At 40.6% G+C, this 72089-nt stretch overlaps 1 protein-coding gene and 2 long non-coding RNA genes across 6 annotated transcripts; 1 reads left to right on the plus strand and 2 right to left on the minus strand.

Moving 5' to 3' along the window:
• Positions 1–4525: 4525 nt before the first annotated feature.
• LOC131237183 (pentatricopeptide repeat-containing protein At1g20230) lies at positions 4526–48351 on the plus strand. 4 transcript variants are annotated; one of them, XM_058234855.1, is made up of 3 exons: positions 4526–7086; positions 7174–7371; positions 47958–48351. In XM_058234855.1, exon 1 carries the CDS (start codon positions 4567–4569, stop codon positions 6835–6837), a length of 2271 nt encoding a protein of 756 aa, XP_058090838.1. In that variant the 5' UTR covers positions 4526–4566; the 3' UTR covers positions 6838–7086; positions 7174–7371; positions 47958–48351. The 4 variants fall into 4 exon arrangements, with proteins under 4 accessions (XP_058090838.1, XP_058090837.1, XP_058090836.1 ...); XM_058234854.1 differs by lacking the exon at positions 47958–48351 and adding an exon at positions 40046–40253; XM_058234853.1 differs by lacking the exon at positions 47958–48351 and having other exon boundaries at positions 7174–7489.
• Positions 43367–45425, minus strand: LOC131237184 (uncharacterized). The gene is made up of 4 exons (XR_009167099.1): positions 45290–45425; positions 45093–45177; positions 44938–45003; positions 43367–43719 (listed from the first exon to the last, which is right to left on the minus strand). It is a non-coding gene; the product is annotated as an uncharacterized LOC131237184 (long non-coding RNA).
• Positions 48352–50873: 2522 nt separating the features above from the next.
• LOC131229255 (uncharacterized) lies at positions 50874–54105 on the minus strand. The gene is made up of 3 exons (XR_009163240.1): positions 53855–54105; positions 53621–53735; positions 50874–50971 (listed from the first exon to the last, which is right to left on the minus strand). It is a non-coding gene; the product is annotated as an uncharacterized LOC131229255 (long non-coding RNA).
• Between the last annotated feature and the right edge of the window lie 17984 nt (positions 54106–72089).

The following is a 72089-nucleotide window of genomic DNA, read 5'->3' on the forward strand; positions in this document are numbered from 1 at the left end:
AATCATTTCATTGTATAGTAAGGCTGCACAAAATATTACAGTATGCTTATGATGATTTACCCCAATAAATGGAGCAAAAGGCCGTTCATAACTATTTATCCTATATGTAATATCAAAGCAAATGACATCCCCAAAAACACTATAGTTCACTATTAACCTTCCATCTGCACAGAATATTTTCGTCATTTGATCATCTTTATCTACTTGTATAACATAAAAGAAAGATGGATCATCAATTTGCTTTTGTTGAAAGTGCTTTAATACAACTCTTGCATCACCATTTTCCATCGCTTTCATTCGCTTTCTCTATAAGTAGTTCTTGTAATCAACTGGCGTGAAACCCATATTCTCTCGACCTCCAGCTTGTCTACTAAAATATTCGACACTTGCTCGTGGTATTATTCCTGAATCATTTATGATATCTATGTTAGCTTTTTGGTCATCAGTCAAGCTTCTGTGTGACCTTAACATGTGAACCTTCGTTGGTGTAACAACTTCATGGTTATGCTCTGCCATAAAATTATTCACATTGTATTTTCTATTCTTCTGAAGCTTAATCATCATGTTTGCTTTACAATTCATTCTTGTAATCGGACGGGTAGACCTTAGGAGATCGGTTTGTTTCTTTTCACGTTTTCGACCTTCTTTAAAATAACAAAATTCTCTGAAAACCATGATATCTTCATCTGATTTTTGTATCTATCCCCTTTGAGCACTAAACTATCCTTTTAGCATAGCTATTATAAAAATTATATGCACTTTCATTAAAAGAAAACTCCATTCCTAGTTTTGGTTCTCCATCTAACATATCACCCATGTTGAATAGTACATCTTGCCTTACATCCATATTGCACTAGCTTGCATCTTGAACATCTATTTTAGTATCAAACTGTAACCGTCGATATGTTTGAGAACATGATTGACTTTCTAAGATTTTATTATCAATTTTAATAATTGATCTTTAAAAGTAAAATGCATACAAACCATGCAAACAAAAAAGATATTCACAGAAACATAGGCAATACGACTAGATAAACAAAACTCAAACATGCCTTTAAAGTTAACTCTTAGTGAAATACAAAAAAGTCATGGAATTATACTGCATGACTAAGGAAGAGGTCTTTCCAAGTGAACAAAAAAGGAATTTATTTTTAGATATTTTGAAATTTCTACCAAAGTTCTATTTGGAATAATGGAAAAGTATCAACTTACGTCAAGCTAATAATTCCATAATATGCTTGAATAGTTATGGCTATGACATACATAATCTAAAACAAAATCATCCTAACACCAACACTCTCTAAATTCCTATAACACAGATACTAAAATTAAAATAAATTCAGTAGAGTTTCTAGATCACTTGAAGTCATTCACGTAAAAATTTATCTATTCTTTAATTTACCGTAAGGTGCTAAACATGAACAATAAAAAATCAATCTAAGAAAAAGCCTAATAAAAAGTCTATTTACAAATTCGATAACCATAACCATCCAATGGTCCTATTTCAAATTAAGTCACCAATTGCTTTCAAGGTCTAAGAACTAAGAAATTCTTCACGTAGAATTCATATTTCGAGCCTCAAAATTCATTTCTAAATATCCATAAAGATTAATAGTTTATATAAATAAAATCTGAGTTAATAGAGAAATGACTCAATATCTTATATACATCTACGCACAAATGTACTAAATCTAAACATTCCATCTATTAGGAAAATTAAGAATTAGTATTTATGAAAATTAGGGCAGACATTCAAAATATGAAAATTAATTTCTCATATAAAAATGCTAATTAGGAATTTGAAGAATCTCAAGTTATGAATTAGGGATTTGAAAAACCCCCTAATATGGATTTTTAATTTATAATATAAAAATGCTAATTAAGAATTAGAAATTCGAAGAATCTCAAGTTATGGATTAGAGATTTGAAAATTTCCTTACTGCGGATTTTCAATTTCAAACCCTAATCTCTAATCTCTCATCAAACTACTAACTGAAGGGATCAAAATCTCTAACCTTAAATCAACACCATCGTGTAAAAAGAGAGCAAAATCCCTAATTTTAAATCAACGTCACCACGCAGAGAAATGGGTTGATGCCGATCCAAGAGATGGGGAAATAGAGAGGTCGGGAGAGATAACGAGAGAGCTGATTTTTTTTTCCTGCACGGCGAGAGAGAGAATCTCTCTCAGCAAGTCTGGAGAGAGAAACGGGCTAAAGCCATTTGTTCTGAAATCGGATTGCGTACTGAGTAAACTCAGTTGGGCCCACTATGAATGTATGTGGTTTATCCACACCGTCCATCCATTTTTCCTGATAATTTTAAGGGTTGATCCAAAAATTGAAGTAAATCCAAAGCTCAAGTGGACTATGCCACAGGAAACAGTGTGGAATAATGATCTCCACCGTTGAAACCTTCCTAAGGCCCAGAGTAATGTTTATTTGTCATCCAACCTGTTCATAAGATCACAAAGACATGGATGAAGAGAAACCACAAACATCAACTTGATCCAAAACTTCTGTAGCCTCCAAGAATTTTTCAATGGTAGAGGTTCAATCACACTGTTTCTTGTGGTATGGTCCACTTGAGTTTTGGATATGCTTATGTTTTAGGATAAGCCCTAAAATTATCTGTTAATATGGATGAACGGAATGGATAAAATAAATAAATAACGGTGGACCCCACAAAGTTTACTCAGTACGCTTAGGGTACTTAGTTACTCAGTACGCAATCCGCTTCCGTTTGTCCTGCAGTTCAGAGGAGTGAAATGAAAGCGGATTGCGTACTGAGTAACTCAGTACAGTAAGCGTACTATGTAAACTCAGTGGGCCCCAGTGTCATTCATGCATTGTATCCACTCCGTCTATCTCTTTTAACACATAATTTTAGAGCTATAACTTAAAAAGGAGTATATCCAAACCTCAAGTGGACCACACCACTGGAAACAGTGTGAATTGAACATCTACCGTTGAAAAATTCTTAGGGACAACAGAAGTTTTAGATCAAGCTGATATTTGTGCTTTCCCTTCATCCATGTCTTTCTGATCTTATGAACAGGTTGGATGACAAATAAACATCACTAGGGGCCTTAGAAATTTTTCAACAGTTGAAATCAATACTTCCACTTTTTCCAGTGGTATGGTCCACTTGAGCTTTGTATATGCATCAATTTTGGGTTGAACCCGTAAAATGATCTAGAAAAATGAATGGACGGTGTGGATAAATCACATGCATTCGCATTAGGCCCAACTGAGTTTACTCAGTACGATAAGAGCGTACTGAGTAACTCAGTACACAATCCGATTTCGAGTGAAACAGGAAGCGGATTGCGTACTGAGTAACTCAGTACCCTTAGCGTACTGAGTAAATTGTGTGGGGTCCACTGTTATTTATTTATTTTATCCACTCCTTTAATCCATGTTAACAGATAATTTTAGGGCTTGATCCCAAAAGAGAAGTAAATTAAAATCTCAAGTGGACCACACCACAGGAAACAGTTTGATTGAACATCTACCATTGAAACTTTTTTGGAGGCCAAAAAAGTTTTGGATCAAGCTGATGTTTATGTTTTCTCTTTATCCATGTCTTTGTGATCTTATGAACAGGTTGGATGACAATTAAAAATTACTTTGGACTTTAGGAAGGTTTCAATGGTGGAAATCATTATTCCACACTGTTTCTTGTTTAATGGTCCACTTGAGCTTTGGATTTACTTAAATTTTAGGATCAACTACTAAAATTAGCAGTAAAAATGTATGGATGGTGTGGATAAACACATAAATTCACAGTGGGCCCAACTGAGTTTACTCCGTACGATAAAAGCCTACTGAGTAACTCAGTACGCAATCCGATTTCAGTGAAACGGAAGCGGATTGCTTACTGAGTAACTCAGTACCCTTAGCGTACTGAGTAAACTCTGTGGGGACCACCTTAATTCATGCATTTTATTCAACCCGTTCATCCATTTTACCAGATAATTTTAGGGCTTTAGCCCAAAAATAAAACCTATAAAAAGATCGAGTGGACCACACCAATGTAAACAGTGTGAATTGAACTTCTACCGTTGAAAAGTTCTTAGGGGCCACAGAAGTTTTAGATCAAGCTGATATTTGTTTTTTCCCTTCATACATTTCTATTTGATCTTATTAACAGGTTGGATGGAAAATAAACATTACTGCATGCCTCATAAAGGTTTCAACGGTGGAAACCAAAACCTCCACTGTTTCATGTGGTATGGTCCAGTTGAGCTGTGGATATACTTCCATTTTGATCTCAACGCCTAAAATGATCTCTAAAAACGGATGGACGGCGTGGATAAACCACATGCATTCACAGTGGGCCCAACAGAGTTTACTCAGTACGATAAGAGCGTACTGAGTAACTCAGTACACAATCCGATTTCCAGTGAAACAGGCTCTGAGAGTCAATAGAATGCTGCCACGTCAACTCAGTACCCCTTACGGTACTGAGTTACTCAGTACACAATCCGATTCCCTTTCTTCAGTATTTCAGGAGAGACGTTAATGCATTCCAATTCAAAATTTCCAAGCTGGGTCGGAAGCAGCCATGGCGAGGCAAGCTCGTCCTTTTCTTCGAAATTCCCACACCATTCTCCTCCACAGCCTCAACCCAATTACAGCCTCTATCCAACAAGCCCAACAAGCCCATGGCCACATCCTCAAAACAGGCCTCTCCAGTCACACTCACCTCACCACCAAGCTTCTCTCCCTCTATGCCCATCTCCTTCGTTTCTCCGATGCCGCTCTCCTCCTCGACTCCCTCGCTGACCCCGATGCCTTCTCCTTTTCTACCCTCATATCCGCCTGCTCCAAGTCTGGCCTCTTCGGCCAGTCTCTGTGCCTCTTCCGCCGAATGCTCTCCCTTGGCCTCCCACCCGACAGCTTTATCTTTCCCAGCACCCTCAAGGCCTGTGCGGGCCTATCGGCCATTGATACTGGCCGACAGGTCCATGGGCTTGCGTGGGCAAGTGGATTCAATTCGGATTGCTTTGTGCAATCCTCCCTTGTTCACATGTATGTGAAGTGTGATGAAATGTGGGACGCTCATCGGGTGTTTGATGGAATGATGGAACCGAATGTGGTTAGTTGGAGTGCGATGGTCGCAGGATACGCTCGGCAGGGGCTTGTAGATGAGGCGATCCGCCTTTTTGATCGGATGCAGGATTCAGGAGTAGAACCCAATTTGGTGTCTTGGAACGGTTTGATCTCAGGGTTTAACCATAATAGGCACTCGTCCGAATCAGTGGCCGTGTTAAAGAAGATGCATATGCAGGGGTTCAAGCCCGACGAGACTAGCATCTCAAGCGTGCTTCCTGCTGTAGGGGATTTAGAGGATTTGGCAACCGGCAAGCAGATTCATGGCTATGTGATCAAGCAAGGGTATGGGTCAGATGCTTGTGTTGTTAGTGCACTTGTTGATATGTATGGGAAGTGCCAGTGCACAACGGAGATGTTGCAATTGTTTGATGAGATGGTTGGAATTGATGTGGGCTCATGCAATGCACTGGTTGCGGGTCTCTCTCACAATGGCCTTGTTGATGATGCGTTGAGAGTGTTCAGGCAATTCAAAGATGGAGGAATAGAGTTGAATGTTGTGTCATGGACCTCCATAGTCGCTTCTTGTGCGCAGAATGGGAAGGATATTGAAGCGTTAGAGCTTTTTAGAGAGATGCAACTTGTGGGTGTGAAGCCCAATTTAGTGACAATTCCATGCTTGCTACCGGCATGTGCGAACATTGCAGCATTGATTCATGGAAAGGCGGTCCATGGCTTCTCTCTCAGGAGGGTGATTTTGGATGACGTGTACATTGGCAGTGCTTTGATTGATATGTACGCCAAGTGCGGGAGAATCGGTGATGCTCAGCGTGTCTTTGATGGGATGCCATCCAGGAATGTTGTTTCATGGAATGCCATCATGGGTGGATATGCAATGCATGGGAAGGGTAAGGAAGCTATGGAGCTATTTTCTTTGATGGAGCAGAGTGGGCAGAAGCCTGATTTTATCAGCTTCACTTGTGTGCTATCTGCCTGCAGCCAAACTGGCCTAACAGAAGAAGGATTTCGCTATTTTAACAACATGTCTCGTGAGTATGGTATTATGGCTAGAATGGAGCACTACGCTTGCATGGTTAGTCTCCTAAGTCGTGCAGGAAAGCTAGAAGAGGCATCTGCCATGATCAAAGAGATGCCATTTGAGCCAGATGCTTGTATTTGGGGAGCATTGCTTAGTTCATGTAGAGTTCATGGGAATGTGAGTTTGGGCGAAAAGGCAGCTGAGAGCCTCTTCAAATTGGAGCCAAGAAATGCTGGGAACTATGTTCTTCTTTCTAATATATATGCTGCTAAAGGCATGTGGGATGGGGTAGATAGGGTTAGGGAAATGATGAAGTGCATGGGCTTGAGGAAGAACCCTGGTTGTAGTTGGATTGAGATGAAGAACAAGGTGCACACACTTCTAGCGGGGGACACATCTCATCCTCAGATGACCCAAATCCTTGAGAGATTGGGTAGGTTGAACATGGAGATGAAGAAATTGGGTTACCTCCCGAATACTAACTTTGTCCTGCAGGACGTTGAGGAACAAGAGAAGGAGCATATCTTGTGCCGGCACAGTGAGAAGTTAGCAATTGGGTTGGGGCTTTTGAACACACCACCTCGGTCCCCTCTTCGTGTCATTAAGAACCTCCGAATCTGTGGAGATTGCCATGTGGCAATAAAATTCATATCGAGCTTTGAAGAGAGAGAAATATTTGTCAGGGATACGAATCGGTTTCACCATTTTAAGAACGGAGTGTGTTCTTGCGGGGATTACTGGTGAGCAATGATGTTCAGTGCAGACGAAGAGTCATCATAAGCCCTCTGTGGCTCAGAGACACTGTTTGACATTGGGGTACTCGAGTGATCATGGGTCTCCTTAATGTCCAGTTTTCAGTGTTGCATGGTGGTACATGATGTGAAAATCACATGTGACCTTCATCACAACAGATGCTAGGGAGGGGCACTTCCAACTTTTCAGTTCAGCTAGCTGTGTTAATAACCCGATTAGAAGCTTCTACAGAGACTGGAGGTGATGGTCAGCTTCTTGCTTTTATGGTAAATCGTAGCTTTATGTGGGAGAAAATGCATCTGATCACAAGTTTTACATGAATTGTAGTTTAGGCAGGGAAAAATGATGATGAAGTTTATTCATGAAGGTGCTGGTACACATCGGCTCCTACCTCCATCTTCAATGCATTCAAAGTATGTCAATCATTCACGGCTTGCTGGAAAGTAACGCTGCACATCACTCTGGAGTACTAGAAGAAAGATCAGTGGAAAATAGCAAGATACCAATTTTCAAGCAGCATTGAAGGTATTTTTGTCTTGTTCTTTTGTTAATTTCTCATTTCTATGATTGGATGGCATTCCTTTTGGGAGATTTGGTTATCGTGTGCTTCATATATACAAGCCTTCGTGGTCAATTAACTCCATTCCATTTTGGCGGGTGTTCTGCTTTCCGGAGTAGAAGTTCCTGCTTTTTGGTATTCCATTTTGGAAACGCCACACAGAATTTTATATAAATTCAAGTTCTAACTCAAAAGAGAGGATTTCTGATGTCAAACCTCCCATTTTAGAGGAATTATTGGTCTAGAGCCTCAATAATTGCATACGTTCCTAAGAAAGATGTTGTGTATGTGGGGCCCATCCTTAGTCAATCATGGATTTCTATTTGATGGACCCCTCTGTTGATGGTTGATGCTCCAAAGTTCATCCAGCTTGGAGGATCCTCTCCCTTCAGTCTTTGGCCTATTTTCTGTTGAGTGTGGACACAGAAGATAGTTCTTGTTACAGTTTTATATGTTGAACATCCACTCCATTGTAATCAAGTTCCTGGATCCTAATCATAACCTGATGATATACTTAGACATAGGGGTGTACATCGAGTCGAACCGAGTCGAGCTGGCCTCAGCTCGACTCGGCTCGAACACCGGCTGACCTCAGCTCGAACTCAGCTCAGCTCGGTCCTCTAGCCTGACTGGCCAGCTCGGCTTGGTTCGGTCAGCAGCTCGGGCCGAGTTCGAGCCAAGATCGAGCCGAGTTTCCATTGAGGCATTTCCACAAACACCTGATCTGCAACTTCAAAATACTACTGTTTTACAAACAAAGGCAATGTTTTTACAGGTATTTTATCAAACACCTTTCAAGTAACATAAAAACCCAAAAAAAAAAGAAGAGAAAAAAGGTATTTGTTTTATGTACATGCCTTGCTTGCTCGGTTCATCTATTGTTCCTTTACTTGCAAGACGATCAACCACTGTTCATCCATTGTTCCTTTACTTGCAAGGTATGGGAATTCTTTGTTGCCTTATCCAACATTCAGTGGGTGATGAATTAATACCGCTCTGTTAAGGACCTTCTATAGACCTAGCATGGTGGCAGATTTGGGAAGGAGGGCAAGGCAGTATGGCGTCTTATCCTCATGGCTGCCTACTGAGTCATCTAGTGCGAAAGGAATAGTAAGTGTTTTAGGAATAGGAGTTTATCCTTGGAGGGAGTGGTGGAGGTGGTGAGATGGGCATCTCAAGTGGAAGCAGTGGATATTTGTATCCTTGTATCTATTCTTGGGATGTAATTCACTTGGGCTGTATTCTTTACCTACTTAGCTTGTGGTTTGGCAGGTTTTCTAATACAATTTCATTACTCTTCAAGAAGAAGAGAGGGAAAAAAGAGGGCCCCTTAAGTATCCACATGCACTGCCATACTCTATGATAAATCAAAGATGACATTTTGGTTGAGTCATTTTATCAAATAGTTGGTGAGCAACATCAATGGCAAAGTAACCAAGTCACCAAACTGGTTCGATCTGAGTTCGATTCGTGTTGTATTTGAGTTGGATTCTATCTGAGTCGAGTCGAGCTGGGGCCTGCTCGAACTCGGCTCAAACTCATTTTCGAGCTCAAAAAATCAGCTCGACTCGGCTCGAACTCAGCTTCAAACTGAGTCAAATCGAGCTTTTTTGAGTCGAGTTGAGCGAGCTAACCGAGCTAGCTCGGTTCGTGTACACCCCTACTTAGACATCATGATTTGTTCCAATATGCTTAACCTCTCCCACACTTGTATAGGCCGGTGAGCTCATTTGCTTGGATTTGGCTAATAATCAAGTGGAGAGAGGTTCGTATGTGTTGTGGAGAATAGAGGAAGAATTTGGGTAAGAACTATGAGAGATTGCCTATCTCTCCTCTCCTAATCTATTTTATTAGAAGAGCCCCAATACAAAATAGTATAGTGCTCCAAGGGAGCACCTAAATACAAATTAATGAGGGGCAAAATAGAACTATATATTCCAACTCGCCCTGTAGCTAGAGCATAGATGTCACACATGCCCAGCTTGCACGAAGTCTCATGAAGATGCGATGAATGAACAACTTTGGTAAGAAGACCCATCAACTGGTCCTTAAGTGAACGTGAGGTGTAGACTGTGACCCGAAGAGACTTTCTAACTATGCTTCATCCACTCATGAAAGATAAGATTAGAAGCAATATGAGTAGCCACTTGATTGTCACACTGTAATAGAATATGGATAGAAACGTCAACTCCCAGTTCTTGGAAGGGAGACCAAAGCCAGAGAGGACTTCACTGGTAACATGACCCATGGAATGATACTTTACTTTGGCTGATGAGAGAGTGATAGGAGGTTGCTTTTTTATCTTCCAAGAGAAAAGATTCCATTTAATGAGGACATCACATCACGTACACCTTTGCGTACATATCAGAGGAGGAAGCGCGCCGCACCGATTTCTCTGTGGCTGGGCGAGTACCCATGTTCATGTTGAAGACCCCACGTGTAGGTGCAAGCATCTGGAAGACCCCACATTGGGAAGATGCACATGGGTTGCTTTAGAAAGTGATTTGGACCGTCGGATTTGAGGGACGTGACGATTGGGTTGTTGGATCGCATGGATTACATGATCGGGTCGTTGATCGTGGACCATTTTCGTCATCATAGGACATAATTATGTTTTAGGATTTAGTTTATGATTGATTTATGCTTTGGACACCTTATGAGTGATTTTATTTAATTTTTCATTAGAATAGGGTTATTTTAATTTAAAAAATCACTAAACAAGGTTTTTTTTTTTTTTCTAGGGGGCTTGACCTCCTCATTGCTTGCTTTTGTGATTAAAAAAGAAAAGAAAAGAGAACTCCTTTGTTTTCTCCATAATCATCATATGATGTGAGGATATCTTCCATGTGACTTGGAAGGAAGATTGGTGCGAAGCTTATCTTCATCAACAGAAGTGCGGGGCTTCCTCCACACTCACATCTCTTTATCAACAATCGAGGTATTTCTTCAAGTTTCTTCTTTTATTTTTCTTCATTTCTCCAAATCTATCAACAACCTTCATATTCTCCTCCTTTATACCTTCTCGACAAGCCAAACCAGAAAATCCCAAAACCCAACCTACCTAGCCCACACGTGTGACCCTACGGCCACACGTGTGAACCCATAGGGCTGCCTGTACGGTCCCACCCTTGTCCCTTTGGCCTCCCACTACCTTTACAACAAAAACCCTTCCTACCTACCCATAAACCCTAACCCTAACCATAAAATTCCCAAATCTCCAAAATTTCCCAAATTCCTAAACTCCCAAACCCTAGATCTTCAAATCCTTTAATTCACCTAAAATCCCTGACTTCCCTACACCCAAAACCCTAATTCCCCTATAATTAAAGCCTAAACAACCAATCCCTTTGCCCAATTTACCTAATTAAACCCTAATTTCCAGTTTTCCCAAATTTCCATAAACCTTAGGTAGTGTTAGACCTTCCTCTTTAAAATAGTCTTAACCCTATGCTATTTGGATGTTTCTACATCCATTAGATCCTATCTTCCCATATTTAATGGTCTTTTAGGATGATGTTTGGCAACTTAGGCTTAAACTATGCATGATCTCCTTTTAGAATCTTGGTATTTGTGATGATGATAGCAAGCTTTGTGATTTTTATTAATTAATTTAATCTTGTTAATTGATCTCTCACACTAATTGAGTTCATGCATTGGTCCTACATCAGCCTCCCTATAGGTGCAGTAACCTATAGTAGACCTCTATCATTAGAGGACCCGATCCAATTTGCATCATAATGCACAATATACATGAGCATGAAGATGCCCATGATTAGAGTACAAGAATCCCTTTTGAGGTGCTGACTTTAGGTAGCAGAGAATTCTGTAAACAGTTCTAGGTGGTCAGTACATGGCACTTGCATGAATGATTGATGACACTAATAACATAGGCAATATTTGGATGAGTAGTATTAAATAAGTGAGACTTCAGTTAAATCGATGAGACATTCTTGAGTCTTTTTTAGGCACTTCGAGTCCTTAGTATGAAGGCGATGATTCACCTCGATTGGAGGGTCTCTGCAAGACGAGAACCGAGCATGCCAATCTCTTGAAGGAGATCAAGGGGTGTATTTCTACCGAGTGATGAAGATGCCTTTCTTGGCAGTAACCTCAATACTAAGAAAGTACTTAAGCACACCACAATCCTTAATCTAAATGATACCCGCAACTCCTTCACAGTAGTAATCCCAAGTTCACTATCACTAAAAGTAACAATATCATTGACATAGTCAAACAGTATAGTCAAAGATGATTGTGTCCATTTATGCACATGGAATGATCTTATGACGGAAACCTACTTGAGACTGGTTTGTTGAATTGTTTAAACCATGATATACACCTCTTCATGAAGATTGGCATGAAGGTATGTATTCTTCACAACCAACTGGTGAAGATGCCAATTACGATGAGTAACAATATACAGAAAAACACACACCGTGTTCTGATCGATCCCAAGGGTTGACAACTCCAAGTGTAGGGCTACGATGCAGTAATAACTCGGTGAGACCGAGGTCAATTCCTAGGGAAATTACTGAGAACACACTTAGAACTAATCAGATTGTCTAGGTTTTTAATCCAGCGAAGTAGAAAGGGTTTAAAACAATTAATAAAAACAACTACGGATCCAAGAATCCCCAGTCAATAGAACTTGAACTTAATTCATCTTCTCGAGTTGACAACTCAACTAGAACTGGATTCCAATCCATTCTAATTGGAAGATAACACAATAAAATCAATCATAAACATCCAACATAAATTAGAATCATGATAAGCTTGATCTCTCATGAAGATTTAGGTAATCAAATCGCAAGGAATCGAAAGCATCCAATGTACCCAAAGGCGACAATAGATTAATCAATTTTACAAATGAATTCCTTCTCCAATTTATGAATTCAATCACATCCAATCACAATTCAACATAAATAACCTAAAACTTTTATTTAAAATGAATTAAATATTTAATATCCATCAAAAGGTTTATCCCTTAGCCTTAGCTAAGAGATTAGCCAAGCATGACTAACATCTTAAACAAAAATAAAAGAAAAACTTGAAAAATAAACTAGAACCGAATGATTGAGGAGGAAGGACGATTCAGTAGAAGCCACGCCACCCCTTGGTCTCTCTCCCAAGCCTTAATTCGTACCTAAAATAGGCTAAAACACCTCTTTAAATAGAGAAAATCTACACAGAATTTAGACCGGCTTCAAAATTCCACACTTTTGTTATGCTTTGGTCGCACCGACGTTGAGCTGAGTCCAACTGAAGATACCTTTGGCTGCAACCGAATTTCATCAAAATCCGTCTAAAGTCTGTCTCCCTTTGGTCGGACCGAACTCTCCTTCGGTGGCACCGAACATCACATCGGTCGCACCTAACTGTCGAGCCGAATTAAGTCTAAAAATCATTATTTCTTGCTAGACTGTTTTTGGCACTTTCGGTCGGACTGAATCAACCTTAGGTCGGACCGTATATATTATTCTTGTTATTGGACTGTGTGATTTTCCAGACTTTTCCCCATCCTTGGTACTTGGTTTTCTTGGATCTTTGACACTTGAAATCTTCAATGTTATCCTCCAAACATTCAATTCTTTACTTAATCATTCTTTGAGCTTTAATTCTTCCTTCTTAACATGATTTCATCTTTGTCTTGCCAATTACCTCGCATGTAAAAAACATATGTTAGTAAATCAATTTAGCACTTAAATGCATGGAAACTAATGCAATTGAGAGGATAAATGTGCAATATTTAGGCTTGATCATGTTCAACTTGGTGACTGGTGTGAACATCTTGTGATAATCAACTCCAAATTGTTGGGTAAAACTTTACCACAAGACAAGCTTTGTGGTGAGCAATTGATCCAGCTGGATTATACTTCAATGTGTACTGCCATTTGCATCAGGCGACATGCTTTCCCAATGGCAAATCAACCAAATCCTAAGTTCCGTGCTTATCAAGGGTAGCCATTTCTTCTACCATAGTTGCTTTCCAACGTGGATCTGCTAGAGTATTTGCAACTCTAGAAGGAATGAGTACAAAAGACAGAGGAAAGAAAGACTTTGCAAGATGGAGATGTTTTTCGTAAGAGACAAATGACTAATTGGGTGAGAAGTACTCAATATGTATCCTTTTGAAACAACAGGAACTCTTTCACCTTTACAAAGAGCAATCGGCAACTCTAACAAAGAGGGAGAGGAGGATTGACGAGTATTTGTCTCCCGAACAAGTCAGTGGACAGTTGGTGGTGGATCACCTTTGGATATGGGCCCCTGTGCTTTCCAAGGGTGTACAGATTTAGGGATTTCTTCATTGATTCTGAAGTAATCTGATCTTAACTAAAACCATCTTCTATAACTGGAAGAGGAAGATCATCATCACAATAAGGATTAATATCAATTGTATACTTGTATTAGAACCAAAGCAAGCTACATTCTCAAAGAATGTAACATCCTTCGTTATATACCTTCTCTTCATCTTAGGGTAGTAACATTTCTATCCCTTTTGTGTTTGAGCATACCCAAAGAAGACACATTTGCTAGATTGAGATTCAAGTTTATCTCAAGAGGACCCCAACACATGAATAAAGCATACACATCCAAATACTTTCATAGGGATGTTGAACAATGGTAAATCGGGTTTGAGAAGACAAAGGGGATGGCTATTTCTGAGTGAGTAAAAGGGCATCATGTTGATCATGCAACTGGCAGTAAGAACAGCCTCATCCCGATAGATCTTCGAAACATTCATTCCAACCAACATAGTTCTAGTGACCTCCAGGAGAGGCCAATTTTTATGTTCAACAACTCCATTTTGTTTGGGGTGTTTATAGACAAGATGTTTCAAATTCCATGCCATGATCAGATGATTTTACTGTAGATCATGACATGCATATTCCTTAGCATTTATCAGAACGAAACACCTCTACTCGAGCATCACACTGAGTATTGATTATTTTATGAAACATTTTCACAACTAATGACACCTCATTTCTATTTTCATCAGGTATGGCAAAGTAAACCTAGAAAATATCAATAAAGGAAATGGAGTATATGACACCTCATTTCTATTTTCATTGGTTATAGGAAGGTAAATCTAGAAAATATAAATAAAGGAAATGCAGTATTCATAACCAGAAATAGAGGTAATTCGGGTAGGCCCCCTCACATCAGAATGGATCAAATGGAAAGGAGTAACACTTTTATTTTCACGTGAACAATAAGTAGTTCGGCAATGATTGGATAACTGGCAGGTATCACAATGAACAAAAGTATTCTCAGAAACCTTATTTGGAAACAAGGAAACAAAGACTGAAGAGACTTAACAGACATGTGACCTATAAGAGGGTGCCGCAATTGCATGCGCTCACTAGACCATGAGACATTGTTTACAAAAATTGTCATTTTGCTTTTTGATTGTAATTTGTTTATTAAAATGGTAATTAGATAATATTTGCACTCAGAAATCGCTTTCTAGGGTTTCATTAATCTAGGAGCAATTGCAATCCAGGCCGTGAGATAGCATAAGTCCTTAATTACATCACTTGGGGAAAACCCTTAATTAAAAGGGAAAAACCAAGTAGACTAGTCTGTGAAAGAAATGACTAGTGTATGGCATAATATCCTAATATAATGTTCTTTGTCTCAGAGTGTCCAAAGCATCAGTCAGGAAAGTCTTCAAAAGCTTCAAGGATGTTGATTTCCTGTATAGTCAACAAATGATCAATTAAAATCCAGGGTGTAAGATAGCACAAGCCCCATCTCTTGGGCAAAACCATTGATTAAAAGTGAAAAACCAAGTAGATTGGTCTGTACAAGAAATGACATGCATGATGCGTAATATCCTAATCTAATGTCTTTCATCTTAGAGTGCCTAGAGCATCAATTGGAAAGTGTTCAAGAGCTTCAAGGATGTTGGCATCCTATATAGCCAACAGACCTTCACTACCCCGTCAGACAGTTTCTTATGACATGGTCACAGTTGGGACTTCTGTATTCTATTATGGCCAAGATTCGAAAAATGCTAGATAGAAGAAAGGGGCAAAAGATGCCATCAAAACAGGGTCATGAAGCTGGGACCCTATCACTTGGTGTAGGTGATGTCAGGCTTTGAGGCCCTATAGTGCTGAGATTTCAAGGCTAAGGTAACGACTCTTAGCAGTCACATAAAGGTCTTAGCACATGTAGCTGTGAATCAGGGATCAAAGTGTAACAGTTTCCAGTCCTGGCACTTGGTCTTCAGTGAACAATGACTGAAGCTATCTACTCCAGGTGTAGATACTGGTGAGACAGGTTTGTGCTAGGTGCAGAGCCTTCCTTAACGGAGTTCTATGGAATGGGTGCAAAGCCTTCCATTAAGGGAGATGGAGTGTTTAGACTAGTGAGGCTCATGTCAGCTACGAGATGAGCGCCGATGCCTAAAGTCTTGACAAAATCAAATCTTGAATACTGGATACCTTGCAAATGAGGCTTAAAGGGGCAGTTATACTCTTCTAGCACTTGTATTCCCACCAAAAAGTTAGTTAGACAGTTAAACCTACGTGTCATTAGGGCTTGGCTTATGTGTCTATGCCTAGGATGACCCAATGGAGCTTAAGGTTGATGCACTCTGTAGACAGGCGCACAGGCTCTTCTGTTTTCTAAAATGTGTTCACCCTATGACGAAGGTATTCAATAACGTTAGTGGTGGTTGTAACAACCACCGCCGTTACTGTTACGATATAGACCATAATGGCCTTTACAGCTATTTTTTAGTACCAAAATTGGCCCGCAACAGCCCGTTATGCGTAACAGTGTCCACCATTACTGTTACATAATGGTCGTCGCGTAACCCGATTTTACCCACCATGCCTATGACGGTGGTGTATACTCCATGAGAACTCTTCTGAATGGCACCAGGTGTCCACTAGATAGCCCAACAGACAAGCGGTAGGAATATCACTACCATCAACTAGTTCTAGCCTATGAACTTCACACGACCACAACCAATCCTCATCCTATTCTAAAAATCCCGAAGAACTCCTAATCCTATTCTAAAAATCTTGAAGAACGCAATTAGGCAAAAGAAATCGAAACAACAATTTGTTAAGTGAGAGCACTTACTAATATCAAGTTCGAAGGAAAGGATGGAACACAAGGTACTGAAAGGTCACAATAAAGAGATGAGTTGAGCTGATATGATATCTAATGCAGGGGCATTTTCACACCGGGCTCAAGTGGGGTAGCCTGTGGGATGCGGGGACAGACTCGAGGTGGGTGGCCCATGTGAGGCGGGTGGCTTATGTGACGCAATACCCATGTGATGTGGGGCCCACCGGGGGGGGGCGAGGTCCTAACCCATGCAATGTGGGACCTGGGCTATAAGATAAAAGGATTAATTCGCCATGCTCTATCGGTTCGAGCTTTTAGAGCAAGTGGTTAATTGTCCTACATCAAAGTGATATCAGAGCGGGAGGTCTTGTGTTAGAGACTCCTCACCAGGGGTGATTAATGCAGGGGCATTTTCACACCGGGCTTGAGTGGGGTAACATGTGGGATGCGGGGACACACTCGGGGTGGGTAGCCCGTGTGAGGCGGTACCCATATGATTTGGGGCCCACGAGGGGGGTTCCGCCAAGGTCCCAACCCATGCGATGTGGGGCCTGGGCTATGAGATAAAGGAGATCAATTCGCCATGCTCTATTAGTTCGAGTTTTTAGAGCAAGTGGTTAATTGCCCTGCATCAATATCTTTCTAGAAACTGTAGAGTAGGGCCTATCATCCAATTTTATACAATGAGGGAAATGAAAGTACTAAAGGAAGTTACCTTTCTAGCCACCGACATGATATTGGGCTCCAAAATCAATTACCAAAAATGTGGATGGACCAGAGATAGTCCTAGACGGGGCTTTAAAAAGATGAGGGTGAAGGTTATCGGAAGGGTTGCAAGTATGGCAACATCGACCACAGGGAGTGCATAGTAGCTTGTCCCTGTCGTTGTTCCGAGGAACTGTACATGGCTGCTCCTTTATTGGATTTCCTGTCAATGACAGTTTAGACATAGCAATAAAGGCAAATCTCTCTATAAATGACGTCTTCTGCAACCCAAACGATGCATGATGAGTTGCTTTGCTTCTGCATAATTATTTGCATAGGCCTAGTGATGCAGGACATGAAAATTTAATATGATATGCAAGAATTCAGGCTTTAGATCATACTAATCTTAAAACAATCACAAAAATTCCACATCCCACATAAAGTCAAGCATTCAACTAGGGGAATCTACAAGGGTCCAAGCCTACATATGCTAGAGTTGGATCAATTAAAATTATAGACCAAATAATGATAAAAGGAGAGTAAATTCATCCACACATGCAAAGGATTATTTCCCCAATCCAAGGGATTCACATGTTTCAATTCGGGAAACCCTAGGGTTGTAAAAGGGGGAATAGAACTTGGGATTTAGGGAAATAAGTTGATAGAGGAGTGAAAGAAAGGAGAGAGAGAGAGAACCTGTAATCAGTCCACACATGTGGACAACAGACTAATCTGACGCACGTGCATGGATTGCTGCCCGCACGTGTGTGGGGCCCACGAACCCAAAAAGGGCCAACTAGGGGTTGGTCGACCAGGGATGGGCTATCCACACACTAAGTTTCAGGGCAATCGGATGACTGGTTTGAGCACGGTGCTCCACCGAAGTTTTAGCCCTCCTGCAGGGCCTGATTCTGAAAATCTGTTGTAAAGAAGGATTGGCTATAAAATAAAGGTGGATTTGAAGAGTGAATGGCTGTGAGAGATGACGAATATAGAGGGTAGGAGGTGGGGGTGATTTGAGATGGATGTGACTTCGCACCACGGTAGTTAACCCTTCAAAGAAGGGAGGGTTTTGCACCCAATTGGATTTCCACAACTCAGAGAATTAGAGAAGCAGGAAAACGCAGAATTTTATTCATAATCTTCAATAATAATAAAAACCTACAAGGGGTTGCTTATTTATAAGAAAAACCTATACCCCAAAAGCCACGCCATGTGCACACCCTATTACTTGGAGAAGAAGTAACAAAAATAACAACTAATCAAAGCAATTTAAGCCATCCATGATATTCCTAAGAACAATAATAGCAAAACTCATAGTACTAGATCATTTAGAGTAGTGGGGCATGATCATGAGATCCAATGGTGGGATCTATATGATGATCGGGTCCACTCCAAGGAGCTAAAACAGTCTTCTAACTAGGAGGCCCTCCATGGATGTCGTCATCGATCCAGATCGATGGTGGGGCCCTCCTTCTCCTTGCATACATGCTTAGGGGGGCATACGTGTGCGCGAGATGTCCCCATCAACTTCCCCAGCTACGAAGATTTCGCCACTGGCAAAACAAAACTCCTGAACTGCTCCAAAATTTCAGGATCAACTCGTTGAAGCTCCTCCTCAGTGAGCCACGTACTATCTGAAGATGGGCGTGACTTCCACTTAACCAAATACTTTTGAAACCCGCCGTCCGACATTGATACTATTTGATGGTCCAGAATATCTTCTATCTCCTCTTTGGGTGTGGGAAGGGTAGGTATGGGAGATAGAGGCTAGGAAGAAGGGTTGGGGAGAGGTCATGGATCAAAGGAAACATCTGGGGAATCGGGATGGTTAGGTGAAAGGCTGGATAATGTATCAGGGGTCCCCTGAAAAGTAACTAGATCATCCACATTGAATGTGGAACTAATTCCCATGGAAGGTGGAAGATCTGCCACATACGCATTGAGACCATTTCGTTTTATAATTTTGAATGGTCTAGAGTTACACGCGTGTAATTTACAAACGGCTCCCTAAGGGTACCACTCTGGCCTGATGCGGACCATCACAGAGTCCCCTACATTGAATTCCTTAAAACGTTTATGCTGGTCTGCAGAAAGTTTGTAATGTTCATTTCTAGTAGTGATCTTTCGCTTGATTTCTTAATGCAATGAATGAATGTGATGCGCAAAAGACTCTGCAGACTCTAATGGCCTATGGGACAGGGACATAGGGACAAGATCAATAGGCTTCCTAGGTTTATATGTCCCAAACTGAATATGAAGAATATCACACCAAAGTGTGTCTTTATATGATCCAAACTGAATAGGAACAAGACAACGGTGCGAAACTAGAATGGAAGTTTTATCAACCCAAGACACTTTATAGGGTTGAGGATGTGCTTCAAGCCCAGACGGCTCACAGTGCCAGTTGATGCCACATTGGCACAACTATCACTATCCACAATCATCTTGCAGCTCTTATCACCACATTTTGTGTAAGTATTGGAGATCGTGTTGCGGCACCAATCGTCAGTATTCTTTACTTGTACAAAGGCACAACGCACAACTGCAAGGGTCACGGACTCTTGCACTCCTTCTTCCTCATCACTAGGGGTTTCTGCTGGCTCATATTCTTCCTCCTCACCGTCACTGTCTGAGAGCACTACTTCTACCTGCCCCTTAACAAGGAACACCTTGGTGCCCTCTTTCATGCCACACTGGTGGGCAAAGTGACCAAACCTCTGACATTTAAAACACTTAGTCGCATCGCTTCTGCGCGAACTAGATCCGACAACTTCTTTACCCTTATCATCCTTGGGCCTAGACTGAGAACTATTGGAAGGCTTGTACTGATATTCAGTGCCAGGTTTATCCCCAGAAGGGTTAGCCTTAGCGCCAAAATCATGAGACTCAAACCTCCTTCCCACAGATGCTTTGAGGTATTGCTCGACCTCCAACACTACTTGATACATCTGTTCAAGAGTATCTATGTCTTTGGCGAGCAATTTTCTCCTAATGTCAGAACAGAGGCCCGTTTTAAATCGAGCAAGAGTGAGTACGAGATCCTTATCATCTTCACATCAAGTCAAGTACTCTTCGAACTTCTCAATGTATTCCGCTGCACTCATGGAACCTTGTTGAAGAGATTGTCATTCCTCAACTAACCTCAAGTGATAAAAGAAAGAGAGGTACTTCTCCTTGAGAGTTTCTTTCATTTCTCTCCAATGGACTATTGGGAGCTCCCTCAACCTTTTTTTCTTTCGCTTTACAGTAGCCTAAAATCCCTTTGCTTGGCCCGCAAGCTTTATCTTGGCGAATCGAACTCAACGAGCATCCGACATGTCATACCACTCAAAATAGTGGTCCATATTCGCCAACCATTCTAAAAAAGCCTTAAGGTCCAAGTGGCCATTAAATGTAGGGGCCTCTACTCTAACTCCCTTGAGGAGTTGCGCATCTGGGTCATAATGATCATGATGCCCCTTGCAATGTGGGTGCGCGGGTACGCACCCATGACCAATTCCTTGGCCACATCCATTCCTTGGTCTATCCTCCTGACCACCTGCCTGAGATTGGACATTTTCCCCAATGGTGAGGTTTGCCCGGCCAGAGGTTTCTAATTGGGTAACGCTCATGTTAAGCTGTTCAAAGCGTTGGTTAATATGTTGTTCCAAGCGCTTACCAAAAGACTTAAACTGTCGGGTTATATTGTTCATTGATTCTTGCAATTGCTCCATGTTTAGTATAGGGTGCAAGCCAAAACCACGACCAGTACGTGTGGGCATACAACTACTCACTTAACTCAAAGACCCAATAACACAACTATATGCACCTAAATGGGACTAAATAATCCTATTGGATTCTATATGAAGGAAACTACACAATGCTACTAAAATTCCAGCAACCTAACTGCCCAAAGAGTCCGTCAACAGAAAATTCAGCCAAGAAATTTGAGGATTTTCTGACAGTAGAAAATTCAGCAGCCCCTAATGCGAATGATGGGTCCTAAACAACCCTATATGATGAGATTTAACGCAAATTAAACATGAGTAGACTAAACCCTAAACGTGCAATGCAATCCCCTATGAAAAACCTAAGCTCTGATACCAAATTTGATGTAGGACATGAAAATTTAATATGATATGCAAGAATTCAGGCTTTAGATCATACTAATCTTAAAACAATCACAAAAAATTCCACATCCCACATAAAGTTAAGCATTCAACTAAGGGAATCTATAAGGGTCCAAGCCTACACATGTTAGGGCTGGATCAATTAAAATTATTGACCAAACGATGATCAAAGGAGAGTAGATTCATCCACACGCGCAAAGGATTATTTCCCCAATTCGAGGGATTCACGTGTTTCAATTCGGGAAACCTTAGGGTTGTAAAAGGGGGAATAGAACTTGGGATTTTGGATAATCTAAGGTTAGGGTTAAGGAAATAAGGTGATAGAGGAGTGAAATAGAGGAGAGAGAACCTGTAATCAATCCACACGTGTGGACAACAGGCTGGTCTGACACACGTGCGTGGATTGCTGCCCGCACGTGTGTGGGGCCCACGAACCCAAAAAGGGCCAACTAGGGGTTGGTTGGTCAGGGATGGGCCATCCACACACCAAGTTTTAGGGCAATTGGATGTATGGTTTGAGCACGGTGCTCCACCGAAGTTTCAACTCTCCTGCAAGGCCTGATTCTAGAAATCTAATGTAGAGAAGGATTGGCTACAAAATAAAGGTGGATTTGAAGAGTGAATGGCTGTGAGAGATGACGAATATAGAGGATAGGAGGTGGGGGCGATTTGAGATGGATGTGGCTTTGCACCACGGTAGTTAGCCCTTCAAAGAAAGGAGGGTTTTGCACCCAATTGGATTTCCACAACTCAGAAAATTGGAGAAGCAGGAAAACGTAGAATTTTATTTATGATCTTCAATAATTAAAAAAAAACCTACAAGGGGTTGCCTATTTATAAGAAAAACCTATACCCTAAAAGTCGCGCCACATGCGCACCCTATTACTTGGAGACAAAGTAACAAAAATAACAACTAATCAAAACAATTTAAACCATCTATGATATTCCTAATAACAATAATAAGCAAAACTCAAAGTACTAGATCATCTAAAGTAGTGGGCCATGATCATGAGATCCAATGGTAGGATCCATATGACAATCGGGTCCACTCCAAGGAACCAAAACACAGTTTTCTAACTAGGAGGCCCTCCATGGATGTCATCATCGATCCAAATCGATGGTGGGGCCCTCCTCCTTGCATACATGCGTGGGGGGGGCATATTGTGCGCGAGATGTCCCCATCACCTAGGATGACCCAATAACACTAAGGTTGATGCACTTTGCAAACACTGTGCAAACGCTTTTCTATCTCCTAAAATGTGTTCACCCTGTGGCAGTGGCTCTAAAGGTGTAAACCAGTGCAAACTCCTCGAGGACTCTTCTGAGTGGCACTAGGAATCCATTGGATAGCCCATGGCTAGTTGTCGAAGTACACAAATCATGTCAACAAGCGTAGTTGGAATATCACCAGCATCAAGTACAATCCATGAGCTTCATAACCACCACCAATATTCATCCTAGCCTACATATCTTGAACAAAACAATGAGATGGAAAGTAAGTGACTCAACAATTTAATTGTTTAGTAAAAGCACTTACTAATAGTAAATTTGAAGGAAAGGATGGACCACGAAGTACGGAAGTTAACGCTAAAGATGAGTTTAGCTGATGAGATACCTTTCCAGAAACTCTAGACTAGGACCCATCAGTTAATTTTATATCATGGGGGAAATGATAGAATGAAAGAAAGTTACCTTCCTGGTCAGTTACATGATCTGTGGCTCCAGAATCAATTACCCAAAATGTGGAAGGACTAGAGATGGTCCTAGGTACATAGTGTATAGATAATACCTGGTTGATCACTTGCTATACTGGCAGAAAGAGAAGCTCATAGACTGGCAACTTCTCAATATAGCTCACTAATGGCACTGGAATGTGGATCGGTGGAGCTGTCTCCCCCTCAATCTCAACACTATTAGCTGCATTCTTGGGCTTTGGGCAAAGATGAGGGTGAAGGTCATTGCAAGAGTCACAAGTATGGCAACATCAGAGACAGTGAGTACATAGGAGCTTGTCCTTGTCATTGTTCCGAAGAACTATACACGGCTGCCCCATTACTGGATTTCCTCCCTGTGACAGCTTGGACCCAGTGATAAAGGCAGATCTCTCTGGAACTGATGTGTTCTGCAAACCAAATGATGCATGACAACTTGCTTCGCTCCTGGAGTGATTATATATGGCCTCTAGAGTAGGTAAAGAATCCATCCAAGAACTTGCACCCATTGACGTTCATAGTTAGGATGAAGGCCAGACAGGAATTGCAACACTCTGCTTTGTTCCAGCCACCTGCAAAGTTTTGCTGGAATAGTAACAGCTGGCATACAGTGATATAATGGCTCTCATTTTTGGCGAAGGGCTGCATAGTACTCTCCAACAAATGAGTCACCCCACTACATATTTGTGATTTCTTGATTCGGCTGGTTTTTATGGTCTAAATCATTACGTTGGGAATACATACTAGCAACTGAATCCCAAATCTCATTTGGCAGTCCTAGAAAGTACAACCCATTACTGATACTCAGCTGCATAGTGAAGCGACCATGTTATCTTGGTCAAATTCTCACTTTCCCAATCTTCATGGAACGGATCATCGGCTTTGGCTCCTTGCTACTGGCTTTGTATCCCAACATCTTCCGATTGCCAAGAAAAATTTGCCAATTACAACAATGCCAAGTAGTTCTTCACATCCAACTTTATCGTTGTAATAACTATCTGGGGTGGTGCTTGATTCCCAGACCTAACATTCATGTCGGACTTTGGATATCCATCTCTCAATACAAGCCCTCACAAATTACCTCAAAGAAATATGATCAAAGAGCCCTCAAAATATGAACAAAGAAACCACCAAATACAAATTCTCACCACATGATGAAGGATGTTGGGAGCGGACGAGTCACCAGGTGATAGACATCACGAGAATGCTCATGAGGGGCTACTGATGTTGACAGGGTTAGATCCGGACATATTTGGGCTAATTTTGGCAGGCAGGAGCAGCTACAGTGGCACAAGGGGCGCCAATGGTTGGTGTGGCAACTTACATATGTAGTGGGCAAGAGGGGCTGCAAATCTGGTCTGGCAGCTATGTCGTACTGCCGGCTGGTGAGAACGTGCTGGCAGGCCTTGCCGATTGGAGTGGTCACGCTGGCGAGGGGACCCTGCCTCCTATGGATCAGTAACTGAGTTCCCTTCAGAGAAAAAGACAAAGGGAAAATAGAAAAGCGGAAGAAGAAAGATCTAGGGAAGAAATACCAAGACCTAGGATTAATCAAACCCTAGCTTTGGGACCATGTTGTGTAGAAAAGAGGGAGAATTCGGAAAAGAGAGATTAGCCTCTCTTTTCTTACTATCTATTCTAACAGTATGCCACCTCATGGATAAGTATAACTTAAATCCTTAAACTGCATGCTGCAATCCCTTCCACTGTCAGTTTACTCTTAACGCAACTGTGTAGGGCTTTGCTTTCTGAGACATATCATGATAACCACAGTCACCATTAAATTATTTTTCCTTATAAGACACACCTATGACCTACCTGCTGTTGGTGCTGTGCTTGAGCGGCATGGACTTCATCTCCCAACAGTCCATATTACAATACTCATAAATGTGTTGGTGTGCTTCATCTTTTCAGATTAAGTTTCTTGATCTTAGTTCTGTGATTTTGAAAGAATTTAAATTTCTTATCTTCTGTTGAAGTAGGAACTGAAACTGGGTTCTCACTGTTTGCAGTTGTTATTCGTCCTTGTAACTGGTGCCCTACAGTTCACCAATGAAAATTTTGCAAATGAAAATGGTTTTCATGGTTTTCTTGCAGGATCTTGCTCAGGTGAAATTGGAAGCCAGTAATACCCAAAAATCTTCTCTGTTCCCCTCTTATGACCCCAGGTCTGCCTAGACAAGTTCCAGTTCTACTGCAGGCAATTCTTTTGTTCTTTTACAAGTTACATGGGGCATAATAACTTATCTTACAGAGAATTGCCTTTGACATTAATGCTACAGAAAGAGTCAGCTTGTTTGCACTGTTAAAGTGGAATTTTGTAGATGATCAAGTTATACATCTGTGGGTTGATCCCTTTTTGTATGGTACATTACTTTGGATCTTTGCTTCATAGTATTGCCAAGCTCATCATATTGCTATCTTACAGGGTCTTGGTAAAGACCATATCAATGCAGAGGCATCTTCGTTTTCCTTTTACGTCTTCGCCAAGCCCAGAGAAGTTGCATAGAACTTGAACTTCTCTGTGGGAACCACCTTAGTGAGCATGTCCGCCAGATTCACGCTCATGTAAATCTTCTCCAGAGTCACGCCTCCTTCCTCAAGCACCTATCAGATAAAATGGTTATGAACATCAATGTGTTTAGAACGTTAGTGATAAACATAGTTTTTTAGCCAAATTGATAGCGCTTTCACTATCACAATTAACCAGCATGGCCTCTTGCTGAAGCCCCAACTGATTTATCATCCCCCTCAAACCAGCACCTTTCTTGAATGCCTCTGTCATTGCCATATACTCAACTTCAGTCGTGGAAATAGCCATCACATATTGAAGCTTCGACATCCAACTTATCGCTCCACCGGCTAGCACAAACGAGTAAACATAAGTCGACCTTCTACTATCCCCAATACCCCCGTAATCAGAATCCACATACTTTACTGTCCCTGATTTCTCAAAAGATAAGACGTAGTCCTACGTACCTCAGATGTATTGAAGTAACCATTTCACTGCCTCCTGGTGTTGCTTTCCGGGGTTGGACACGTATCTGCTAACAACACCTACCGTATGTGAAATATTCGGTCTCGTACAAACCATGACATACATCAAACTATCAACCGCATTTGAATAAGACACACGAGACATCCTGCTTTTCTTCATCTGTTTTAATATATTGTTCTAAAGAAAGCTTGAAGTAAGCCACATGGGTAACGCTGACCAGCTTTGCCTTCTCCATCCCATACTTGATTAATAAATTCTCAAGATGTTCTCCCTAAGATAACTAAAGCCTACTCCTTTTTCTGTCTCTGTGTATATCAATGCCTAGAACCTTCTTTGCAACCCCTAGATCTTTTACCTCGAATGTCCCTGATAACTGAGTCTTCAGTAGATTGATTTCAGACATGCTATGACTAGCGATCAGCATGTCATTGACATACAACACCAGGATAATGAACTCCCCATCACTCAGTGTCTTGTAATAGACGCAGTGATCATATTCTCTCCCAGTAAACTTTTGACTTATCATGAAAGAATCAAACTTTTTGTACCACTGCCTAAGCGACTATTTCAGGCCGTACAATGACCTCTTCAACCTGCAAACTTTGTTCTCTGCCCATTTTATTTCGAAATCTTCTAATTGCTTCATGTAGATCCGCTCTTCTAATTCCCCATGCAGGAAGGCAATCTTCACATCCATTTGTTCCAGCTCCAGATCGTATTAGGCAATTAGTGTCAAACGAATCTGATAGATACTTGTTTAACAACCGGCGCAAATATCTCAATGAAGTTGACACATTTTCTCTGACTGTATCCCTTCGCTACCAACCTTGCCTTGTACCTATCCTGTTTCTTCTTGAAGATCCACTTGCACTCGATCTCTTTTCAGCCAACGGGAAGCTCCACCAGCTCCCACATCTTGTTCTTATACAAAGAGTCCATCTTATCTTCAATCGTTGCTTTCCACTTCTCTATATCAAGCTCATCAAGAACCTCTTGAAGAGTAAATGGATCCCCATCATTTGTAATGGAAGCATATGCGACATTTGAGTCATCCTTGTATCTCGCCGGTAACCTGCAATCCCGCGACAGATTCCTTCTCACAGGCAATGTTCGAAATATTAGTATCCAAGGAATTCAATATCGGTTACGGCCGATACGAAACAGTAACGGCCGATCGTGTTACAAGGTCGTAACGCCGCTCCCGGATTTTGAGTTACCGCCCAGTAACAGTCAAAAAATGCCTAGTTTTTTTTTTCTTTCTTTCTTTTTAAGCTCCGATTTTTCACTTTTTTTGATATTTTTTCTTCCATATTCTCCCTAAATCATTCTATTGCAATTTTCGACCAACCTTAGCTTAAAATTAAGGATCAAAACAAGTTATATTAAGGATTTTCTTGATTCAAAGTTGCATGGGTCATTTTTCAAAAATTCCTCAAAAATAGGTATTTATACTTTTTATTCAATGTATTATTGTTTTAATGGTATAATATGATGTGTTAATCATAATAGAACATATTGATGTCCATTTAACAGATTATTATTGTGATTTTATTTTTTTTTCTATTTACGTACTATTTTCAGCCTTTTTTTAAATTCGAAAAATCAATTTTTATTCAATGTTTTGCTGTTTTAATGGTAGAATATGATGTGTTAATCATAGTAGAACATATTAATGTCCATTTAACAGATTATCGTTGTGATTTTATATTTTTTTTCTATTTACACACTATTTTCGGCCTTTTTTTTTAATTTGAAAATTCAATTTTTATTCAATGTGTTGCGGTTTTAATGGTAAAATATGGTGTTAATCATAGTAGAACATATTAATGTCCATTTAACAGATTATTGTTGTACTTTTATTTTTTTTTTTCTATTAACACACTATTTTCGGCCATTTTTTTTTAATTCAAAAAATCAATTTTTATTCAATGTGTTGTTGTTTTAATGGTAGAATATGATGTGTTAATCATAGTAGAACATATTAATGTCCATTTAACAGATAATTGTTGTGATTTTATATTTTTTATATATTTTTCTACTTACGCACTATTTTCAGCCCTTTTTAAAAAATTCAAAAAATCAATTTTTAGTCAATGTGTTATTATTTTAATGGTAGAATATGATGTGTTAATTATAGTAGAATATATTAATGTCCATTTAACAGATTATTATAGTGATTTTATATTTATTTTTTTTACGCACTATTTTCGGCCCTTTTTTAAAAATTCAAAAAATCAATTTTTATTCAATGCATTGTTGTTTTAATGATAAAATATGATGTGTTAATCATAGTAGAATATATTAATGTCCATTTAACAGATTATTGTTGTGATTTTATATATTTTTTCTATTTTCGCACTATGTTTGGCCCTTTTTTTTAATTCAAAAAATCAATTTTTATTTAATGTTTTGCTGTTTTAATAGTAGAATATGATGTGTTAATCATAGTGGAACATATTAATGTTCATCTAACATATTATTGTTGTGATTTTATATTTTTTTCTATTTTCGCACTATTTTCAGCCCTTTTTTTTTTAAATTCGAAAAATCATTTTTATTCAATGTGTTACTAATTTAATGGTAGAATATGATGTGTTAATCATAGTAGAACATATTAATATCCATTTAACAGATTATCTTTGTAATTTTATATATTTTTATATTTTTTTCTATTTTTGCACTATTTTTGGCCCCTTTTTTAAATTTGAAAAATAATTTCTTATTCAATTTGTTGTCGTTTTAATGGTAGAATATGATGTGTTAATCATATTAAAACATATTAATGTCCATTTAAGAGATTATTGTTGTGATTTTATATTTTATATTTTTTTTCTATGTTTGAATTAGTGACTTTATGTTTATATTTTTTTATATTTTGGACAGGTTTTAGAGCTTCTTAGGGTTTAGAAGTTAGAACATAAAATCATCTTTATTGATTAGATTCAGAAGTTCGAACTTTCTGTTATTAATCTATTTACATTAGGTTTTCGAGATTTAAATTAATTAATTAATTCATTCTCCTATAAAAAGTAAATACTGTATATAAATTTAGAATAGCGAGTAGACTCACAATCTCATATGGCCATAGGTCATGTCTAATCTACCGAAGGAAATGTCTAGGTCTGGCCAACAAGTGAGGATATTGGATGGCAGCATTGTCAGAGGGTTGGTGGTACTAGGCACCAAATGAAGTGCAACTATTGTAATAGACTAGTAACTGGTGGAATTACGCGTCTCAAACAACATTTGATACATCGAAAGGGTCAAGTTGCGGGATGTACTAGAGTACCAAAAGAGATAATGATTTTAATGCAAGCCAGTCTGGATGAGTCGAAGGGTAAACGTGCTGCTGGACAAAAGAAGAAAGATGAGATTTAGATGCGACCCGACAGGAGGTGTTTGGTCCTGCATACAAGGGCATTCGTGATGAAGATATTATTGATTCTAACAAAGATTTAGATTGGGAATTAATTGTAGTTAGGAGAGCTTACGTCTTGCTCGTGAAGAGGAAGAACGTCGCCGCATGTTTGAGGCGAGTGAGTCAATACATGATACGGGGGGGAGGGGTAGTAGGAGTGGGAGTACAGCTGGGAGTGCGACTGCTTTTGCAGGTGAGGGTGGGGGGGAGGGTAGGTTTGGTGGGTTACGACGTATGTTTGGGAGCCGACGAAAGGCATCTTCACATGATGCCCTATACATTTGGATGAAGAAGTAAATGAGCCTACAAAACCCTCTATTGATCCAATCCTGTTTAAGAAAGAATCAACTAAACAAAAGAAGTTGAAACAAATTTGGAGTAGAACTTTCGTTAAGAAGCTAGTTAGGGCAGTAGCAAAGTTATTTATACATGCCAACATATCTCCTAATGTGGCCAATTCTCCCTATTGACAGGTGGTAATTATTGCAGCAGCAAAAGCAGGTGAAGGAATTAAAGCTCCCATGGCTAGGGATATTAGGGGGAAATGGTCAAATGCAGAGCATGCAGATGTGAAAGCATAAGTGGCTATCTTTAAACCTGTATGGCAGGCTAGAGGATGCACGATCATGTGTGATGGTTGGACTGGCCCAACCAGATGCAACATGGTTAACTTCATGGTGTATTGCCACTTGGGAACTGTATACCACAAGTCAATTGATGCCTCAGCCGCAACAAAAAATTCTGATTATATTCTTAGACTAATGGATGAAGTTGTGGATGAGATTGGAGAGGAGAATGTGGTGCAGATTATAACAAATAATGAAGCATTATATAAGCTTGTAGGACATAAGTTGATGAGAAAGAGACCATATATTTTTTTGTCACCATGTGCTGCCCATTGTATTGATCTTATATTGGAAGATATTGGGAAGAAGAAGAATGTTAAGGAAATGGTCGAAAGGGCAAGAGAAGTAACGACGTTTATTTACAACCATAATCAAGTAGTCGCAATAATGAGGAAATTCACAAAAGGATGAGAGTTGCTGATGCCTGCGGCGACTAGATTCGCAATAAACTTTATAGCATTAGAGAGTTTACATCAGCATAGGGGAGAGTTAAGTAAGATGTTCGCTTCTCAAGATTGGCTCAACATAACATGGGCAGAAGACATCAAGGACACCGGTTGAAGTTGTGAACGCCATACGGGACAACAAATATTGGAAGAGTGTCAAGTCGTTTATAAAGGTGATGGAGCCACTAATGAGGGTACTCCGTCTTGTTGAAACCGACGAAGCACCTACCATGAGCTTCCTATAGATGCCATGGATAAGGCAAAGTTAGCAATTCAACGTGATTGTAGAAGCTAGGAGTCTTATTGAAGGATGATCGACAAGACAACTTCATCACGATCTTCATGCAGTAGATTACTACCTAAATCCTGGGTACAAATATGCCTAATCATTTGTTGCGGATAATGAAGTACGTGTCGGGCTAAAGAATGTGATAAAGAAATTAGAACCTGACTTAGATATGTAAATAAAAGCGTTGAATGAATTAGATACATTTGGAAATCGCCTGGGTAGCTTTAGAGATGCTCTTGCACAGTATGCAGTATCTAAGTTGCAACCGGCCGAATGGTGGATGAATTTCGGAGAGAGTACGAAGGCTCTCCAAAAAATCGCAGTAAAAGTTTTAAGCCAGACAACATCTTCTAGCCGTGAAAGGAATTAGAGTTGTTTTGCACTTATTCGTTCAAAGAATAGGAATAGATTGCAGACTAGGATGTTAGATTGACTTGTCTTCATGCACTATAATATGAAGCTAAGAATGCGACGACATCATAGGAACATTACAACCGCCGATGATACAGACTACGATCCAATAAACTTGGACAATATTTATGATGAGGACGACTTGCTTCTACCTTGGTTGGTAACAAGGGAAAAGCAAATTGAAGAGGATAGTGAAGAATTAGAAATTAATGACCCACTAATACGCACAGTGCAGCAAGAGAGTCGTACACCTGTGTTGGACCTAGAAAGAGGGGCAGCTTTTCTGCCAAGTCTGGCTCAAGATCAACAAAAGAGTACGAGCAGTGGTAGCGTGACTGTGTCGAATGATGGTGATGATAACGCCCAAGCCCCTGGTGCTGGAACTTCTGGTGTTGCTCAACACACCATACAGTTGTCTGCAAATCGCGAGGCCGATGAACATCGACAAGGTTGTACACAAGGTCGGACTTATAAGTGTATTGAGTGACGATACAGCCAAGGTGTTGTGTACCGGGTCCGAGAGGTTCGGAACATCAGCACATGTAAGATATTTTGATATTACATTCATTCTAATATATCTATCATTAATAATAGATAGCTAGAAAATTAAATATGTCAGTTTTGTAGTCAAATCCAAGTTGTCTGGTTCATAAATTCATTAGACTGTCCGATACAACTTCTCACCAAAGAGTGGACCGTTACACCACCATAAACATGTTCCAAATTATAAACAAATACATATTTGGAATATTTAGAATATTCCAGATTTAATACATATTTTTTTTTTTTTGTAAAAATAAAATAAAAAATACACCGTTACGGGCTGTTACCCCCCCCTATCGGCCAATACGGGGCGTATCCATATCGGTAACGGTGGGCACCATTATGCCCACTGATACCGATACTGAACACCTTATTGGTATCGCGTTACGTATTGCACCCTTGGGATACAGATACATATCGGTTATCGCACGGGATATATCGTTTATATCGAGGAATTTATCGTACTTTTTGGGAAACATGGGGAAACATTGGGAAAATGGTTGAATTTTTCAATGAAACTTCAGGAATTTTTAAACAAGACCTTAATACACACTTTTAAATCATAACATCTCAAAAAATAAGTGCACATAATAGGTTTCCTTTGTATAGGGTCCTAAGTTATGCGTTGTTTAATTGAACTAATGCAACTATATTCAAATTAAATGCATAACATTTAGAGTATATGTGATGATCATTTCATCAAGCACTCCCAAATATTTCGAAATTAGTCTCAATCGACAATTGGTTAAAGGGAAATTTCGAAAAAAATAATAATATTTTAATTTTATTTTTTTTTTAAATGATATTTATTTTTCAAAAATTGACAAGGACTTTACAAATCAGTAGATCATCCCTCATCCATGCTTGATTTCATGTTTGGAATGCAACATGGCAAGCAATTTCGAAGAAATTGGGAAATTTTCGAATTTCCCCCAATTTTTCCTAAATTGGACTACCTATACTCAAATTTCGAAATTAGAGTGTATGTAATGATCATTTCATTGAATATTCCTAAATACTTTGAAATTAGTCTCAATTGACAACTAGTTGAAGGAAATTTTTGAAAAAAAACATGGAGAACACGAAGAACCAATGGATATCAAAATTAAAGCTCAAACTCCATGATTTCTCATGCAAAACATGAAGAACCAATGGATTTGTAACAATTTGACACTGATTGAACATAATTTCAACAAAAAAAAAGAGATCACAAATTGAAAATGCTCACCGAATTGAACATGTGAGATATATCAGCACTATTTGTGTGTTTCGTATCGCACAGGTGGGATACAAGATATATCATGGGATATATCAACCAATATCATCGACATTTAAAACACTGCTCACAGGTGGCTACTCCACCTGCTCCTGTACCTTTGTTCGCGCATTTGTATCACCCCGAGTATCAACTGTGTGAATGTGTCTACCTGAACGTCCACAACCAACTTTTCTCGTTCCTCTTGCTCATCCTTACGAAACAAGGATCCTTCGTCAAACTTGACATCACGGCTAATGATGATTTTCTGTGTGACCTGATCATACAGCCTGTACCCCTTCATACTACCACTATAGCTAACAAAGATGTACTTTTTGGTTCTTTGGTCTAGCTTATCTCTCTCAACTGACGGTACATGAGAGTAAAGTTCACAACAAAGACGTGCAGTCCCAAGTAGTCTACTTGTTGCCCACTCCATACTTCCTGTGGAATTTTACAATCAATGGCCATAGAAGGGGACCGATTCACCAAGTAAAAAGCCGTATTAATGGCCTCAGTCCACAATTTCTTACCCAACCCAGCATTACTAATCATGCATCGAGCCCTCTTCATGAGAGTCCGATTCATCTGCTCAGCCACACCATTTTTCTCTGGTGTATGACGCATTGAGTTGTGCCTCACGATCCTTCATCCTTACAATATTGATTAAATTCACCTGAAGTAAATTCTTCATTGTTATCTGTCCTTAGTACCTTCACCTTTCACCCTGATTGTTTTTCAATTATAGTCCTCCATTGCTTGAAGTTGATGAAAATATTGAATTTATTTTTCATAAAATAAACCCGTACTTTCCTAGAATAGTTGTCAATGAACGTGACAAACCATGATGACCCTCATACATCAGAATGCACATAATCAAGAACACCCTTATATACTTGTTTACTAGATTTAAAAGACGACCTAGATTTTTTACCATATATACAATGCTCACATATATTAAAAGCTAAACTTTTAAAAACTAGAATTAAACATCGGTCAAAAAGTATACCTTCATGCCCCGCTCACTCATGTGGCTCAGCTGTGCATGCCACATAGGTGCAGACGTGGAATCCGCTACAGCCACCGTAACTCCACTCGATGAAGTGCTCCCGATCAACCTGTAAAGGTTTCCGTTCTTCTATGCCTTCATAACTACGAGTGTCCCCTTCAAAACTTTAAGGACACAATTGAAACTGGTGAATCAGCACCCAAGCACCTCGAGTGCTCTAAGAGATATCAAACTCTTCTGCATATCAGGAATGTGTCTTACCTCGGTCAAACTACTCTCCATGCCATCAAACATCTTGATGCGCACCGATCCAACACCCACCACGTTACAGGCATTGTCATTGCCCATAAATACCAACCTACCATCGCACTCTCTGTAACTGGTGAACCAACTCCGATGAGGAGTCATGTGATATGATGTCCCAGCATCCAAAATCCACTCGTCCTTATGATCATCGTATAAGTGTATGACCATGGACACTAACAACACATCACTTCCACTAGTTCCTACATCGAACGACTTTGCGGTATTGGCCTCCCTGGAAGAAGCCTCTGAGTTCTCTTTTCTTACCATAGGATTTTTACAATCCTTCTTTATGTGCCCAGACGTCCCACAGTTCCAACACTTTAACTTTCCTTTGCCCTTGCCCCTAGATTTAGATCTCGATCGAGAAGACCCATTGTCTCGATCAGAATTTTGCCCCCTCCTAACTAGTGCCTCAGTAGAGGCGCCCACATCACCACCATTTTTCTTTCTCATCGTCTTTCCATGAAGGGCTGAGATAACAGTATCGACGCTTATGGATGATCTACCAGTACACAATGAGTCCTTGAATGACTCATATGAAGCCAGGAGAGAATTCAACAGGATGCATGCTTGATCCTCATCTTTCACCGTTTCCTCCACATCCAGCAATTTGCAAATTATCTTGTTAAAGTTACTAACGTGGGCCTTAACATCACCTCCCTCTGCCATTTTCAAATTGAACAATTAAAGCTTCAAGTACAGGCGATTTTCAAGAGATTTCTTCGCATAGATGTCCTCTAACTTCGCCCATGTACTTGTTACGGTCATCTCTCTCATGGCATTATAGAGGACCTCATTCGTTCGGTACATTTGGATAGAGGTTTTCGCTTTCTTATCCATCCTATTCCATTCATTATTTGTCAATTGTCATAGATTTCGGTCACTCTAAATGAGTGCATCATCCAATCCTTATTGAACTAGGAGACCGGTCATCTTGACCTTCCATAATTCAAAATTATTTTTCTCGGAGTATTTCTCAACATCAAACTTAGGATTTTAAGCCATTGATACTATGCTTTTAAATTCAGTCTGTGCCCCAACATTTTCTCTGATACCACTTGTTGGGGGACCACGGAAGCACACAGAGATGAATCAAGCAAAGTACACCAATTGCAACAACCAAGTCTAATCACAAATACTCTGAATTTAACATGGAAAAACCCTTTCGAGAAAAAAACCACGGTACAAAGCGACAATAATGCACTATGAAAGCATAAATTACAAGAGATGGAGAGAATACCCAATTCGAACAAGCCTTGAATCTCCCCTTACAAGCCCTTGAAACTCTAGGAACGAATTAGAAAGCCTTAGAATACTCCCTAAATCTAATTACACCCATATATTTAGTCTATAGGAGAATCACAATCAAAATAGGAAATAAATCCTGCATATATGCAACTCTGCGTAACCCTACGCAATAGTTCGATGGCACCTTTGATGGAACTTCGATGACATCGAACAACCTTCGATGTCATCAAACAGTATTCGATGGCATCGAACTAAACATCAAAACGTTCCAACGACTAAACATAAAAAATCCAGATTTTTACGATGGCATCGAGCAGGACTTCGATGTCATCGAATAGCCTTCGATGGCATCGAACCTCTTTTGATGGCATCGAGCAAGACACTCAAAGTGTCCAGCAACCAACATGGGAAATTCCTGATTTTTGTGGTGGCATCGAACCTGTCATCGGCAGACATGTTGATTTATAGATTTAAAACATCAATCAATAATATATATATATATATATATATATAAAAGAAAACCTATATCCCATAATAGTACAAAGTTGTTATGGCTGTTTTTCCCATAAAACCTATATTTGTCTCATAACAGACCGTTACGAAGCCACTATAGGTCATTTTTCCATTACGGCACCATGGTCCCAAGCTAGAGAGAGAGAGGTTAATCCGCCCCCCTTTTGATGGTTCAAATCAATCGAAATAGGGTCATGATTGAGGATATTCAACATCTCTTGCTTTTAAAGTATGAATCCCCCCTTTTCCCTCTCACATCTCACACCTATGGTTCTTTGCTTCCAATTGCAAAATTTTATTTCTTCTTCTATATAACCTTCACCCGATTTTCCAGTGTATTCTCTCATCTTGCTGATTACTCATAACCTGACACAAAAGACACCAAGGAATTACTCATCTTTTAATTTCTTGCATTGATTTTCTCTTTGGTCATGATCGATGTTGGGCACTCCATCTCCACGGTTATTATTGTAGTCGAGCTACTTTAGTTTCCTTTTTCTTTTCTTTCTTTCTTTCTCTTTTTGGTTTATTTGCTTATGGTCTCCATGGTTGCAGGTAATGTTGAGCACTCTATCTCCACAGTTGTAATACCATCGAGCAATAATTCTCTAGAGCATAGTAATCCCAAAAAAAGTAATCTAAATCCTGTAAGTAAAGATTGCACATTGTGCAAATGGAGAAGGGTATCTAACCTCTTCATTCTCTATCAATGAAGCCCTTACTCGGAATCTCCAAACACAGACCAACCGCAGGAGTCATTCAAGTTGGGAGTCTTTGATTCCCCAACTCATAATGACTCTATGGTGTCTAGCCAGCCATAGATTCTGAGCTTTATCGGCTATTGGGGACTCCAAATCAACAATAATCATTTAAAAAGTCGACCACAACCCACATCGTGAGAAAAATAGAGTGAAAGACTCTCAATTGGTGCCCGCTTGCATGCATATAGACAGATTTGGCAACTCCATTGGTGAGTATATTCCTAGTGTGAACGCTTCCATACAAGTGGGAGGCTCACTACCGGCTTTTTCTTTTTGTTGTGCCAATGGGGCGAGGTGTTGACTCAAATGTAATAATGCTTGCAATTAGGAGTCACCACTGTAAGTACCTTGGTTTGTCAATAACATGTTTTTGTGTCTTGAGTTGGTTAAGCCCCATTGGAAGACAAACACAACTGAAGACTTGAAAACTTACAGCATCAAGGCATGAAGACAGGTAAATTGAGGTGCTTTAGTAAAACTAGCCCTAGACCCATTTAGTTCCAAAACAACCTACCTCTGGATGATCCATCACTTTTATAGGAAAACATCTCTTTAGATCATGAAAGCCTTAGAACCAAAATCGCATAAGTTCATCAAGCTGGCAGAGGTATTCGGACCGAAAATGATCGAAACTGTCCAGTAAGCAATTGAAAAAATAGAGCATTTTTTGTCCAACCTGGTTGAACCTTCAGCTCGACTCGGTCTGATCAAATTATCCATTCGGTCCGACTGAAAATGCCGATTTTTGTCTAGCAACCTACTGGACTTACCCTGGCTATTTTCGGTCAAACCGAACATTCTTAGGTCCGACCAACAACTAGCTATTACAGATCCATTGGAGCATTTTTCTATATAAATGAGCATTCGGATTTTTGCTAGGTAGATGGTTTTTTTTATGGTTTTAGAAGCCCTATGCGTATAACCTTTTTATTTCTCATTTAGGCTCTAATCCAAGGTGATCATGTCATCTTCCTTGTTATTCATCATTCGGCATGAGCTTTCCAAGCTCACCTTGAAGATGAACATGCTCCCTTGCATTCTATAGAAGCTAGACTTTCATCCCATAGGTAAATCCTTAGTCTAACAGCCTTAGAATGCACATCAAAGTGAATCCCTAATTGGAACCAACTATCCCGTTATTATAAGAGATTCCACCACCATCCCACTCTCCCATCGCCTTGTCATCCTCATAGAAAGATCATTGCAAAGTAGCTAATTGTTGTAGCTGAAGAAGAACGACTTCAAGATCGTGAGAGCTAAAGAGAAGTTGCATCAAGGTTGATCAAGCATCTCAAGACAAGCGCTAGTAAGGGGGTCATCCAAACCAATAAGAGTTTATTTAAGAGTCTATTGTATATTCAATTCTTGTGTAGATTTGAGTATAGAGTTTGCAACCCAAACTCGATTAAGTCTCTGTGTGAGCCACCGACAGGTTTGTACGTGTAGTCTCTATGTGAGCCACTAACAGGTGTAAACGTGTTAGTCTCTGCGTTAGCCACCGGGCGGTGTGTACGTGGATCCTTGTCTAGGATCGTAAAGGTTACTGGTGAACCTATAGAAAACTTTGTGAGAGTATCTGTGTGAGCCACCGATGGGTATATATGTGGATCCTCAAGTATGATTGTAAAGGTTAATGGTGAACCTATAGAAAACTATATGAGATGGTGAAATCCAGAAAACTTGAGTTTGAGTTCGTCATCTGGGAGTATAGTAGAGATTTAGCTAAACCACTATATATCATTGTGTTTGCAATTGTTGATGTGTATGCAATTCTATTTATGCTTGTGATTTGAGTTGTTTATTGCACATGGATGCATGAATAGATTGTATGCTAGGTGTTTAGTTTAGTGTACACACACTTGATATTTCTATATCACATCATAGTCCACTTTGCACATATAGTTGTATATTTTATAGTTTATGATCTTGGACCTACTTCTCCTTGTGACATAAATTGCATTAATTGATAAATAATTTTAAACGGTATTATTCACCTCCCACAGGACTTGGCCATAATTCTAAGCTTCCGCATTGTGGTATCATATTAGATAACCAGGCAACCAATAAAACTTAGAATCTTCAGCCGACTAGAAACTGTAGAATCGCTTACTCAAGTGACTTTTGTGGTTGATTTATGGCCGAAGGTTCTAAGGGCTTCAGTGACGGAAAACTAAGGGGTTAGGCACCATTTTCCGTCCACACTATGTAAGGTTTCTACATTACAGGATTTTGGGGGGTCAACTAAGTTATTAAAGGTCTACATCCAAGGTCAATCTGTAGAAATGCTTTACTCAACGTCAAGATAACCAAGCAGGGTAAGAAAATGGGAAGAGAAAGCGGGAAGTGGTGGAAGTGTAGGGTGCAATATGTGGAATGTAATACAAGCTAAATTGAGATGTGAGAAGGAAAATGAGGGAACACTCTTTTAGGTAAAGAGATGATCAGATATCCCAAATCCTAACCCTACCCTAGACTTCAATGGACTTCTCTTTTTGAGACTTTTTCTCTTTTCTCTCCTAGATTGGGCAACTTTCTGGCCTTTTTCCCAAAGTGTCCTGACCCTTCAAAATGGCCTCAGGACCCTCCAACCTCTTTCTAACCTCCTTGGTCTCCCCACCTCCCCAAACGAATAGAGTGACCCGAATTTGTAGATTGCACTGGCAGGGAATTGGATTCCACCGGTGACAGTTTTAAGTTTTCCAAGGTGTTTGCAGGTGATAAGTGCAATATTTTATGATAAGTGCGCTTTTTAACTTTGATGAGAATTAGATTCCCGTCGGTGCTTTCTTGCACATTTTTCACGGCATTCTATTCACTGACCAATACAGACATCGATCAGGGGATTCAGGTGGGCTAGGATTATTGGTGGGAATTGGATTCCCTTCAGTGTCTTTCTGTTGATGTGAGTTGTTGGTTGGTTCTAGGAGGTTCCAATGATTCTGTCTGACCTGGTTGGATTTGTGGTACTTTTTCGAGTTGATCAGAGGTTGATTCTAAAATTCGATTGAAACTCCATAAAGTAGTCTCTCTCATTCTGGGTGAGGTGTCTACAGCTAGCCACTAGCCAAGCTTGACTTGTAACACATGATGTTTAAATTTTCAAAGATTTTTAATTCAAGTCTATTTACTTTTCAACAATTTACATTCCAGTACTTTTTGTATCTCTATCTTACATTAATTTTTCTTCTTCTTTTTTTAAATCAGGAGCCCTTACACCACTAGCATTCATAACACGAACAGTGATCTTGTCATTTGGAAGGCTTCCCGAAAGGTAACACCTAATCACGTACCTGGAGACTACTCCATCCAGCCCAAGATATGCATCACTTAGGGAACCTATATGAAGTTAGGAAACTTTACTTTTATTCATACATTCAAATGCTCTTGATATTTTGTAAGACACAAAAAATAAGGCAAAAATAAGGAGGAAAAAAAAAAAAACAAAAAAAACAAGAGCATACATCACCATCATTGGGCTTATAAGCAACTTTCATGTCTGATGCCCTCAAATGTCAGCAGTGACCGCTCCCCTCAGTCCAGTTCTCACTCAATCCCATGCGCACATAGCACCCGAAGAGCACATGCCCGTACCCTTGCTAGCCTCATAGTCATCCCATGCATACAATCGATAAAACTTCGGCAAACCCTTCCATAGCTGACGTGGCCCATAACATCAAAAGGTTACAAGACCTAATGAAATGATTTCTCCAAGGCAGGGCCGCCTCACTTATCCAAAATGCGCCGACACAATCACCATACGTCCCATTCAGTCGACTATCACAATCTCCCCAGTTATCAGCCTTCCTCCTGCTTCTACTCCAGGCTTCAATTTTCCTCCAACTCAGTTTCAGACTCAACCTCCCCCTAACAGAAGTCAATTCTATAAATAACCTCCCTTAATGGGAGCCTGTTTCAGTCTCACCTCCCCCTAATGAAAGCCACGTCAAGTCTCAGCCTCCCCCTAATAAGAGTTACTTCCAATCTTAACCTCCTAATTAGAGTCACTTTCTGTTTCAACTCCCCCTAGCAGGAGCCACTTCCATATTTAGTCTCCCACAACCAAGAGCCAAGTCCAGCAATCTCCCCCTAACAAGAGTCATATCCAGCCTCCTCCAGGGGGCATAAGGGTGAGATCGACCACTATGAAGAAAAAGCAATCCATATAGTGTTGCAGGGGACAAAACACCCCCATTCAAGTTCCTCAAAAATTGAGCAATTTTGAGAGCACTTCGAGCAATAACTTCATACAGTGATAAATAAGTTGTGAAGGCAAGAGGGTATGAATTTTCTATCCACCAAATTTAGGGACCTCCCACATACTGTTGCAAGGGGAAAAACACCTCCAGACTGATTCATTAGAAATTGAGCAACTCCGAGAGCACTTCTAACAACAACTTTGTACGGTGGAAAATAACCTACAAAGCCAGCAGGGTATGGATCTTCCATCAACCAAGTTTAGGGACCTCTGTCCCTTCCCTGATGCTTAGGTACACGATAACTTCGAGGTACCCAAGTTCAAGAGGTACGACAGTGCGGGTGCCTCACAACGAACCTCAAAGTGTTATGCGGTGAGCTTGATGTTGTGGTAGGCAATGACGTTGTGTTGATTCACCTCTTTCCCCTAAGGGCGACACGCTTGATTGATACACGTCGCTCAATTACCACTAAATCAAGACTTGGGAACAGCTTTCCCAAGCCATCAATGCATGTATAACATGTATGGATATAAACATGCATCAAGATAGTGGACCAAGATCCATACAAACATGTGTGGATACAAACATCATCCATGATCCATCCATACATGTATAACACGGTCATCTATCCATCCATCAATGCATACATCCACACATACATCCATCCATACATGCATACATATTATGAAATAAAATAATTATTTTTTAAAAGTGAACTTATTTTTTTTTCATAATTTTTAAAACTCAAAATATAATATTTTTTTTCATAATTTTTAAAACTCAAAAAATAATATTTTATTAAAAATGCAACAAATTACTCAGTCAACATCCATTCATAAAAAGAAGATATTAATAAATTTTTCATGAAACAATGTCATTATTTTTTTAAATAAAACAGATTTTTTTATTTTTTTTTTCGCAATTTCAAATTTTAAAACAAAAAAAAAAAACTAAACCTAAAGAGGAGTGGTCGAAATCCACTCCTCACCCAGATCCTTTAAAAAAAATTAAAATTTAAAATAAAATAAAAAAAAAAAACAATTTTTTTTTCACATATTTGTGCACAGTTTCCACATTTCTCCCTTTTTTCCCAAGTTGACAGATTTGATTCATGAAAGTGGAAAAGGAGTGATTGAAATCTATTTTTAAAATTTTTTACTTACGTACATTTTCACCATTTCCCAAAATTCTTCCCAAATTGAGGGATTTGATTAACGAAAATGGAAGAGGACTAGTCGAAATCCACTCTCGAACAAAATCCCAATAATAACTTTTTTATTTTTTATTTATTTTTTTTTTTTCAATTTTTTTCCTTCATTTGTTGATTCCAACAAGCTGAGGTTTCAGTCCCTGATTTCTCCTCCAAATGGGAGGTTTTATCCACTAAGAAGGAAAATGAGGTGCTAAAAGCCACCCCTACTAAAATTTGGAAAAATTTTCCAAAAAAGTTAATTTTCTTTTTTTTTCCTCAAATTTCTGCGATTTATGTATGTACACTGCCATGGGAAGGGTTTTGACTTGTGTCAACAATAATATCGCTGACACAAGCAACTCTTGGTATTTATCCAAAGGAAATTTTGGTAATGTTTTAAATGTATCACTCATGTATTAATGCATAATGATATAAAGGTAATATTTCGTCGATACCTAAAATTTCTAATAGGTTTTGTGTTATTGGTGCCAGTAACATAAAAATATTAAAATTTCCAGGAATTGGTGTGGTGATACCGATAATAATGGAGATGTTATTGATAATATGGTTAATACTTAAATCATTGGCACAGAGGCATTATTTTAAGGAGACTAGTATCAAGAATGGTATTGCGCTACTTATAACAGACAAAGGAGATCAGACTCATATATAAAAGATCTGATCATTTGGGTGTAATTGGATACCCGAACGTAATTTTTGCTTCAAAGTTTTTGGTTATGGGTTATAAAGCAAATCTTGAAACCATTGAAAATGTTTGTGACAATTGAATTGTATTTTACTTCTCCAATAACTACAAGAATTCATCTAGGTCAAAGCACATTGAAATAAAAGTATCATATTGTGAAGGAGAGTACAGAATCGTCAAGTATCTATGAAACTCATCCGCGTAAAGTAAATGATACAAGACCAATTCACGAAAGGCCCTTCTATAACACTATATAAAGAACATGTCTTCTATGGGAGTTGTCGGTCTAGATAAGCATTTGTTTAGTGAGAGTCTTAGTTCGATCTGATTTATATATGTATATATAGATATTTGTAATGCCCCAAATTTTGGCTACCCAGAGTACAAAGCCTGTGTGGCGGAAATTCCGAGAGTTACTATGTGGGAGTGCATGTAGAGGAGTTCCCACATGTCTACATGGTTAGATTCTCTCCAAACAAATTAACAATCAGAGTCGCATGCATTAGCAAAGTAGGTATCGAGAGATAAGTAAAGATAACTACGACGTATCATAGCGTAAATAGGACAATATCCAAAATATTGAGTCCAAAATATATAATAACCCCATCAGGGTATGTACAAACCCAAGGTGTTTCTACAAAACCAGACCTAGTTAAACGCATCAAAATGCTAACAAGCTTCTGGTTGAGCTCGTAGAGCTCAGCCAGACTCTTCACGAGTTATGCATCTCCCAGCTCCTCACCGGGCTCCACAGGGGCACTCTTGACAGTGCTCGCATCTTGGACTACAGTTGAATCATTTGCATTTGTCAAATGAAATGCATCGGCCGCCAACATGGTAAAGATACACCCCCAAGATTAATCCCACATCATGTTAGCAAGCACAGGTTAGCGATAGTACACTGAGCATATTATACCTAGGCATGTGATGTCTACATATTCAAATTTTAAACATGTTATGCCTAGCATACAAGTACTGAGCATGTTATACATAGTGTATGACACTAAGCTTGTTATACCTAGCCTATAACACTAAGCATGTTATCCATATATATGATAAGCTTGTTATTCCTAGCCTATATGACACTAAGCTTGTTATATGCCACTACGCATGTTATATTAAGCATGTTATCATAGTCATACAAATTTTAAATATGCTACACATAAAATTATCTTGTTTAGATGCATGAATGCATAAAATGCAATTAGTCTAGGAATGCACATCCAGCTAAAAAGGACACTCATGGTGAACTAACCAATCAGTAAAATACTCTCAGGTACACCCTACTGACTAGCCATCCGGTAAAATCTATGCAGAACACTCATAGTAAACTGATCACCTGGTAAAATACTCTCCAGTACACCCATAGTGATTAGCCACTTGGTAAAATTCATGAGAAAGTACCATAGCGGACGACAGCACATGCCAATAACCCTAAGTCACATGGTAAAATACTTAAGGTACACCCATAAGGACTCGGGAAATCTCATGTCTTACCTCGCCCACCCTGTGAAGTCTACATGCCATGAATGCGTGATTAGCCTAACCATTATTAGTCCAGTTTACATACACTCATTATACAAGCAAGTCGATTCATAAACAGTACGATCTACAACAAGCATAATTGTCAACCATTCCCTCGACTGGCGGTCCATCTCCAACTGTACTAGCAAAGGGCCGAGTCAGAATAATAACGTGGTAATTTTCAAGAAATGCCACCATGGCCCATGCTTCTATTTAAAATCCACCATAAGTTCTAGAAATTCCCAAGGGGTTGAGACCATGAGTCCAGGAATGATTTCAATAGTTCCCAGCTTTGTAATTTTAAATACAATAATCGACATAGCATGTCACAACCATGAGTTAGAAAGGGAGATTGATCATAATTACACAATTGTAATGAAATTAAGACTAATCGGAGCTTAGATCAACAACACAAAACAGATACAAAAGCAATTGTTAAGCTAGAATGTCAAGAGAAAACTCGAGGGTAGATCTTCACCCTTTTGGATTAGGGTTTTGAGGAATCTGGTGTTCCGATGGGTTTAATTTGGGGAAAACCCTATTCCTATAATCAATTCCACATTAATTAGGTTAAGGTACGTTAATTTCTAATTCTAACCTCAATTAATTGGGAAAATCAGGGAATTGGCTCACCTAACCACTTAGATCACTTGAATCGATGATCCATCGCTGCCCGACGAGGTTAGAGCGCACCGGGCACCCGCTAGGGTCTCGAAACCTAGCATGCACGGGCGAACGAGGGGTTAGGACTGTGAAATGTGGAGAATCAAAGGAAATTCTTCCCCCATACCACACCAAAGAGACACATGCAAGGCTAGAGAGGGTCTCACCTAACGAATTCGGACAGTGGACGACTCACACACGCGAGGATGGTGACGAGGGAGGCGTCAGGCGGCTTTGATCAATGGGTTGAGGGGCAAATCGACAAGGGTTTGCCCCCAATCTAGCACTCTCTCTCAAATCCTCTCTCTCCCTCTCTTTAGAGGCTGAAAAATGGTATAATGTGGAGGGAAATTGAATGGGTTGACTTTTATAGTCTCAGGGATCGAGTTAAGTAGTCTGCGGGTGAAGCATTTCACAATTAAACGCATTCTATCGGTCGGACCAATGATGATTTTAGTTGGACCAACAGGAACCGATAATCTAGCTAGTCGGACCAACCGAACATGCATTTCCAGTTTCCTGGTTCTCTTAGGTCGGTCGAACCGTCAAATCATGAAATTGACTTGTAAAAGGCTCTCTCTCTCTCTCTCTCTCTCTCTCTCTCTCTCTCTCTCTCTCTCTCTCTCTCTCTCTCTCTCTCTCTCTCTCCCTAAGGGCGTGTTTGGACGGGCACAATCCATGGGATTGGATTGTGTTAGGGTGGATGGCAGCCATTTCAAAGTAATGATGGCTGCATCAGTGGATTGCTGGCAATCCCATGGGATTGCTGTATTCAGGGATTTTACCACCGAGTTTATTTGGCATGCTTGGCTAATCCCGGGATTACGCCCTGCCAATCCCTTCCAATCTGTCCAACCAAACACGTCGTAAGGTCAATTAACTAAGTGTTTCAAGTCAGTCTAAGGGTCCGGGGTGTTATAATGCTAAGGTTTTATTAGAAATCTAAATGTCGCTTGAGTTCGGGGACACGTGGGTGCACGTGCAATGTATTATATTCGAAAAACTGATGGGGAATACCCAATGATGTGCAATACCTGAGTATTGGAAGGCTAGGGGTGTTACAATATCTCATTTATTTTAATGATTTTTTTATACAGTTTATTTTTCTGCTTCTATTTTAATGTGCAAATTATTTTTTAGTAATCAAAATTTTGGGTCTCATTAGAGACATATAGAGATTTTAACGGTGACAATTAGACTACTGGAGATCAACACATGTGATCACAATAGGTGTGCAATCTCCATATCACATTCCATGTCTTCGATCGACGTCGTTAAGAGTACTAGTGTTCATGATTGTGATTCATCTCACTTTAAAAAGATTAAATGTTGTGCTGACAATCAGGATCCAATGTTAATAATATTTATGGATGAGATTTAAGAAGAGTTTTTCGTAGTATATAACAATGGTGATTTTAAATTTTAGTGGCTAATTATTAAGAAGTCTCAAACAAATATGTTTTATGAAATATTTTTAAAAAATGTTTTGAAATTGATCATTACAACCCATGTGGGAGAACCTAATATTCTATTAGGTGAGCCTACTTGATCAATGACCCAAATTGATCAAACCTATTAACTGTTGGATCTTTGGACTGTGCATAATGATGGGCCCCATAGTAGTGGTGATCATTTCAGATACACAAGGGTGGTGCGCTTAAGAGCAGATTAGGTGTGGCCCTTATCGTGGGACCCACCTTGATGCATATATTTTATATCCATGTCATCCATTTGTTTTGCAGGATCATTTTCGAGCATGAGCCCAAGAATGAAACTGATCCAATTCTCAGGTGGGCCATACCATAGGAAATAGTGGTGATTGACAATAATGGACCACAAAAGTTTTAGATCAAGCTGATATTTGTTTTATCCCTCCATCCAGGTTTATGTGAGCTCATCAATAGGTTGGATGGAAAATAAACATTAGGAAAACATTATGGTGGACCCTAGGAAGTTTTTAATGATAGGGTGTTCAATCACCACTACTTGCTATAGTATGGTCCACCTGAGAATTGGATCTTCTTCATTTTCAGGCTCATGGGCTAAAAGGATCTGGTGAAACGTGGACGGAGTGGATATAGAACACCTGCATCAAGGTGGGCCCCATGATAAGGACCACACCATCTTGGCTGAGACTATGGCTGCACCTAATCCTCTGCCGATGTGCTTGGACTATACTAAGTATGCATAGTATTTCAGAGAGACATTGACTCTTATGGTGTGGAGACCCCTGGAGGAGTACTTGTGACTGGTTAAACTAGTACCTCAATTCTTATAGTCTTGGTCACCTCACACACACACACACACACACACACACACACACACATATATATATATATAAACCTCTTCTCTTATCCCTCTTCTCTTATCTCAGTTTTCTAAAAAGGTTAAGGTATGGAAGGTCATGTTTCATCCTCATCCATTGATATCAAACATAGCTTTCTATTTAAGTATTTGATTTAGATTAAGTATGAAATTATGGTAATGGGGATTCTTGCTTCAATGCATTGAATTGGATTTTCGAAAGAAAAAAGAAAAATCACTTTTGTTCCGCTGTATTTTCGACATTTCCATTTTTATTTTTATTTTTTGCATTTCCCAATACCTGGAGAAACAAAGCCATTCAACAATTGAATTTCCAAATTGACAACAAAAAGTTTAAGTTGATCAAAGACATATACAAGTTTCAGCAGGAGTTTGCTTCTCTTTCCATATTTACAAAAATTCCTCAGCTGAAATTCAACCATGTACAAATTAGTACTGTAAAAAAAATGTCCCCAAAGGTCGATTATGGTTTGATGGATGCATTTCCAATTACCATCATCATGTATTTAGATGGGTAATCAGTTATTGTTTGGAACTTCAAGCTGGAGAGGCAGATTACATTCCCAACCTGTCTGATAATTTCGCCCGCGTGAATGGTGAAAGAAGCTCCATCTGGTGAACGAATTGAATGTCATGAACTAATGGGTTGTTTGATCTGCTTGGAGGAGATCCACAGTAACAAGAAGGAGAACATCCGGTGGTGCTCATCAGCTCCCGCCCATCATGTCTCTGAGCAGAACCAGGTCATGAAATTCTATTAGAAGTGATTAAAGGAAGTGTTTCCATTTTTCTCTACACACATTGCCTTCCTCTTTTATTTAAGATGTAGTCTTGTGTTATACATGATTGTATAGCAACTCCATATTTGAATAGAAGAGATGCCAAGGCCTGTTTGGATTGCCAATTACAGGCCTAATGTATTGCATCAGGATGTATTTAAATGGTTAGTCATGCCTGTCTCTGTGACGATCCTGTTCGTTCGTCAGGTGGGGCCTCAATGTACATGCTGTGAGCCCAAAATTCAGGTTGGTGTACTCTTCAAGTGGTCCTCATATGCGTGAAAAGAAAGACCACTAGTCTAATTCATTGTAACCATTTAACCCACCTGGTTTTTGGGCCAAGGGATGTATATAGTAGGACCTACCTGATAAATGGCTTGGCATTCCACACATGTGCCAGGTTGGAATGTGTCTGGCAAATCAGCTCTTCAATTTTCCTTACATGCTATGCTGGCTTGGAAGCGAACCCAACGAATTGCCACAAGATAGCCATGTGGTTATGCTTGTAATTGGTACTTGGTCTGCATAGACCAGTATGCAGTAATGCACTGCAAATTTGCCATTATAGCTTATTACAATATTTAGTCAGGTGGGCCCACCTTGATATATGTTTTATATCCATATTGTCCATCCATTTTGCCAGCTCATTTTAGTCAATAAGCCAAAAAATGAGGTAGATCAAAATCTCAGGTGGACCACACGACAGAAAACAGTAGTGATTGACAATTAAAAATTTCCTAGATAGGGCCCACTGTAATGTTTATTTGCGATCCAACCTGTTGATAAGGTCAAACAGACGTGGATGAAGGGAAAGTACAAATATCAGCTTGATCCAAAACTTTTGTGGACCACAAGCAGTTTTTTATGGTCAATCATCGTTGTTTCCTATGGTGTGATCCGCCAAAGATTTGGCTGAATCCCAGCTGGACTCGAGACACATGCCCCTAAAATTCCCATCACTGAACCTGACAGTAGCGAGACTCGCTACTGAAGTGACGTCACCATGCTTTGTGGGGCCCACTGATGTATGCGTTGTATCTACACCGTCTATCTCTTTTAGAACGATCATTTTAAGGCATGAGAGAGAATACCTGGGAAATGGTAATTATTACAATTTCACTGCGTTTGAAAATTCATGGGAATTTGTGCCTGTGAAATTGGTTCAAAAGATGAAATTTTAATTTTTGGATGCAAGGTAATGCGAATGATATATCCATTCCATCAATCTGTTTTATTACAATATTTTGGAGCATGAGACAAAAAATGAAGTGGATCCAACATTCAAGTGGCCCACGCCAAAAGAAACAGTGGCCCTACGAAGTTTTTAACTGTAAGTATTCGATTCACTTATTTGTATGACGTGATCCAATTGAGTATTGGATATGCCTCAATTTTTAACTCATGCTATGAATTCAACTGGAATAATGGATGAACGGTGTAGATACGCGAAATGCATCACAGTGTGACCCACAAATATTTTGTAATATTCTTCGTTTTCGTGTCGAAAAGTAAGCAGTCAAACCAGGCAAGTTGTAAATGTAGGGGAAGTAATTATTACCTTTTTACACTGCATTTACCATTTCACTGGAAAATCAAATACTCCTTGGCATTCCACGAAAGTGTACAATGTGCCCCATTCCAATCAACATTTCATATCAATCCAGACCATTCAACATATTTCAAACCTTCTGAATAGGACCATCTTACAAAATTACGATCAATAAATGGCTCGGACCAACTTGTTCGGTCCTGAGTTGAATCTTGACTTGACTGAGTCAGGTGATGACTCGTACAAGTTGGGTCGGGCCCTCTATTCTCATTTAGGGCCGAAAGTCAGGCGGGTCTAACTTGACTGGCCCGACATTGGATTGGGCTTGGGCAGAATGTATCAAGTTTGGTCTTGAGCTTAGGGTATATAAACACTAACTCGATAAAACTTGGGTCGGGCTTGGGTTGAGTTCTTGGGCTGCCCGACCCAACCTGAACCCGATCGATGTATAAAAGTTACTTATAAATTATAATTGAGTACAGATCATTTATGTTGAAGGTACAAGATCATCATGTCTCATTGGTCCACGCCATTTGTGATGACTCAAGCTACCAAAATATGTTGGATTTCACTCTCCCAAATAGATTGTGTGCTACACAACATGACTTTTAAAGGAGTAGTTGTCCTATATTTTAGTTTGTTTGTTTAGAAAAAAATAAAGTTCCTTAAAATAAATAACTTTATATATAATTAATAAAATCATAGGTATAAAAAATAATATGTGCATTGAAATGTAATAGACTAATGTAATAATCAAAATATTAGCATGTATCCACCCGACTAACTCGACCGAGCCCGCTTGAGTTGGTCTTGGGTTGGGTTAGGGCTGAGGCATAAGAACGTTAGGTTGGGCTAGGGTTGAGCACCAACCCGACCCAACCTACCCAACTTCCAGCCCTAGTCTCATTACCGTCTCATGGTGACAAACCAGATCCAACTCAAACAAATCTGACTTGACTTGACCGACTCATCAATACATGGTTCTAATAGCTGAAACCATTAAAAAAAAAAAAATCATTATCTAACTTGTGAGAGCCTGATGGGACGTTGCCTTGGTAGAGAACGAACGAAGATTGGGCAATCACCACAATGCTCTCAGATAAATAATCAACAAATGCAAACAGGAATTGGAAACAGTTGTAACCTTAATTGTGATAATGTCCAAAATTTTGCTGCTCGCTTCATGGTTTGAATGGCTGTTGTCAAAAGCACAAAGAGAGAGAGTGTGAGAGAGATTCAGTATCCAAAGTGAAATAAGGAATGAGAAATTAACTTAGAGTAGGTCATGGACAGTTTCATGGCCAAGATAGATTAGAAAAGGCTCAGTTAATGATGGAAGTGATCCGGACCGTCAAACCTTAAATCGGATATATCTCGCAATCAAGAATAAGTTATTTAACATACCATATATAATTTTGGGGTAGGACGAGCTACTTTAGCCATCCAACCCTACTACACCAGGTTACGCATGCCAAATTTGCAAAATATCATCAGATTGACAGTGGAATTATCATTTTATTTTCATTTTTACTATTTATAGTAAGTTTTAGTTTAAGTATAACTATTCGTCCCTTGGGCTTTAGGAGTTGCACCCAACATGAAAAGTGCTTAGAATAACTAGGAGAACATCATGGTGAAGCAAATTAGGACACTTATTTTTTGCCGAAAACTATACATATTAGTAGACATCACAACCGTCTACTATTTATAGTAAGTCACGATTTCTAGGAGTTTTAGTTGTAGTTTGATTCCGAAACTTCTTCCATGGCTTAGTATTCCTATTTAAAGGGTATGAACTCGTTTTTCGAGCTCATCAATCAAATTATGAATTTTCTAGAAATTATTTCTATTTTCTTTTCCTCGTGGATTCGAGGTCTCTCTATGAGGAGTTTAGAAAAGTTCTATGAATTTGGAATAGTTATCCCCCCAACGAAGACAATGCTCGACCTCACGTCCTTCTCTACTTCGGAAATGCACATAGAAAATGCAAGATGTTTGCTCACCAGGCAGGTCACACTTGTATGTGAATGTGGACTGCTGGTATTTTTATTTATTGTTTAATTTCAACAGACTTGTTTTGAAAGTTACTCAGACAGGATTGGATGCCACCATCGTGGCACCATTGCCCACATTTTGAAAACATAACTATATCTATAACAACGCTAGAGAAATACAATAACCGCCTATTTGTTTAATCCTTTACTACAGTCATCATTAATAAATAGATAATGATTACTTTTTAATCTATGTTTGTAGAGATGGAATTCATAAGGTAAACATGCATTTGAGAAATGGGAATTTTGTGGGTCCCAACGTATTGTAAATGTTTGATATATGCCGTTCATCCGCTTTACCACTCATTTTGAGGCATAGATTGTAAGCTCAAGTGGACCACACCGCAGAAAACAGGAGGATGATAACATCCACCACTGTTAAAAGAGGATATTTATGTAAGGCCCACAATGATGTGTATCTGTCATTCAACTTGTTTAAAAGGTTAGAGAGTCATGGATAGACTATAAACACAACATCAGCTTGATCCAAAAATTTTATGACCCAACAAGTTTTCAACAGTAGTTGTTCAATTTCCTTGTGGTGTGTAGTGTAAATTCAAGTGTTTCAAATTTACTTCATTTTTGGGCTCATGTCCTAAAATGAGCTGATAAAACAGACGGTCAATCTAGATCAAGCGCATGCATCAAAGTTAGCCCCATTAATTTTATTTATTGCCTTCTTCCTCACCTCAAATTGACTTCAAAACCTAAACTTCAAGTTACATGCATTTCTCTTGATAAATAATCATTACCCATTTACATACAATGATAATTGTAGAAAATGAAATAAACAACCCTGAGGCGATTCTTATATTGAGATTTTCAAAATCTTAGCAGGTTTTAAAATATTGCATTTTTAAGGTGATATTAACCTAAAAGGTTAAGGAATTTGTTATGTAAATAATATATGTAAATCCAAAATAATTTAATAATCTAAAATAAATGTTTGTAAATATTTTATTTTCGACTAGAAAATCACCCCAAAATTTTTGGTGCCAAGAAATTGTTAGGAATAAGATTTGTTATATGGATGTCACTCAATTGTGTTTTCGAGCATTTTTTCCATTTATTTTAGTAAGCAGAAAAAATTGTACAATGATTACAATTTATTTTACTTTTCCAGTAATTTAAATTACGTTTGATCACAATGAATGCTTTCAGCATTTGTTGCAATTATGAAATATTATATATATATATATATGTGTGTGTGTGTGTGTATGTGGATTTCATTCTTATTTTATGTCTTAATGCTTGTTTAAATAAACATTCGAAAATAACGAAAATATCCCATTTGCACTGCATTACTTCAATGTCACATTCGGAGATACAAACAAACTTAATAAAAATTTTCCTTAGTGTTAGCTTCCAACGGCTAGGATTAAATATGAGATTGCTGCCCACTCAAGTATCCAACAACCTTGAAATTTCACTTGTCCTTTTTTTTTTTTCTTCTTTTTTCGGAAGCGAGTCTGGAGTCTGACGTAGGCAGATAAGCATTGCCGTGCTTACCTCCTTTTTATCTAAAGACGGGGACGGACGAGGGCGCAGCATTCCCAACATCTCATGTTGAATGCAGATTTTTAATGAAAAATAAAAAATAAAAATGGGTGGCATCTAAACGTATTCTTAAAAACTCTTGTATAATTGAAAAATAAAGTAAAATAAAATATACAACTCAGCAAATTCATAAAAACTCATGCCTACAAAATTTAAATTCAAAAAAGTTTTTTTTTTTTTTTTCAATGGTTTTTAACTTTTTGTAAAGGAAAGAATGTGAAGAAACCGACGGACCCGTGGTTACATGCAAGTGGCTTGAGAAAGTCAGGCGCAGCGGCTACGAGCCTGCGAGGCTTGGGACAAACCGGCAGCTCATCTCTTCCGAACCTAAGCTTCGACATCTCCGAACCTGAATCGACAATATTACTCTGCACTCCAAAATGATGCATTTTTTTATTTTTTTTATTTTTGAAAAGGGAGAAAAACAAAACAAATAAATTCAATAATCATATTGTTTATCGTAATCACCTATTTATTAGTAATCCCAATGTTAATGACACCACTAATGAAAAAAACCAAAAAAAAAAAAAGAAAAAAAGATCAGCCACGCAAAATCATAAGGAGAAAAGGAGGATTTTCGATACATGGGTGTGGGCCCATGAGAATGCAATGTTGGATTTTATTGACCGTTGGAGTAGGGAAGATTTACATTTGGTTGGCTGAGAGTAGATGTAGGATGGTGTTTTACCAGTTGAGTTGAATTCCAAAGTCTTTCTACTCGCATGTTCCCGTGCATGTATGGATCACTTGGTCGTCCAACCGTCAAGGACAAGAATTCATTATTTTTATTTTACATTGACGACTTACTGTGGGTCCCACCGTAGATGGGCCAGCACCCAAAATTTAAGTTGGTTAGATGATCCTGACTGCTCAACTCATGTATCTTTGCCTGTTATATCTGGACCATTGGTCATCTCTTAGCATTGGATGCATGGGCCTGCTCAACCGTCCATTCTGAGACCACTGATTGGATGATTGATATTAATGGGTAATGTGTCCCATCCAGTAGGAGGCGCCATGAATATATATCTGATTAAGCTGGAAAGATGAAAATAAGGTTTATCACCTGATGGACGGACAGGATTTCACATAGACAAAATGGTAGGCCCAAAAAACACCAATGCTTTAGGCGCTGTGTAAAACAGGTTTTGAAGACGACTCCGGTCCGACCGGATGAGCAGTGCACCATGTCGCCACGTGTGAGCTATGTATTTGCGCACGTGCATTTAGCATGTCCGAACTCAACACATGGTTCCAGCTCATTCTCAAATGTACGGGAGCGGATTAGGTGCAGCCCTTGCGGTGGGGCCCACTTTGATGCATGTATTCTATATCCATGCCGTCCATCCATTTTTTCAGGATCATTTTAGGGTATGAGATAATAAGATTGAAGCAGATGCTATTCTCAGGTGGACCATACCTTAGGAAACAGTGGTGATTGACCATTAATGGGCCACATAAGTTTTCGAACACTTTTATTCAGGTTTACGTGACCTTATCAACAGGCTGGATGGCAAATAAACATTACCGAAATGTTACGTGGGCCATAGGAAGTTGGTGGGACCTGGGAAGTTTTTAACGGTGGATCGTTCACTTACCAATGTTTCCTATACTATGGTCCACCTGACATTTGATTCTTCATGGATTTGGATTTAGGATGCGTTCGTCAAAGTGGGGCCCACAGTGAGGGTCGCACCATCTTGGGTGAGGCCGGGGCCGCAGTTAATCTGCTCTTTTTAACCCGCATGATTCCTTAGTGTGGCTGTCAACGGGCTTGGCCTGAGGTAAGTTTCAATTAGAGGTGTACACAAGTCGATCCGGCACAGCTCTACTTGGCTTGGCAATTAGTTGACGCAGCTCAAACTTGGTTCAGCTCGGTTATCAAGCCTGAATGGCCAGCTCAGCTCGGTTTTGTCAGCAGCTTGAGCGAGTTCAAGCCAAGATCGAGCCTGTGCGGCATTTTCACAAACACATGTAATACACTTTTAATTTCTTAGTATATGTAAAACAACAGCAGTTGTTTACAAGTATTTCATCAAACACTTTATAGACAACATCAAAATCAATAAAAAATGGTATTTGTTTCATATACATATCTTCATTGCCACCAGCCGACACTTCGTTGAGTCATTTCATCAAACACTTGGTAAGCAACATCAATATCAAAGTAACCGAGTCACCGAACTATTCGATCCGTGTTCGATTCGAGTTAGGGTTCGATCCGAGTCGAGTCGAGCTTGGGCAAGCTTAAACTCGGGTGAAATTTTTTTTACTCAAAAAATCAGCTTGAGTTGGTTCAAACTCAATTTCAAACCTTGTCGAATCGAGCTTTTTCGAGTTGAGTCGGGCGAGTTAATCGAGCTAACTTGGTTCATGTACAACTCTAGTCTCAGTCCAGATTTTGAACTATTTTAGGTCAGGCTAGGCTTACTCAAAATTCTGATTTTTTTATAGGCCTGAGCCCGGCCTATTGACACCCCCTGTTCCTTATATCGGATGCAATTGCGTACTGGCAGCCGCAGCAAGGTAGCTACTATACAGTGCTCTGTTTTATCTAAGCCAACTATCTATTTTTTCTTGTCACCATAGGCATGAGCCCAAAATGAGACAAATTGGAATCTCAATTAGACCACATCACATAAATAGTAGAGATTAAACACCCACCGTTGAAAACTTACTATAATCTAAGATTGTTGATAGATAAAGATGACACTCCTTCATTAATGAGATCCTCACACATGAATTTATAATGCAGATATTGTCATACATTCTATTGCACCCAGGTATGATCTTATCCATGTTTTCTTTTAATTTAGAAATATGATGTTATTGCAATTAGTTTCCTACGGTGAGTTGATAGATTATAAAAATTGTATTGTATGCAATTTTGTTGCGTATATACACTAAGGACCCAATAGAGCCCACTCGTGGCAACGTTCCATTAAAATAGTAGGCGGCCTGCCTGTGCATGAATGGGATTTCTCTCCATTGCCAAAGGATTCCCATGGCTTTTGATTGGGCCAGATCTTGTGTGGCCCACCTCAGCCGATTCTGACGGTGACTTGTCATTTTCACACAATTTGATTATTTTGTCTTGTGCTTCATTGGTGCGGGCCATTGAACCTTGTGATTAGTTGCTTTAAATGATGATCTGATCCGTTCAAAAGAATTTCTCCATGCCTTCACTTGATGTCACGCCCCAAACTCGGAAATCGGGATCACAAAATTCTCGATCATTGAATCTGATGCCGACAGCCTCCGTAGTACCCCATTCTCGGCTCCCAGCGCGCATACATCAGATTCCGATCCTAGGATCCTAGATGAAGGATTTTCCAACGTACATTTATCTCGTAAGAAGCATAACCACAAGTTTACCCAAATCATATATCCACTAATATAAACAGTTGAATATAATACTGAAAAGGAAATACATATATCGAAGATCAAAGCTCCAGAAGTCCACTGCATGCTCCAAGCTCAGTGCTGCTGCAACCTAACGCTACCTGCACGCATCTATTGTGCATAAGCTTTTAGAAAACTTAAAGGGTGGTGAAAGTGTGTGTCCGAGATAAGTGCCAAGAATGCAGTACAATGCCATAAGTCATATAACATCGGTAATACAGGCAAGATAATGAATCATACGATATCAGAGTAAGCAGAAATATGCTGGTAAATCCATGAGTGTCATCAGTCGTACCAAGGCTATACGATGTAAGGCATGAATGCTAATGGCCATATTAAGGCTATGCGATGCAAAAACATAATAAGTCAATATCAGATGTCGATGATACAATGCAATATGCGATGCGAATGGAATGGAATGACCAAGCTGGAGTGTGAAGTCGGGATGATAGTACGTAGTATCGCAAGCTACGGGGTTTATCACAAAGGACTTCTATCTAAACCAATTTCATACATAAATTTGAATAGTCAAACTCAATGTGGTAGACTCCTGATCTCAGGTTAGTAGTGCACCCAACCGAAATCCTGATCATGCGAAGGTACACGACAATTAGTTGCGCACCACCAGCCCGAGTAGATAGTGAATGAATGAGTAATATACTGAGTATGCAACTTATGCTCAATAAGTTCACATATTAGTACTGTACATCTTTGGGATCATCACCGGGGTCTAGTACACTCCAAACCAGATTGATGCCTCATCAAGTGCAATAAGGTGAGTGGAAGAGACCTCACCATCCGCCTGCCAATATCGGGCCCGGCTCGTCGATAACGGACCTATTTCTCAAGCTGGTCAAATTTAGCCTAGCTTTGCCTCCTCCTCTCAGGCAGGTAAGGTCGCACCCCCTTCTAACCGACCATGACATAGTGGGAGATGCGGTCTAACGGTAGACGGCCATCATGCGCTCATGCATCTACTCGGTATAGACGTTGGAGCAACCTCTGGAACGAAAAGGGTTATGGGACTTTCACCCAAGGATCTATAGCACCCCATGTAGAACAGATTTTCGATGTCCCATCTGGTCATCCACGATATGCCTGTGGAGGCTACGGCCTTGATGTCGCTAGGGTGTATGGTAATCATAATCACACAATGCGAGATGCATGAGTCACACAGTCTAATCATGCATCAATCCTGCGCATATCATGCACTCATGTGGGACAACTCCGCTTATCTGGGAGTATCAGCCCCTATGGCATATGCAATGGCCAACCATATCTCATAACAAACATACAGATGATGTGTATGGGCATGTATCACGATGTTATGCTATCACATACATATAATCGGTATCGATAACCGACATCGATAATCGGCATCAATAATCGGTCTATCAAAGGGCCTAAGGGAAGGTCACAATGAGGACATTTAACCATTATTGCCCATCAATGTGGACATTTAACCAACATTGCACCCAATGAGTGGCCTATATAGAGCCAAACATATAGTGGGCCCATAGCCTCACGCAAGGGCCTAATATACATCACAATGGGCCTCGCTCAAGGGCCACATATACATCACATCAGGCCTCATCAATGGCCACAATTACCTCACAACGGGCCCCATACAATCATAATGGGCCACCTACAATGTCAATGGGCCTTACACAAGGGTCTCATACATCAAGTGGGCCGCATCACATGGGCCTTATACATCACATCGGGCCCCATATAATCACAATGGGCCTAAGACACATCACTATGGGCCGCATCACATGGGACTAATACACATCACTATGGGCCGCATCACATGGGCCTAATACACATCACAATGGGCCGCATCACATGGGCCTAATGCACATCACTATGGGCCGCTCACACGGGCCAAATACACATCACTATAGGCCGCTCACATGGGCTTAATGTACATCATTATGGGCCGCTCACATGGGCCTAATACACATCACTATGGGCAGCTCACACGAGCCTAACACATATCAACATGAGCTACTCACACGGGCCTAACACACATCACTATGGGCCACATCACAGGGGCTTAATACACATCACTATGGGCCGCATCACATGGGCCTCATAAAATGGACAACTTGGATCAAACACGTACATCACGTGGGGGCCAAATGATTGGACGGTGTGAATATACAACATATATATCACGTATCAACATGAGCTACTCACACGGGCCTAACACACATCACTATGGGCCACATCACAGGGGCTTAATACACATCACTATGGGCCGCATCACATGGGCCTCATAAAATGGACAACTTGGATCAAACACGTACATCACGTGGGGGCCAAATGAATGGACGGTGTGAATATACAACATATATATCACGGTGGGTCCCTTTATGATGTGGGTTGTGGGGGGTTTGCGGTCACGGTGAGGGTTTTGGATTACATCAAAAATCATTTCAATAGTTACAAGTGTAACATATGTATCACTGTACACTATCATTCTATGGGGCACATGGCCCACTAATGATGATTAGCACTGTCCAAACATTGTCCAGGTAAATCAGCACCATCCAAACATGCCTACGTAAATCAGCACCATCCAAACATTGCCAACGGATACATAACGACTAGTTATTGATCAAATCAAATCAATTGATCCGTCGATTCGATCGACAATACTATGATTTTTGCATTTTGGTCTTCACGAGAATAAAATAAAGGGCGATTTAGCTCCAATTATGTTATGTCATTGGTTAAAGTTTATAAGAATATTCCAATCAATTTGATTTTAATGTATGAGATAGTCAATATCTAATCGATTAGTTATGTTGGTTTTATGTGGATCTTCACTAGAATATGGTTATTTTTATTAAATGGTGGTGGGTTGCCTAGATCTTTGCCATAAATTAATAGATCACAAGGTTAGGTCTAAGATTCAGGTAAGCATGTGAATTCATTTGGTTCCTATGAGTATCTAATCAACTTTGTACGGTTTTTTAGTGGTAACACCCACGTATTTGCTACGATCAAGTGTGGTGAATATACGCAAGGTATTACAATCTCCCTCCTAAAAATTAATTTTATCCTTAAAATTTTTACATTTTCATACTTATTGAGTAATTGCTGGTAATTCTTACGAATTTCAGCCTCCGTTTCTCATGTGTCTGTGTGATGTGTGCATAATATTTTAACAAATGGAATGACTTTATTGCGAAGCACTTGTTTCTTTCGATCGAGAATACGAGTTGGCCGAAGGATGTAAGTGGCATCTTCTTGAAGTTCTATATGTCCTCCTTGATGATATGCGATAATTGGGAATATACTTTTTTCAACATTAACATGTGAAATACATTGTTTACAGTTGAGATAGATGTGGGTAGCACAAGATGATACACAACTGCACCGACACGATCAAATATCTGAAAATGGTCGATGTAGCACGGTGTTAGCTTTCCCTTATTACTAAAGTGCAACATTCCTTTCATGGGAGAGACTTTAAAAAATGTGATCTGCTACCACGAATTTTAAATGTCTTCTTCAAGTATTTGCATAGTTTTTCTACCTACTTTGGTTATTAGAAAGCGATGCCTGATAATATCGATATTCTCAAATGTTATCTGTACTAACTCTGTTCCAATTAGGTTCCTCTCTCCAACTTTTCTCCAACAATGCGGGGCTCGACATAGGCGCATGTATAATACTTCGTAAGGTGTCGTGCCGATACTAACTCGAAAATTCTTGTTGTATACAAATTCGGCATACGAATGACAATCATCCCAACTGTCTTTCAAATCAAGTGTACAGGCACGGAGCACATATTTCAAAATCTGGTTTATCCATTGATTTGAGGGGTGGAATGCGGTATTGTAAGTCGTACCCATAGCTTGTTGAATTCACGTCCAGAGGATAGACATGAATCGGGAATCTCTGTCTGAAACAATCCCCAACAACACTGTGAAATTACATGATTTTCTTTATATACAATTTAGCTAAGTCGTATGCAGAGGTCATCAAGCGAATAGGTAAAAAATGACTTTTTCTTTGTTAGTTGATCGACTATTACCCGAATAGAATCGTGACCTTTTTTTTAACATGAAAATAAAATCCATTGAGATGTAATCCCACTTCCATTCGACTATAGGCATAGGTTGTTAAAGTCTCGATGGTTTGTGATATTTAGCTTTGACTTGCTGACAAGTGAGACATCTCGAGACATAATTTATAATTTCGCTCTTTATGTTGGGACCGAGTAGAATCATGAGTGCATGAGAGCCGAATACTAGTAGACCGCGTCTCACTGTGTTGAGGTCGGTTGGAAGGGGGTGTTGTAATGCCTCGGATTTCGTAACCCGAGTTTATTGCTCGTTTTCCAAAGTGTTAACATTTAAAGATAACTCATATTTCACAATATAATTTTTTAAAATAAGCATTGCAACAGAAGAGAAGCAAATCAAATGTAAATGGAATGTTTGAATATACATTACATATATACAAGAGATACAAGTGACTGCTCATATGGCTTATATAAACCAATGTCTTAAAATATATAAATACAGGAAATTACAAAATCAATATAATGAAACCTATAATCTTCGCAAGATCATTCAGCTCCACATGAGCTGTAACGACCTTGGAAATTTTGTGCTAATCTTTCCTTAAGTAGTTGTTTTTAGGGTAATTAGCGCTATACTCGATTGCTTGTGAAATTCGCATCAATCACTTTAAATTGTATCTGCATGGCTTAAAACTTGTAGATTAGTTAGCGCTATGTTACTCTAAAATCTGGGATCCATCGCTAAATCCAGTTGTTCTGAAAAATTTTTGGAAGTTCTGGATTGGACCTGGACCGCGCGTCGAAAGTCCGATAGCGATGATCTTAGGCTATTGCGGTCACCGAGTTGGGCTTGACCATCACCTCGAAAATCAAGTCCATGTGATGTTCTGAGTCGATTTGATTGAGTTCGGAGTGAAGAGTGTGAGAACGGTTGGATATTTAATAAGTTTTTATGAAATCTGAGTCGTGTCGCTTGCGCGATGATTTTAAGCTATCTGACCGTTGGATTCTGATCCAATTTCACCCTCTGATCAGGGAAGGTGGCACAAGCATATCCTTGTGCTTGTGGACCTGATCGAGATTCCGTGACTGTTGAATTGAGTGCGGTCCGCCACGGCTGATCTGAAGAGCCGGTCGGTATGAAAGCTCAGCTTGACCTAGATTTATGGTCAATGAACTTAAGTCCGACCTTTCGTGATTATAGGCCCACCAGAAGTGCTTCGTTGGATCGTAAGAGACAGGTTTTGGTTATACCCTAAGTATACCTTGGCCCTGGGGTTATTTTCATCAATTTGAGGCCTATTTATAGTCCTTAAACCCTAGCTCTCTTTTCCATACAAATTTTCTCTAACCCTAGCTTGGAAAGAAAGTGGAAAAGAGAGAGATAGTGAGAGAGAAGTTGGTGAATCATCTTGGATTCTTTCCTATTCTTCTGCATCTTTGAACCTTCACTTTGAATCGTTATTCTGACGGTTCTGAGTTCATCTTGGGGTAAGTTAACCTAACCCTAATCTGTGTTAGAGCTTAGAATAGTCTTGGTGTTGTTGTATCTCATTTCTATTCTTGTTTTAGGGTATTCTATCGTTGTTGACGAAGACAACTCGTCTAAATCAGTTCGGTGTTTCTTTCCTTACTTAAGGTGCGGACTTTAAGTGTATAGGTTATGGTTTTCAAGGCTTTCAATGCCAATGAATGATTTATTCTTGTTATGGATGAGTTTTCACATGCCAAATGTTGTGTTTTCTTTGCGTTCCTGATGTGCTTGTGGTGTATTAAGATTTGTGTATTCTAGGTGTATGTATAAAGTACCGTATACGTATAAAATATGCACTTGTGTTTGCCATGATTATTTGTCGTGTATGTATGCTAGATGTATGTATGACAACTCCTTGGTAAAAGGAATTGTCCAAATGCATGTATTTCAACATATGTCATGTATGTTGTACCATGTATTCTAAGTGTTTGTAGAAATGCATGAATGATCTAAAGTGTAACTTATTACACTAATTGCGGGCATTGAGAAGTGATTCTCAACACTCCTATTGATGTGCATGATTTCCTTCTTGCTAGTTACATTTCATGTTATTTAAATTCAAGCGTTATTTATGCTTACATTTATGTTAAGTTGATATTCTTCAGATGCTTAAGTACCACTTGATTTAAGTTGTTGTTCCATTACTGTTTTACATTCAATATGAATATCTGTTGTAGTGTAATGTGTGTGGGACTATGCATTAGTCCAGGAAATCGGTAATCTGCTTCATGATCGTGGCTGAGATTGCTTTCGCCACAAAGGACATATTAGACGAACCCGAGTCGTATTAGAGTTGTCGGCAGTGGTTTGGCCACGCGGAGTGTTTGCGCACTCTATATCGTTCAACCCAACGTGTGCTCGTGCTAGTCGAGTTCGTCAAGTAACCCGATTGTCCGATGTATGTTCACCATGTATGGACGCTACTGCTTGAATCTAGGATACCGAACTTACCAATGAAATCCTATTAACCATGGTACCTTGATCCGCTAAGACTCATGAGCCGGACATGGTGGTATGGGACACCGTGGTCGAGCTGTCGGCCTACGCTGGGGTGACGAGCCTCCCCGTACTGACCAGTGAGCAACTAAACTCGTGAGCCGATTATGGTGGTATGAGACACTATATTCGTACTGTCGGCCTACATTGATTGGTGAGGAGCCCTTTGTAGTGACCTCGAGCATGCCTGGATACCGCATTGAGGTGACGAGCCTTGGTGTAGTAACGAAGGTATGAAAGACGTGCATTGATTGGTGACGAGCCCTTTGCTACGACCTCAAATATATGATCATATGAGACGACTAAGATTGACGACCCTAGAATGGATCACTGTTTGGATGGTGACATGAGGAAGGTATCTTAGCTTCCCAATCCTGCTGTATGAAATGGACTAATAACAACTTGGTAATCATATCCATGCACCGCATTTGCATGTGCTTTGTAGATGTGGCGCACTTTGAGGTGGTGTTATGCATAACGTAAGATGAAGACGCTGAGGGTATACGCGTGAGGGCACGCATCATTTTACATACATCCTTGCATTAACAAGAGTACTTAGAATTTATTTAATTATTCTGCTTTATCATTACTGCTTGATTGAACTGATAACATGTTAACTAGTGCCTTATTGTTCCACTGAGTTGATCACTCACTCCCACGTTCTGAGGCGGTGTTAAACACCCACCAGACTCTGTCTTAGGTTCTGATGTTGCAGATGTGGATGCGACTTCTGAGGCAGAGCGGGAGATGGATGATGATGAGGCTGCTTTCTCTTATATGCAGTTTTCAGACGGGTTCTAGCGAGCCTTATTCTGATGCGCGGGACTCTGGGATTATTTTTGGGAATTTAAATGATGTAACTTGATACTTGTAATTTTGTTAAGTAACACTTTCATACGACCTGGTTGGTGAATGTACTTCAGGGATTTACACTTATACACATATATTTCTATAAGTCTTCCGCTTGCTTTATTCACTTATCCCTGAATTATATCTGTGTTTTGGCTTAATCTATTCCATGTTTTATGCACTAATACAGTCAACATACATCCATCATTAAATATGTTGTATAAGTGATATTTTGGAACTCGGGAGCTGAGTTAGGCTCGACCCCCGAATTTCAGGGCGTTACAAGTTGGTATCAGAGCATGATCTGGATTAAACCGGACCTAGGTTATGGTCACACACCGCATGTTGTCTCCACTTTAGTGTATTTAGGTACGGGTCTATCGTAGATTTGGTGTTTGTGCTCCGTAGCTTCTATCGGCGAAAGTTTCCTGAAAACCTTCGCCGAGATCGAGTCTGTGCTCTCTCCTAATCACACACAGCGACCCGAAACCTTTCCTAGACCATCTAATTATGAGTTTAGATGGTTTATCATCTTGTTTTAACCCTTAAACCTTCAAGAAATCTTTATTTTTAATCAGATTTCTGCCAGAATGGCCCGATAGGCGTCAAATCACGCAAGGGGCCAATCGGGGCATTTTCTATGGGGCCCAGGGTGGGAACCACACATTTTCGAGCATGGGGGACTAGGAGGACCTCGCCCAAACGGCGAGGCATCGCTGGACAGTCCAGAGACCGACGATGCCATCGCCGGTTCGGCGAGGGCTCGCCGATCAGCAGGCCGGGCCAACGCGGGTCGATGGTTTCTAGGCCTAGTGTGGCCCACCCCTCCACGGTTTTCAGCTTAACATCCTTGCTTTAACCTATTTCCTTCACAAACATCCCTCCCAAGCTCTCCCTTTCTTGAAAACCTTCTCCAAATCCTTCCAAATCTCTCCCAAATCTTCTTCTTCTTCCATTTTTCGTGCAAACCCATCACCCTATTTCGAAATCCTCACTCCCATTGCTGATTTCCCTTTCTTTCCTTCTCATTTAAACTCTCACATCCCCTTTTTGGCTCTTAGGTGTGAGGAAGCTTCACCATCTTCCTATTTTTCTCTTTCTCTCATTTCTCATGGCCCTCTTTGAGATTGTGACCGCCATCTTTTCCATTTCTTCCCTTCTTTCCTTGATGGGGAAGAAGAGAGCGCCCGTGGATGAAGCCGAGCCTAGCCGCCCAACCCGTGCACGGAGGCCGAGAGGTACGGCCGCGAGCACGTCCGCCGCTCGTGAATTATAAACCAAGCGGGACCTCGATCCTCGAGCTCTCATTGGTAGAACCTTGTTGGCGGAGTTGTCGCATGGAGTCTATGAAGGCCGTAGAGTCTTTTTTGAGGCTCATGTTGATCTGCGGCTCTTTCGTGAGTTTTTCTTGTTGGAGCGCCTAGAAGGGGTTGGTTGGGGTCCCTTGTTTGAAGGCGAGTATCGCGCGAATGCTAGCACTGTTCATGCCTTTTATGCCAATATCCTTGATCCTTCGCTGGAGCCTCTGCAGTTCAAGATTCCTTGTGGTAGCGGTCGAGTGGGTATTGTCAATGTTGCTTTGATATTCCGACTCCTGAAGGTGCCACTTGGTGAAGTGCATGCCAGCGAGAAGAATGTGAACAGTGTGCGTGAGAGGGATCGTCGTACCCTATCCTTGTGTGGTCGTCTGGTCGAATGGTAGCCGAATAGGAGTCTTCTGGCTACCTACATGACGGACGACTTCCGTTTGCTTCACCACATATTTACGTTCAATGTATACCCAAGGTGGAGCAACCGCAGCGAGTGTACACCCCTGATGGTGGATTTCCTATATCAGGTGGGGCAGGAAGCGAAGTTATGTGTGCCGACGTACGTCCTGCGCCAGATTATTCTCATCGCTCGTTCGAGTAGGAGGACCGAGTCGCTTCCATTTGGCCACCTCATTTGCAAGCTTGCACATGAGTTTGGCTATAGGCTTGGGGCTGAGAAGCCGGTTTCTATTCGTTATATTGATCTGAGGACTCTTAAGCAGATGGAGATCGGTTCTAGTCGGCATGCCTCAGAGAGTGAGGCTGAGTCTGAGAGCGATGGTGAAGAGAGTTATGCTGAAGGTGGTGCTGAGATTGAGGAAGAAACAGAGCAGGACGAGGAAGAGAATGAGGCACAGGATGTGAGTGATAGCTCTCCTCCTGTGACGCCAGAGCAAAGCGCAGAGCAAACTGCCAGAGATGCCTGTCTCGCACGGCTTGAAGAAGGGCAGGCTGTTTTACGCCAAGATATTGTTGATCTTCAAGCCCTTGTTAAGCATAAGTTTAAGAAAGTGACTTGAACTCTGAAGTCTATCTTGTGTTGCTTGCAGGATAAGGGTGTTCCGCCTCCATCTCCTGATTCCGACGAGTAGCAGTCGTCGTGGCCGTCCTTTGCTTTATTTGTTGTTTTCTTTCTGTGTGTAGCCGTTGTTGGCTTTGTAGTTGGAGTTGTTGTAGTTGTAGTAGTTGTTTGTGGTTGTTTGTAGTTGCTGTGGTTGTTTGAAGTGTTAGATGTTGTTGTTTACATGCTTTCCTAGTCGTGATTCATGTATGGCTGCACTACATGTATTGCGACGATTTTGATTAATGGAATGCATGTTATTTATCCTTGGAGTTGTGTTGTGTTGCCGTGTGGATGGATTATGTGATGTAGAATCTGACAGGTTGCATCCTCTGTTGGATGTAGGGATGCCTCCTAAGGGTTGAAGTCTTCGGCCCGTCTCTCTTTGATTGAGTCGCTTGCTGGGGTTCCTCCCTTGAGCGATAGCCAGTCAGATCCTCAGGCGGGTCCGTCTCATATCGGTGTTGGCCCGACACCTATGGCTCCTCCAGTCACGCCCTCGGTTCCTGAGCCAAGCCGTGCACCTTCGTCTGCTTCGCCTACTGATAGGTTTGAGCAGATGATGCTGTTGATGCAGCAGCAGCACCAGCAGCAGGAGTTCCTCTCTTCCATGGCTGGCATCTTTGCTCAGTCAGTGGGGGCGACTCCACCTGTTTCACCTATGCCTCCATCTGGGAGCGCCAGTACTAGCGGCACTTTCAAGCGATTCCAGTGCTTGCGACCTCCTACGTTTGCAGGTTCTCATAGACCCGAGGAGGCCGAGTATTGGATCGACCGCATCTCTAAGATGCTGAGACCGCTGCACTGCTCTGAGGTCGAGTAGGTTGAGCTTGCCTCCTTCATGTTTGAGAAGGAGGCCAGTCTGTGGTGGGATAGTGTTCTTCGCACTATCAAGGAGGATTTTGTGTGGTCATGACAGGCGTTTGAGACACGCTTCCACGAGAAGTATTTCCCGGTTACGTACCGACATGAGAAGGAGAGTGAATTCCTTCGCCTTTGCCAGGGAGGGTTGTCGGTGACGGAGTATGAGAACCGGTTTACTGAGTTGGGTCGGTATGTTCCTTTGATCCTAGGCGATCAGCCGATGAGGATGCGGCGTTTCTCTGAGGGATTGAGACCTGAGATCCGATCGAAGATTTGCTGTGCTAGCATTTCTTCTTATGCAGAGCTGGTGAGCATGTCCTTGCGAGCAGAGCAGGACGGGGATAGGTCGTCCCGCATGCGAGCACCGATGGTTCGTAGGTCGCGACCGGATTTTCATGGTGCACCTTTCCTCGGCAAGAGGCTGCGAGCAGATTCTCCTCCGAGGCGTTCAGCGCCGCCCGCTCAGCTGATGAGAGCTGATCTTCGATGTTCATATTGTGGGAAGATAGGGCACTTGGACCGTTTTTACTTCTCCCGTATGCGAGCCAGTGGTTTTACTCCACCGCAGAGGATTAGCCGTCCGATGCCTCAGGTTATTTCTCCTCCACCTCTTCGATCAGCGCCAGCTCATCCATCCTTCAGACCTGCAGTTCCTAGCTTCAGGCCACCTCAGCGGCCCATGGTTCCTCCACCGAATCGTCAGCAGCAGGCTCGAGTTCATGCGCTTTCAGCTGAAGCGCCTATGTCTGACTTAGTGCCGAGGTCCTTCGAGGTGACAGCGCACATTGAAGGTATTCTCGTTTCTGTGTTGGTGGATACATGGTCCACTACTTCTCTTATATCTTATGCGGCAGTTAGGCGTTTGGGTTTGAGATCTGTTCCTATGCAAGGAGTGACGCTTACTACCGCTACGGGGATTTCCTCTGCTTTGGGCAAGCGTTGTTTGGATTGTTCGGTCGATCTTGGTAGTGGATCAATCCGTGTTAATTTCTTAGTCGCACCGCTTTATCACTACGATGTTATTATGGGTATGGATTGGCTCACGAAGATGCAAGCTGAGTTTGATTGTGAAGCTAGATCAGTGACGATCCATGGACCTGAGGGCGAGACTGTTACTTTCCCAGTTCAGGTTAGTTACCCTCTTCGTATTGATTATTATTCTTCTCTGTTAGAGAGTATGGCTGAATCGGCGTTGGTTAGTACGCCGGTAGTTCAGGAGTTTGAAGATGTGTTTGAGTCGATTCCTAAATTACCTCCTCAACGTGAGATTGATTTTGCTATCGATCTTATGCCTGGTGCGGTGCCCATTTCTTTACCCACCTATCGTATGCCTCTGAGTGAAATGGAGGAGTTGAGGGAGCAGATAGATGGTTTGCTGGATCTGGGTTTTATTCGGCCTAGTGTGTCTCCTTGGGGAGCACCTGTTTTGTTTGTGAAGAAGAAGGATGGTTCCTTGCGATTGTGTATTGATTATCGCAGGCTGAATCTGGTAACTGTGAAGAATAAGTACCCTTTGCCTAGGATTGATGATCTGTTTGATCAGTTGAAGGGGGCACGGTACTTTTCGAAGGTTGATCTGCAGTCAGGGTATCATCAGTTGCGCGTCAAGGATGGGGACGTGCAGAAGACCGCTTTCAGGACTAGCTTCGGTCATTGTGAGTTCCTTGTGATGTCGTTCGGTCTGACGAACGCACCGGCCGTGTTCATGGATCTGATGAACAGGGTGTTTCGGCCATTCTTGTTTCGATTCGTCATTGTCTTTATCGATGACATCTTGATATATTCAGCGAGCCGGGCAGAACACGAGGAGCACTTAAGAGTGGTTTTAGATACTCTGAGGAAGAATCAGCTTTTCGCGCAGTTCAAGAAATGTGATTTCTGGAAGGAGGAAATCAAGTTCCTAGGACATGTGGTGTCCAAGGAAGGAATAGCCGTCGATCTTGCCAAGGTAGCTGCAGTGCAGGACTGGAAGCAGCCTGGTTCAGTTACTGAGGTAAGGAGTTTTCTAGGTCTTGCAGGCTATTATCGACGCTTTATTCAGGACTTCTCGAAGATTGCCAGACCGTTGTCGCAGCTGACATGGAAGGATTTGAAGTTTGCTTGGAATGAGCAGGCGGAGTTAGCTTTTAAGGAGCTAAAGGACAAGTTGACGTCCGCCCATGTGCTAGTATTGCCAGAGCAAGGGGTTGAGTATATTATTTATACTGACGCCTCTCGCGTTGGCCTGGGTTGTGTCCTTATGCAGAAGGACAGGGTGATTGCTTATGCTTCGCGTCAGTTGAGGAAACACGAAGAGAATTACCCTACGCACGACCTGGAGTTAGCAGTTGTCATCTTCGCATTAAAGCTTTGGAGACATTACCTCTATGGTGAGGAGTTCGAGCTCTTTTGCGACCACAAGAGCCTTAAGTATATTTTCACGCAGCGTGATTTAAATATGAGGCAGAGCCGATGGATGAAAACATTGAAGGACTTTAAGTTCGATGTTTCATACCATCCGGGTAAGGCGAACCTTGTGACAGATGCGTTGAGTCGCAAGAAGGCTATTGAGATTGCGGCTCCGCTGATGATAGCAGAGTGGGATATGTTGGAGTTCGTGTGCAATTTTGAGCAGAAGCTTATGGTGGTTGAGCCGTATGAGGTTATCGCACATATTCGTGTACAACCCCTTATCGACGAGAGGATCATTGCAGCTCAGGCAAATGATGAGCTTTTGGTGAAGATGAGGCAGCGGGTTGGTACAGATGAGAACTCCGATTGGAGTGTTAGTTCTGATGGGGGCCTAAGTTTTCGTGGCCGGTTATGTGTTCCTGACATCCCTGACTTGAGACGAGAGGTTCTCGAGTTAGCTTATAGTTCTAAACTTGCGATGCATCCAGGTAGCACGAAGATGTATCAGGATATGAAGAGGTCTTATTGGTGGGACAATATGAAGGTCCAGATTGCTGAATTTGTTTCTCGTTGTCTCACGTGCCAGCAGGTCAAGGCAGAGCATCGCCGACCTCCTGGGTTGTTGCAGCCCATGCCCATAGCTGAATGGAAGTGGGACTTCATCTCTATGGACTTTATTTCTGGGTTGCCGAGAACGAGGAAGGGATATGACTCTATTTGGGTGATCGTCGATCGATTAACGAAGTCGGCGCATTTCTTACCGATCAGAGTCACTAACTCTGCAGACGAGTTGGCTAGATTGTATATCAAGGAGATAGTGTGTCTGCATGGAGTTCCCCTGGAGATTGTGTCTGATAGAGACACGCATTTTATATCTATCTTCTGGACTCGTATCCAGAAAGTGATGGGTGTGAAACTGAAGTTCAGCACCGCGTTTCATCCGCAAATAGATGGGCAGACAGCGCGTGAATCAAGTCATGGAAGATATGTTGCGAGCTTGTGTTTTGGATTTCAAGGACAGTTGGGATGATTGTCTTCAGTATGCAGAGTTCGCGTATAATAATAGTTTCCAGACGAGTATCGGCATGGCTCCCTATGAGGCGTTGTATGGTCGCCCGTGCAGAGCACCACATTGTTGGGCAGAAATTGGTGAGCGTAGTTTGCTTGGCCCGGAGTTGGTGCAGGTGACTTCAGAGAAGGTTGACATCATTCGACGTCGACTTTTGATAACGCAGAGCAGGCAGAAGAGTTATGCTGATACGAGGCGTCGACCGCTCGAGTTTGAGGTTGGAGACCATGTTTTTCTGAAGGTCTCTCCTATGAAGGGAGTTCTGCGGTTCGGAAGAAGGGGAAGCTGACGCCGAGATTTACTGGTCCATTTCAAGTTCTGGATCGAGTGGGAGCGGTAGCATACCGCCTTGCTTTACTCACACCTCTTGCGGGCGTGCATAACGTATTTCATGTTTCTATGCTGAAGAAGTACGTTCCTGATCCTTCGCATATTATTAGTTGGGAGCAAGTGCAGTTGAGTGAGGATGCCACTTATGTACTGCGACCGACGCGTATTCTCAAAAGGAAGGAGCAGGTATTGCGTAGCAAGGTTATCCCTCTTGTGAAAGTGTTATGGACGCATCATAGTGTGGAAGAGGCTACTTAGGAATCTGAAGCTAAGGTCAGAAAGACCTACCCTTTGACCCTTGCGGAATTTATGAAGGTATGAATTTCGAGGACGAATTTTTTTTTTTAGGGGGGTAGATTGTAACGACCTTGAAAATTTTGTGCTAATCTTTCCTTAAGTAGTTGTTTTTGGGGTAATTAACGTTATACTCGATTGCTTGTGAAATTCGCATCAATCACTTTAAATTGTATCTGCATGGCTTAAAATTTGTAGATTAGTTAGCGCTATGTTACTCTGAAATCTGGGATCCATCGCTAAATCCAGTTGTTCTGGGGAATTTTTGGAAGTTCTGGATCGGACCTGGACCGCGCGTCGAAAGTCCGATAGCGATGATCTTACGCTGTTGCGGTCACCGAGTTGGGCTTGACCATCACCTCGAAAATCAAGTCCATGTGATGTTCTGGGTCGATTTGATTGAGTTCGGAGTGAAGAGTGTGAGAACGGTTGGATATTTAATAAGTTTTTATGAAATCTGAGTCGTGTCGCTTGCGCGATGATTTTAAGTTATCTGACCGTTGGATTCTAACCCAATTTTACCCTCTGATCAGGGAAGGTGGCCCAGGCATATCCTTCTGCTTGTGGA

Source organism: Magnolia sinica, chromosome 2 (assembly GCF_029962835.1).
Source record: "Magnolia sinica isolate HGM2019 chromosome 2, MsV1, whole genome shotgun sequence".
Taxonomy (NCBI): domain Eukaryota; kingdom Viridiplantae; phylum Streptophyta; class Magnoliopsida; order Magnoliales; family Magnoliaceae; genus Magnolia; species Magnolia sinica.

Bases quoted from the DNA above. Each gene is read 5' to 3' on its own strand.
- LOC131237183 (XM_058234855.1), top strand. From the start codon at position 4,567: ATGGCGAGGCAAGCTCGTCCTTTTCTTCGAAATTCCCACACCATTCTC.